This window comes from Juglans microcarpa x Juglans regia, chromosome 1D, assembly GCF_004785595.1.
Source record: "Juglans microcarpa x Juglans regia isolate MS1-56 chromosome 1D, Jm3101_v1.0, whole genome shotgun sequence".
NCBI lineage: Eukaryota > Viridiplantae > Streptophyta > Magnoliopsida > Fagales > Juglandaceae > Juglans > Juglans microcarpa x Juglans regia.
This window is the reverse complement of record NC_054594.1, coordinates 4090288-4162376: the sequence shown is the minus strand read 5'-3', so window position 1 is coordinate 4162376 and position 72089 is coordinate 4090288. Positions and strand designations below refer to the sequence as shown.

The following is a 72089-nucleotide window of genomic DNA, read 5'->3' as shown; positions in this document are numbered from 1 at the left end:
TAGAAAACGAGGGGTGCGGGTGGATGACCATATGATTAGTGTCAACATGAACAGGACTTGGTATAAGGATGAACCATTCGTGTTGGCGAGTCAGGCTGATCAATGTTCTACATAAGAGATTTAAGGGCGAAAGGGAGTTGGGGTGTTGTGCAGAACTATACAAATAGGAATGTATACAACATTCTGCCACTGCCAAGGGTTCTCGAAGAAGACATTGATGGCGAATCAAGTACTCATGATGCCGATCAAGAAAATGAATTATCATATTATTATGAACTAGTACAGTGTGATAATACAGATCAAGTGGCCACTCCACTGAATAGGCCTGATATACTACCTAGCCATGTTAATGCACGAGAAATCATGGATCCGGATGGTCAATGCATAGATTCAACCGGCTTTATTAATGATGACATGATCACTTCTGATTCTGGAAATGTGGCCAGTGAGGGGGAATATTCAGATGAGGAGGACCTATCAACAAATGAGGGGGAATGTTCAGATGAGGAGGACATATCAACAGAGGATGAGTCTGTGTCAGATTTATAATTACAACCCAGGAACTTCGTTTATCTACAATTGACATCTGGAATTTCTTGTTTGAAATTCCCATGTGTACATAGACATCTAACAATTTGAGATTGTTTGAAATTAGTATGTGTATATATAATGAATTCAATATGAGATTGTATGAAATATATGTTTTCATTTACTTCTAACCTGCACGAAGGATTTGCTTCCTCCTTGGGTGAACTACTTATCATGCAAATAACAAACAAGTTTGAGTGTAGTATTCAGCTTTTACAACATCCATACCTAATTTAAACGAAGTCTAAAGAGTTACCTAATTTGCTTCAGGTGACGTTCATACCGAGAGGCCGCATGAGGAGCACTATGCATTATGAAGGTATAAATTTTGACAATTCAGTTATTCCTCTGTCTATACTAAATGCTCATAATGTAACGATTAGACTACTCAAAAATAATTGAAAATGGTAGATAAATGATCTTTTTTACGAACCTGTATGTGACTTTGAGATTATTATATTCAATTGACTTATCAATTTTATTATAATGTTATTAACTTGTACTCGTGCAGGTAACCAACTGGGATCCAGTTCAAGAGGCGGAGGGAGACTTCGAGGTACTCGTGGAAGGCGTTATATACCATACTCAGGTCGTCACATCCGACCACGTGGTGCAAAAATATCTTCATATCACAGCACGGAGGAGTGTAATCAATCCTCCTCGGATGACTCAACATAGCCCCCAAGTCCCCCACCATGCGCCAACCCAAATCACGTGCTATAACCTATTCAAGAACCAGAACCTATTCAAGAACCCCCACCAAATGCAATAGAACAATCACCTCATAGAGAACAAACTGGTGCATGTTTTTCCAATACTTTAATTTTGAGGGCGTTATCATGTTTAGATGTGTTATGTAGAGTGCGAATATTCCACTTTACACTTAAAAACTCTTATATATTACACCTTGAAATACAGCTGCAGATGCCCCCACGGAAGTCATAGCTACAACGGAACAAAGGAAACGAACTCGTGGGCCAGCTAAATGCATTTTCTTCGAGAAGCTAAGGAAGAACGGGAAAGTCCAGCTGAAGATAAACGATGGTGAGACAACCCTATGTTGCGAACACGCTTCTATGTTCACAACAAGAGTATCGTGGATTGTTAAACAATATTGCAACATGAGTTACAAGCGTTGGTCGGATGTCTCACAAGCGTTCGGGTAAGTCATTGGTTATGTTTAGTGATTATTTGAAAGCTGTTTATGTAGTATAATCGTCGCCCAAATAACGAGATGGCATATAATTATTTGCATGCTGCCTTATGTAGAGTGACTTTATGTTTGACTGGGAACGCGAAAACCACCGTTTGGCAGTGACAAAGGCCCTACGTAAGCGCTTCAACTCCTTCCATCACGACTTGCACAAGATTTATCAGTCATATGGAAGCCACGAAGAAGCGTTGGCTCATGGAACTAGCTTGGTGGACCCCATTGTATGGGTGAAGTTATGTGGAAGGTGGGGCAGCAATGCCTTTAAGGTACATATGCTCTTTCTCACATTAAACCATATTTCTATCAATTTAATATGTCTAAATATTATTGTGGCAAATCTGTTTGTTTATCATAAGTAATCTTTTCCTGATGCGTATGGCAGAAAATTTCAGCCCAAAATCGGGAGAACCGAAACAAGCAGGCGATTAATCACACATCAGGACGTAAATCATTCGTCTGATTACTTGAGCAAAAGGTATCTCTAAGGGAAAACAATCTTTTCATTTCAAATTCAATGTGAAAATGCACTTTACTTGGATATTTTAGTGAAAATATTACATTACTGTTGGGTAGTGATTACTCATAGGTTTTGGGCTTAAAATCCACATGTCTACCACAGAATAACGTTTGCCTATATATATTATATTCTTATACTCATTGCTCACACATGTAGCGCACTAAGAATGGGAATTTGGTCGACTTCTATAAGGAGACGCGTTGGTCGAAGAAGAAGAATAAGTTTGTGACAGATGCTACAAAAGAAACTTATGTGAGTAGTACACTTACAGAAGTTGGGATCTATTTTTTTTGGTGATTTGTTAATAATCGTTGTTTTGTCAATGTGCAGAAGGAGATGCAAGGTAGGTTGGATGGCCTAGGACCAGAGCAACGTAGTGATGACGCAGCAGCGACTGTCTTTAGGGAGGTCCTTGGCCATCGACCTGGTTATGCACGAGGACTTGGGGAGATGGTCATCCCCAAGTCATGTAGACAACGTGACAAACTTCAAATGCAATAATACCTGTCTGAGGTTGAAAAACACAAGAAAAATTATTAGCAATATGAGAAAGATGCTGAAGAATACAAGAGTCAGCTAGATGAAATGAGGATGGAAATGCGGGCTCTTAGGGAGCATCAGATACAGAATGACAACCTTATGCAGTCATTCTTTAGGGCTTTTCCGTCATTCACTGAGTCAGTTCGACAAACTCAGTGTAATGATTCACCCGACCCATAAGGGGCGTCTCATATTTTGGAATTTTTTGGGGGGTTTTTTGCTAGTGAATATGACACCGGAGAGATAAGAATTTTGGGTGTCCTTGATCTTTTGGGTGGGTTTTTGTTAGTCTATACGACACTAGGCAAAATATATAAAAATATATATATATAACTATATATATATATATATATATATATATATAATGGGATCAATGTCTACACCGAGGAGATACCAGTGTAAGTTTCTTTCTTCAAAAACTTCCTATTTCTCTTCCAAATGGTACAAATACTTTTTGACTGTTTCTTCCTATTTCACATTTGATGTCGGTTTGATATGCTCTGCAGTGATGTAGTGCATGAATGCATATGATGGAATGTGGCTTGCAACACAGTGCAGGACAAAGGTTGTTTTTTTTTTAATTTGTTGTTTGTACTTCCATCCAACGCTCATCGATTATATTCTGCGGTATATAATCCATGAGCGTTGGATGGAAGTCATTTGTCTATCGTCCTACTAGACATGGGTGTAAAGTAACATGTCTTAACATTAGCCCGGTTTTTTCTGAGCTAGATTGACAAAGGCCATATTCTGTTTGTAGGTACAGAATATGTCTCTAACATGTGTGAAAATGTCGGAAGATGTGTGGTTAAGGTGGATGAGGCATGCATTGTCCACAGAGACCGAAGAGATCATGGGGCTTCTTCTCGGTAAAGATATTGAGGTTCAGTCATGATGTTCCCATTTCCATTTTTTTTTTTCAAGAATTAAGATTGCTTGGTGGGTTTGGTGCTTGTACTTGGAGTGGAGCTTGAATAGTTAGAATATGTCGGATTTGGGTTGTTTCTATATGGTTTTCTGTAATTCTAGTCAGTTATCTCACTCTAAGCTCCCTTAATAGTAGCAGGTTGATTCGATTTCGGGGCCCCTTTCTAACCCTGTAGAGATACTGTTGCTTATCGTTTCCGTTGTTTTTCTTTAGTTCCTGTGGTGCCTGTGATTTTTCTCTCTCACTGGTTGTGTATGGTGGTTGGTGTGGACAGCGAGTGCTTTTAAAGTAGAAAAACTGTCTAATTTCTCAAATCAGTATGTATTGAACAGTAGTTTCTTTTGAAAAGTCAATGCTTTTATTGAGTTAGGAAAGCTATTTTGTTTGCTTTAGATTCAAGTTGAAATGGGGGATGCTCTGAAACCATAGAAGACCCACTCAAACTGAATCGTAGACGGCGATCGATAGTAAATGAAAAGTTTTTATAATTTTGGGGTTTTGGATAACAATTGAATTTATTTGTCAATTTTCAGTATTTTTTTTTTTCTCTGGACAAAAGAGATCATCGAGGAAAAATTTATCCCTTTTGTATTTGTTCATTTCACATACCGATTATTGCATTATTGATGATTGTGTTCGTGGGTTATTTATTTATTTTGATTTGGATTTCCTGTAGACTAATGCTATCCGAATTATTAGCCGATCTTGGACTTGGGAGTATGTGAGTGATAGTCTCTGGATTGCTGCTTGAACTTAAAAGTTGTGGTGTCTTTGATTATGGGGTCTGCTTGTTGTGTTGCTGCTTCAGGTACCTTCAAACTAGCTGCTCGTTAAGTTTAACTGTAATGTATTTCCTATGATGTGCTATTGAATTTCTTAGATCTGTAAGTCGGTGAATAAAATTGTCTGTTCTTTGCTGTAGATGTGAGGAAGAAAACCAATTGTTTTTTTTCCCTACATTGTGCAATGCTTAAAGTAGTGCTTATGTTAGATAATTTAAATAAATCCCTTGCTCAAGTAGAAATTTTAATTTCCTTTAATGTTTGGTTAGATATGTTTTTTAAAAGATTCGGTTGGTTTCTTATCAAAATTTATTTCCTTGTGCATTTTATTACACTGTTGTTTTTGGAGTGACATATTTATGGGTTACTTCAGTGGAAATAAAGAGAACAACCTTTCATTCAATTTTTATGTTACGAGGTCAGTGTAGATTTGTGGCAGAAAACTGGATGCTGGAAGGCTTTTAGGCTGTAGTAGAAGTGTAAAAACTTCCCTATTCTTTTAGACGATTAAGGAAAAATGAGAGGATTTTCCTCTAAATAGGAGCCAAGAAGTTGAAAAAGTTTTATAAAAGTTATTTCTCTTTCTTTATTTTTCCTTTGTCTCCCCTTTCAAGCTACCCTGACTATAGTAGCATGGCAATGTGTCCTTTTCTTTGGTTGTTGATGGCCTTGCTGAAGACATAGTTCCATATGTGATGAATAAAGCTTGGGACAGCAGGAAAGTATGGTTAAGTGCTTCAATCGCAAATTTCATTGGTTTTTCTTCTGGTCATAATGTCAACATTCATATCTTGATTAATATCATAACTGAATTTTTTTGTTTTCCTTAATGTTGTGCAGTTTGTTGATATTGTCAAATACACGGATGAAGAGTATGAGAAGTCACACGCAATATATATTTTCGATGTTTGCTACCTTTCTCGATCGAAAACGATATGCAGAATCGTGGGTGCTAATGCCGATGAACGGTCCAACTTAAATAGAGTTGTGGAACTTGGTAGTGGTAATTTTAGTGGATAGTAGAGCTAAACATTTTGTTATGACCGTCATGGTTATTTATTATTCCAGATGTAGCTCAGTGTGTACTTGATATAAGAATATAATACACCGCCCCAGTGTATAGATACATATGAGTTTGGATGAGTTGATGGATTTTATTTGGTTCATGTGTTTTCGTTGTTCAACTTGAATGAATCCAGCAGAAGTTGATTGAATATTGCTTTTAGGAACAACCAAAAACCAGGCCGAGTAAGAAAATTGCCTCAAAAAGTTTTACCTAAATTCAGTTCTACCGGCAATTTTAACGCTTTAGCGGCGATATTTTTCGCCGGCAAATTAGTTAAGAAACGAAAGGAGCCACTAGTTACCAGTGATGTGAAAATCGTTGCTAAAACACCAATGCCAGCGATTTATTTATCACCGCTAGTTAATTTACAAAAGGAAAAGATAATTGCGGCGACTTGATGATCGCTGCAACTGAGTTTCCAAAAGCAACAAGTCAATTGCGGTGATGTAAAAATCGCTGTTAATTATTAAGTGGCGGCGATTTAATAATGGCCCCTAAAGAGCATTTCCAATGAAATGCTTATTAACGGTGATTTTATAATCGCCGTAATTTTTGTTTTCCCAGCAATTTTATCTGCGCGGCAAAAGGGTTCCCCAAACAAAGAAATCAATTGCAGTGATATTAATGTTGCTACTAAAATGTCAATACCAGCGAGTTATAAATCGCCGCTAAATGATTTTGAAAACGAAACACTAATTAACGGCGAACTTTTTATCGTTGGGACTGTTATTTCAAAACCGCTAATTCTATTACGGCGATTTCAAGAAATCGTGGCTAAAGTATAATACCGGCGATAGTCCCTCTTTTAGCGACAGATAATTATCGCTGGAATTAATTTTTCCCAACGATTAATAGCAGCATCGCATCTTCAAATTGCAACGATTAAATGGGCTATAAGCGGCGAATATTTTTCGCCAGTAAAAAAATTCACTGCCGGCGATTTTTGTCGTCCATTGGAGTAGATCTAAAGTGGGGCTTTAATACCGGCGAACTTGCAGCGATTTAGAAATCGCTGGGAATGGTGTGATGTGGCGATTTTGGGGGTTTTACCAGCGATTCATTTTCGCTAGTAAAGGTGGATGCCCTTGTAGTGAATCACTCCTCGGGAGGAGCCGATTCCTCAGGCTCACCTTCATCGTCCTCTGCATCAAAATCTGTGTTACCATAAAATGGTACCACAGGTAAGTATAAACCAAACAAGCACGAGATGAAAACATATCAATGCAACCAACATGCATGCATACGATGAAATATGCATCAGACCCAAAATATCATTTTTCCCGAAAATGGATATTTTTCAACACATGCCAAAATCTCATTTTGGCCCAAAAAAATAACCCGTCATTTTCCCAGAAAATGACCTAAGTCAATAAACCATCATTTTCCTAGAAAATGAATCACAAAAAAATCTTTTTATTCGACACACGCTATTTTTCCCAGAAAATAGTCCATTAACCAATTTTACCGTATGCACCATGATCTCCCATAGGGATCATCCGCACGTCTTGGCTTCGTAGCGATGCCCAGTTCCGCGCCCAGCGCGTTCATGGCCAAGTATCATCTAGCCCCCGCCAGTAGAGGGGCCACGGAGTTGGCACGAGACCATCCCGTCCGATCCCGTTGTCGCCCAGCGACAACCCAGGGGACATCACTCAGTATATTCCGCTCCCGAGTGACCAGAGGAGCTCCACCGAGATAATACCCCATCTCGGCTTGGGGTCATGATACGCACGCACCCAAAGATCCTTTACCACATGAAAATCTAGTTTTCAATAATCACATGAACATGAATGCAATTACAACGAAAACTCAGTTTCTTTTACAAACATGATCATGTGTGCAAATATGCCATGTACATGAACGGCGCCTTAACTAACAACTAACAACTCACAATACAAACAACTCCATCCTCCAATCCATCCGACCTCCTTACTCCTCGGACTCAGTCCGGCATAACCAACCACATCACAATAAAATGAGTTAGTGCAAAAATATATTTAAATCATGATAGTTCTTTGAAAAAATACTTACAGTACTATATAATAATTTCTGAAGGATCACAGAGCTGCAAGAAGTGGCAACACAGTAACAAGACAGTGCAAAATGCACTATGGTTGTGGGTCTCAAAAATCCACTTTTGAACGGGGACAAACCAAGACCCGAAATTGATTGGGTAGGGCTTAGGGATGTCGGGGAAGCCAATGGTGGTGGTGGTTGGCCGTGGGAGGCGGCATAAAGGGCGGTTGAAGACCACAAAATCCAAAACGGAAATGTTGATGAATGTGCTTCACCGGTGGTGGATCGAAGCTGAGAATGGGTGCATTGGATTGCTAAGAGGTCGAGGATGAAGTGGTGAAGAAATGGTGGCCGGAGGTGGCGCGACGGCTGCGCTAGAGCAAATGGAGGCCGCGGCTTCGCGTTGAGCATGGGGACAAACGGCGGCGCGAGAGAGGCTGAGATTGGAGGGTGGTGGTCGCCAGCCGGTGGGGAAGGGAAAGGGAGGGGCGGTGAGGCAAACGGCGGCGCACGGCAGTGGCTGGGTGGAGGAAAAGAAATGCACGGGGAAGAGAGGGAGAGCGGACACAGCGCGCGGGAGAACAGAGAGAGAGAGGAGAAAAAGAAAATGAAGAAGAAAGAAAAGAAAAGGAGAAAAGAAAAAGGAAAAGGAAAAATGGAAGGAAAGAAATGAGGTCCAATCCTCACATCTTGGGTCACAAAAATGATCCAACGAAAAAGTTTTCAAAACAGCAAGTCAATTAAAATAATTTAAACGTAATGATAAAATGAAAATAAAATAATTAAATCTAACAATATATTAATTAAAAAAATAAGAACAATTTAAATGCACAACAATAATTAATAATAAGGAAACCTATCAAATTTAATTTTCACAAATTAAAGATCATAAAAATAAACCATTTAAAAATCCGACAATTTTAAAACAAGAAAATAAATTTTTGAATTAATAAAAATAATCTTTCAATAAAAATATACTAAAATACGGGATATTACATCTGTGGTGCTACAGGTGCCAGCTAGTAAACAACACCCATTATTTAAGTTCGGATTAGGCATGCAATGTTCACAATGAAGTGCACATATAGTGCACGTATAGGTAGGTAGATATCTAATTTGCAACAGAATGTAATTGAGGGGATCTAGACGTGAGATCCTTTGGTTTAATTCCTATGTTGCCTCCGACTGAGGAGGGGACTTGCCCTCACCTTAATCCACCTGCTGACCTTCATTATTAGCAATCGGGACAAGAGCTGACTCCTCTTGTCTCACCCATCGGCTTTGTCTGCATCGCCCACAGGTTGTGCTTTCTCATATCCTAGCTCCTTCACTAGATTCAGCGTGCATGGTAACACAGTAAATTTTTCTTCCCTTTTACAACTTTCTAAACAAATGTTTGATGTTGTTGCTTTGGATCATGCAGGTTTTCCCAACCTTAGGCATTAATATTCTCCTTTTACAGATTCCCATTTGTAATCACTTTATTGTTTTCAAATAATTCCCACTTAGTTTTTAGAAGTTTGGTTTTGGGATTCTAAGTAACCCTCTTATTAAAAGTTTCTATTATCAAAAAAAAAAAAACTCATCTCATCTCTTTATCTCATCTGCGAAAACAAATGAGGCAATTATTCCTCGTGCACCAATCAATGCTGGCAAGAATGAAGCCACAAGATCAAGACGCACCAAATATTGACACAAAGTCAAAGGAGCAAGCTGTAAAGATACAGTAGAATAGGTAGCTGTTCAATTATGATAAGATATTCCTTTAAAAAAAAAAGAATTATGATCAGATAGCTTGAAATCTTGTTTAATATTCCATGTACTTCTTCCAACAAGCTTTTGAGTATTCAAAAACATTTAAATTAATGCGCCCAAAAGTTTTTTATTAACTAAAGTATGATCAGTAGTTCTCGATCTACTGATGACTAGCTAATGACTGGCCTATTGTTTATGTTTTCACCTAATGACTAGCTATTTAAAATTTTCTTAAATAACTTTGAACAAAGCCATATCCTCTCTCTAAAACTCAAAAGCCAGATCCTCTCTCTCTAAAACTCTCTTGTCCGACCACAGCTGGGGGGAGGGGGAGCTTCGGCTCCCTCTTCCCCTCCCTCTCCTCCCTCTCTACCGTCGTCTCCGACGGGTTTTGTGTATTTTTTTGCTTTTTCAAGTTTTCGGCCGAATAAGGGGAGGGTAGTCGATCTGAACTTCTCCGATGACCATTTTCCTACACGCGCACTACCGGGAGAACCCTCACCCACCGATCTTGCAGCCGTCCATTTTGGGTGCCATTCGGAGCGGCGCGTCGCACCCACGCACGGATCTCAGAGAACGCGTGGTACTCTTGAGCCACCGCGTATCACACTGCGTCGGTGCCATGTGCGGTAGCTTAGGGCCCAGTTCACTGGCACTGCTTCGACCGGCCAATTGGCTCCTCCCCAGAGTGACGCGTGTCATTCACGCGCCACCACCGATTCCCTTTACTGCTTTTCAGTTTCTGCATGTTTGGTGGTTGTTTTGTTGTTTCTGTTTCTGTGTTTCCGACTTAATGTCGGTGTGCTTTTTTTTTGTTGGTACTTGTTGTTTTTGTTTGTAGGATATATAAAGTGAAATAGGCTATTGGACCTATGTCCATAGCATTGTGGGTTCCTCCCTCCTCCGGTCAGGAGGATGAGTGTTTTTCTATACTTCTCCCCCTTTTGGTGGATGGAGTTTGGATGCTGGTTTTTTAATCTCTGTTTTATACAGAGATTAATACTCTCTTTTGAGAGTTTTATGAAGTTCAGACAATGTCCGTCACATAATATTTGTGTACGGAGAAGCTTACAACAGGAGTTTAGTTTGGCTTGTACCTTGAGTCACAGATGTAACTTCCTTATAAATGAATGAAATGATGTCTATTTCCTATCAAAAAAAAAAAATTCGTAAATGTCGTTAACATTGTTCTACGGGGTGAGCTAGCTAGCGCTAGCTAGAATCTGAATGAATTTTTGGTGATTTTCACAACATTCTCCTGGTATTGATGCCAGGCGTTGGAGTGACACAAAACAGACGTAACTAAACTAGCTAGGAGCCTTATGATCATGTCTTAGGTTAGTGGAAACGTGGCCATTAATTAGCATATTAGCCAATCGAGTTAATTCAGAGGTCATACTATTTGACAAGAACTTGAAAAAAAGAAAACATGATTGATTGATTCTAGCTTGAAACATGGTATTTCAAGATTTCTATTTGAACTTTAGAGTTTGTCCGAGCGAGAGAGATAAACACATAATGTAAAGTTTACCATGTAATTCTACAATAATATTAAATTAAAAGTCAATAAATGTTGTATATATGAACCATATTTAAGCTATGTTATAAGCGTTGCATGGTATTTAAGCTATGTTATAAGTTGCATGTAAAGTTTATCATGCTCTTGCTTGAATGTTTGTGGGGAGAGTTAGCTTTGATTTATGAAATAAGATTATGTTAATGTTTTCTTTATCTTATTTTATAAAGTGATGCATCTTCGTTTGAAGGGGAATTGATCTTCTTATTAAAAAAAAATGATATTGATGGCTATCTCACTATACAACAGTTATAGTAGGATGAAGATTTTTCGCTCCAACTTTAAGGATTAGAGTAAAAGAACAAGATCATGATCAATACATATATAAAAAAGGTTCACCATATTTATTGATTATTAATGTTCCTTGAGAGACTCACACTAACAATAATAAATACTACAAAACTCACTCAATCCATATGTTTATTTATTCCCACTTTTAAGTAAAAAATCCTAATATAAATCTTGAAGAACCAACGCCTTTAGGAATTTATGTGCTCTCATGCATCACCAGACTAAGCTCGTAACATTCATCATCTGTTGGATTCATTCAAGACTCAAGTGATCAGAAGGTCTGGTTTGATATGATGACCTATTTTGATCAACGTTACATATTGATTCTTATCTACGTCAAAGGTTTCAATTCCCTTCTGTTTACTCTCCCGAAAAATACGTGACGTCGAGAACTCGAGAATATAGTGAATATAAAATCTTCAAAAACTAATTTCTTCTTGCCTTAGCAAAACCAAATTGCTTCTAATTAATGACTTTTTAGTAAGTTGAAGATTAGCTAGGAAATGCATATAGACAGCAAGTTGCAAGCAGTGGATTACAAGTCATGTCAAACTATTAAACATTAATTTAAATGTTAAGAGAGGATAGAATCATGGGGATTCAAGCCTATGATAACCAAACTAGTCATCTAAAAAGTGAAATTGTCTCAAATTGATTGAGAAAATGCTCATGTGACCGACTCTTAATACCAATCGGATAAATGAGGCCAAGTTTCTCGGTGTAGAAGAGGAGAATGTGGACCGGGGAAAAGGATTCATTTTTGGGGATTGTAAGCTACTGTAATGGAACCAACCCTCAAAGAATCAAACATGTCGCTAGCTGAAGATATGCGCACAAGCTAGTTAGTAGGGTACATACCAGCATCACTACACATTGAGCTCCCCTATGGATAGAAATTGCACAGAGAGGCTCAAATCAAAAGGTACTATACGACCCATAGAAAAGGTCCCCTCAATTTCTTGCCAAAACTCAAGAGTCTCAATTTCCCAATTGGGAAAAACATGAGCCCGAATTTATGATTTTAGTACTCTCTCACTTGAGGTCTTGCATAAGTTCATACCCGAACTTAAGGAGCTCTTAGTCCACACAATTCTACTACTCTAGCATTGACCTTCCTTTGTCCACTCTTTAGGATAGAGAATTAAGAATTGAGGCCATTCAATTTATGCACATTATTTCATGTTAATTCTCTTCATATGGCTTCTTGTAATAATGAATTCACAGGGACTTAACAGGGTTGATGGATGATAGGCATAACTAGGTTATGAACAATCCCCTCTAGAATTGAGAATTACAAAAAAACCGTGATTTGCTAGTGCTTGAAAAGCGCCGGCAACGGTTAAAATAAATGCCGCTAATCAATTAACAATGTTTATTTACCAGTGCAACCAAATGCCGATAATGGGTGGTCGCTATTTACGCGTTCCAGCATTTTCCCAAATGTTGGGACTTGAAAAACTAATTACCGGCATTTTGATACAAATTAACAGCATTTATCTAAAAGCCGCCACTAGTTTCTTGCCACCACATTGTATAAATTAACAATGTTTAACTTAAAACCACCACTAGTACGTTGTCAGTGTTTACACAAACGCCATAATATGAAAAACTCATTAACGGCATTTTTGTACAAATTATTGGCGTTTATCAAAGCGCCGTTACTAGTACGTTGTCGGTGCATTATATAAATGCTAGTAGCTATATTTTCTTGGCATTTCGTAAGGGTCACCAAATAGTAGTTATTGACTTTTATGAGTATATGTTGAACTTTAAATAAATGTAACAATATTGACGTTGTCGGTGTTTTTTTAAAGTCACCAAATAACGTTGTCAGTGTTTAAAAACATGCCAGTAATAGGATATAACACAATAAAAAATATATATAATACACAAATTAAAAATAAATATAATATAATGAGTCAGTATTGATGTAATAGAGAAAAAAATTACAAATCAATTCACATGAAAGTGATTTAATGACAACTACTATATATAATATTATTTCATGTGAAAGAGAGACTTTGTTTCTATTGACTTTTAGAATCCCTTGATTTTTCATTGGCAACTTCAATATCTCCAAAATCGCAATCTTAAGCCATATATTCCATAAGTGATTGTACATTAGTGTAACCTACACAAATAAATTAGTTTAAACATATAAGATGAAGTATTCGTATCAACTATATATATGTCATATAACCAAATATAAAACACACATAGATGGAATAAATAACAAAACAACTTACAGGATAGTCAAATTTACAATCACGCCAGGGCTTCTTCGGCAGATGCGATTATCACAAAAGCAAATTAGTGTGTGCTCATCCCATTGTACTGCTTTATTATCTGCATTTTCAGTACACATAATCAAAACCCATTACTCAAATTTCTATGGTAATCAAAATCTTTAATCCATACTATGTTTGGTGACTTTTACAATTTCTCATGGCCTCACGTATCTGTCAGTACAATAAAGTTTGAAAACCCTTTTGCCTAGAGAAAGATATTGATGATGTCTCTGGAGCCCAGAGGACCCCATGAAATTGACTGTGTTTGTAGGAAAATCCCCTTTTATTGAGGCCTCTAGGGAGTAGTTAACCTCTTGTCAACTTTATGTGCCTTTCACATTTTCCATATACGTGTCTGACTTCATGACTTCCCATACTTTCACCTCCTTTAGCTTTTGTCTTTTCTTTCTCTTCCTTCTCTTTCTTTCACTTCTAGTGATCCTTTCTTAGTAGGCTAGGTCTATTTCATTTTACCCCTAATAGCGTGCACATGGAGAGATGTAAACAGTGCTTCTTGGCAACAGCAACGACGGCAAAGGAACGAAAAAGAAGAAAGACTGACTGAAAGAAATGACTATTGAAGAAATTCATGAGCCTAACTCATCTCATAAAATCAGTTCTACAAGAGAGGATTGATTATTCCTTATAAACATGCCCAAGACTTTGTCCACAGGCAATGTGAGATTATTCCTCAACACCCTCTCTCACGTGCAGACCGGTATTATTTTATGGTCATTGTCATGGGGTAAGCAGTGTGGGCCCTCATTCATCCTGTGGCAAGCTCTGATACTATGAAGAAATTCATGGGTTTAACTCATCTCATAAAATCGATTCTACAATAGAGGATTGCTCATTCCTTATAAACATGCCCAAGACCTTATCCACAGACAATGTGGGATTATTCCTCAACAACTATATAGCCAATGAGATATACAGCTAACCGCAAATTATTATAAACTACCTTAATAGATGAAATGGCTATTAACAGGAGTAAATGGATTGATTATACATAGCACTAAGGTGGTATTTCAAAGATTTGATTTAGTTTGTACCATATTTTGGTTTAAATCTGAATATGAATTCACTTTAGATGATTTACAAACACACATAGTGCCTCTTCCTATATTTTTTATAGGAAATAGACTTCATTTCATTTATAAAATCAAAGTTACAGTTGTGACTGGTCAATACAAAGATAAACTTTGCTAATACATCCACCTTCAATCTGTCATCATAAACACTGTAAAGAACGAAATCCTAGAGAGGAGATGAAAAGGCAGAGCCCTAAAGGGAGAAGAAGAGTCTCGAAGTCTGAGGGAAAAGAAAAAATATTATTTTTGTAAAATGTATAGTCCGAATGGAATGAATTGAAAATAATAATACAAGCCCTATTTATACTATATACAAAAGCCAATCAGCATTACACTTACACAAAAGAGAATACAACAAGTTACATTGACACATGTAAAAGGACTACAAAGTATAACATATATGTAATTCCCCCTTAAAGATGGAGAGTAGATGGAATGAACTCCTATCTTGGTGACTAAATTCTGACACTGTTGGAGGCCAAGTGGTTTGGTTAAGACATCAGTAAGTTGATAATGAGAAGCCAAATGGAAGGTCTTGATAATTCCAGCTTGGATTTTGTCACGGATGAAGTGGCAATCCATTTCTATATACTTCGTTCGTTCATGAAAAACAGGGTTGGCAATAATGTGTAAAGCAGCCTGACTATCACAAAAAAGTTGAACATTATTAGAATGTGATATGCCAAAATCAGAATGAAGTGTAAGAAACCAAATGATTTCACAAGTGGTGGATGCCATTGAACGATAGTCAGCTTCTACTAAAAAATGAAAAATAGTTTATTGTTTCTTGGTCTTCCAAAGAACTAGAGAATCTCCAAGAAAAATACAATAACCACTTGTAGAACATCGACTGTCAGGGCAAGAAGCCCAATCTAAATCTGTAAAGGCTTTAAGGGACAAAGAATTAACACCGGGAAAGAAGAGACCATGACCAGGGGTGCTCTTAACATACTACAAAACTCTATAAGCTGCTATAAGATGAGGCTGCCTAGGTTGAGCCATATACTGACTCAACCTATGCATTGAGTAAGATAGATCAGGTCGAGTCAATGTAAGGTAAAGAAGCCTCCCAATAAGTCTATGATAGATAGTTGGTTCAGGGAGTAAAACTCCATCATCTTTACCTAATTTAATATTCTGCTCCATGAGAAAAGAGGCTAGTTTAGAAGCTAGCAAACCAGTGTCTTGAAGAATTTCTAAAGAATACTTTCTCTGGCATAAAGAAGTGCTTGCAAGAGATCTAGCCACTTCCAAACCAAGAAAATATTTGAGCTGACCAAGGTCCTTAACCTTGAATTTATCATCAAGTAAGGACTTCAAATGCTTCACAGAATTCACATTATTACTAACTATGAGAATATCATCAACATAAACAAGAAGTGCAATGAAGGAAGCACCCGAGGACTTGGTGAAGAGAGAATAATCAGATTTGGATTGTACAAAACCCAAATCAAGAATAGAAGATGAGAACTTGGAAAACCATTGTCTAGAAGCTGTTTCAGACCACAAAGATATTTGTTGATCTTACAAACCTTGGACCCCCCTTTAATATGAAAACTAAGAGGCAATTTTATATTCACTACTTCAAAAGGTCTCAAAATAATTCAAACCTTCTTGCTGAGTATAACCTTTAGCAACCAACCCTGCCTTGTATCTTTCAATTGAACCATCAGCACGATACTTAATTTTTTAGACCCATTTACAACCTATGTGTTTTTTATCTGGAGGTAATGAAGTAACAGTCCATGCGTTATTAGTTCCCAAGGCTGAGATCTCAGTAGTCATAACATCTCTACAATGAGAGTGCTTGACTGCTTGATGATAGAACTTAGGTTCAGTATCAACAATGATGGTCAAAGCAAAGGATTTATGAGCAGAAGAAAGACGAGCATAAGAAAGGAATTGTGGGATATCACATTTGGTGTGTGATAGAGAAGGGAAAGAAGAAGAACCTGCTGGAGAAACTAATGAAGAGTGGGCAGTGGTAAAGAAGTGACATTGAAAATTATGCAAGTAACCAGGAGATCTTCTAATTCTATTGGATCTTCTAGGAGTTGAAAGTATTGGTGAAGGTGGAGTTGGAATTTCAATAGTAGACGGGAGAGAAGTTAATAAGGAATTATCAAGTGAAGTAGAAGAAGAATTAATAGAGGAAGGCATTGCTGAAGACACAGGAGAAAAAGAGTCTAATGTTGAAGATGCACAATGAGAAAAATTATTTGTAGAAGAAATTGATGAAAAAGTTTCAGAAATGAAAGGAAAAACATATTCATGAAAAACAACATGTCTAGAAGTAAAGCACTAATTTGTTTTAAGATCAAGGAGTTTATATCCTTTGATTCCAAAAGGATATCCAAGGAAAACACAAGCACGAACTTTAGGATCAAATTTCGTCTAAGATCTTTGTAGAGTATAAGCAAAACATAAGCAACCAAAAGTCCTTAAATGAGTATAAGATGGAGATGTTTTAAACAAAATCTCAAAATGAGACTTATTGTTTAAGGGAGGAGTAGGTAGTCTATTAATAATGAAGGTGGCTGTTAAAATAGCATCACCCCAAAATTGAATAGGCAAGTGAGATTGAAACATTAAGGCTCGAGCTACATTAAGTATGTGCTGATGTTTTCTCTCCCAAACAGAATTCTGTTGTGGAGTTTCAACACAGTTGTGTTGATGTATAATTCCTTTAGAATGAAAAAATTATAAAGTGAAAACTATGTTCCATGATCAGTGCAACATGTTTTTATTTTAAGATTGAATTGATTTTTTATCATCTTAAAAAAAATTATAAGAAGAGAAACCTCAGATTTATTTTTAATCAGGTAGACCCATGTAGCACAAGATGAATCATCAACAATAGTTAAAAAGAAATATGTAACCTTCAACAGTACACACAAAATATGGTCTCCAAACATCACAATGTACAAGATCAAATGGAGCAACAGATAATTGGGCAGTATGAGGGAAAAGCAACTTTTTTTGTTTAGCTAAGGGACAAATCATACAAGGATTATTTGAAACAACCATATTTGGAATAAAAGTATTCACAAACAACATCCTTGAATTTGAAGGATGACCCAATCTGTTATACTAAAGCTCAAACGGTGAGCACTTGAAAGATGCATAACAAGTATGTATTGGTAAATGATTAAGAAAACAAGCAATATATGAAGCAAGTAAAGCATGAGTTTTAGAAAAAGAAGAGCCTGGTTGTTGCAGTATAGAAAGGCCTCCAGCTTGCTATTTACCCACTCCAATTAGTCTCCAATGAATGAGGTCCTGGATGAAACAATTGTCAGCAAAAAACAAAAAACAATAAGTGGGTAATTGAGTAAGCTTACTAATAGAAATAAATTTGAAAGTAAAGGAAAGTACACATAGAACATCATTTAAAATGAGATGTTCAGAAATTCGAATGGAACCAATGTGTGACAGACACAGATTGGTCATTTGGAAGTTTAACAGAGGAATGTACAGCACGGGTGATGGATGTAAAACAATCAATAGAAGTAACCATATGATATGTGGCTCCCGTGTCAAGAATCCAAGAATTTGAATTAAAAACAGTGGATGTACTGGAATAAAAAACAAAATAAGGATTATTGGAAGAAAATATGTACTAGAAAATGATAAGTTTGAGGTTACTGCATTAACAACATGAGAGGATTCATCAGAGGGATTTTGGGGATGAAGCATGGACATTAACTACTGATATTGAGCCTCAATCAAAGAGAAAGGAGAAACAGCTGAGGAATGGTTGTCATAATTGGCAACCTAATTGACCATAGACTGTTGCTTAGGTTTTGATTTGTATCCTGGGTGGGAAACCATGGAGTTTATAACATTTTTCAATAACATGACCAGTAATTTCATAATGTCTACATACTGGCCCTTCTTAGAGAAGGATTTTACATTTCTGGATCCATCATTTTTAGAAACAAAAACACGAGAATCAACAAGTTGAAGAGGAACAACAAAAATTTCTCATTGTTGTTCTTCTTGTAAAACAAGTGAAAAAACCTTGTTCAAAGGAGGCAAAGGCTCCATAAGCAATATCTGACCACGAATAGATGTAAAAGATTCATTCAATCTCATCAAAAACTGTAAAACATGCTCTTGTTGAACATAGTAGTTCAATGTACACACGGCTTCACAAGAACAAGCAGAAACAGGCTTGTAATTTGCTAACTCATCCTAAAGAGCTTTGAGGTGAGTAAAATAAGTGCTAACAGAGAGTGGCCCTTGAAATAGGGAAGAAATCGATTTCTATAACTGAAAAATAAGAGGACCATTTTTTTGACAAAAACGTTCTTCAAATCTAACCAAATCTCAAGTGCAGTAGTAATATACAAAATACTAGCAGAGATATCAGGAGAAACGGAGTTTAAAAGCCAAGATATCAGGATATTGTTGCAATGAAGCCACAGAGAGAGAATAGGATCATTCAAATCAGAGGGCTTGATGATGGAACCATCAACAAAACCAAGCTTATTCTTCCAAATAAGGCCATAGCCATGGAACGGCACTAGGTATGGTAGTTGTCATCGACGAGTAGCTGAGTGGCTAGAAGAATGCCAGAGCTATCGCTGGGATGGAGAAAGAAAAGACTCACAGAATCCTCAGAGACAGACTTGTGACTCGACGCCATAGAAGCAAAATGTATGATACCATGTAAAGAACAAAACCCTAGAGAGGAGATGAAAGGGCAGAGCCCTAAGGGGAGAAGAAGAGTCTCGAAGTCTGAGGGAAAAGAGAAAATATTATTTCTGTAAAATTTATAGTCCGAATGGAATGAATTGAAAATAATAATACAAGCCCTATTTATACTATGTACAAAAAGCAATTAGCATTACACTTACACAAAAGAAAATACTACAAGTTACATTGACACGTGTAAAAGGACTATAAAGTATAAAATATATATTTAATAAATACATTAAATACGTATATATTAAATTAAAAATTAAATAAAGAGTTGTCATGATTAAGATCAACAACTACTCTTTTTTTTTTTTTTTTTTTTTTTTGTGTGTGAAGAAGCTAGCAATGAGGAGGAGTTATTATAGCAAAAGGAAGCATAGCAACGACTTTGTCACCCTAGCTTTTAGTTTATGAAAGCTTTCAGAATCTATGAGAAGTACCGGGCTTAGTGTAGGAAATTTTTGTTCTACCTCTCCGAGCCAAGCAATTGATGCCATAAAGCAAATTCACCGATAAGCTCCATCTATTTTCTCAGTAGTCTCAAGTCAAATCCTGTTATGAAGCCACATGAGGTGAATATTTCAAAAGGTAAAAAGGAGCTAAGTGCTGAAGTGACGAAACGACATCCTAGAAAATAAGCCAATACGCAGCCATTTAAATAAGGGCATGTGTGTCATATGGCCTCGTGACCAAAATGATGCATTTAATTAGTTATGTCTGTTAGTATCTTTCTTTCGTCTGTAGTGTTAGTGGTTGTAATTTTACATATAGGGGCAAGTAGGCAGTTACTGGAATATATAAGAAATGTAAACAGAGAAAGAGTCATTGAATGACATTTGTAAGGAGTCATCTTTGGAGGCTAGTATTCCCTCGAATCAATCCCATTATGTTCTTCATTTTATGAATAAAATTACAGTTTCTCATTTACTAAGCATTTTCCCTTATTACAATTCATTCTAGTTCTGAGGTTTGTAACAATTTTTATTATTACAATCGGGAAGAACCCTAGAGGGAGATTTGAGAGACTTAACAATTGGTATCTAGAGCCAATGATCCGGATGACCGACAACACTCGTTTTAAACAACAACAATAGTCCTTGCAGCGGCAGGTGGATGCTCATCATGAGGAGAGTCTTCTAGAGATCAAGGACCGCTTGAATCAGCTGATGGAGATGGTGCGGACCTTACTGGCAAATCAGAACAATATTGCTAATCAGCAAGTTCAATAGAAAGAAAAGAAAATTCTGTATTTATAAGAGAAAAAGAGGAAACAAAAGACAATACCATTCCAAAGGCTCTTCATGAAATTGCATAGGACTTCAAATCCAACGTCTGCCTTACGAGCAGCGCCATCACCACTCTTAAGGAGGAGACCGAAGCGTACTCGATGGGGCTCTTCAAAGACAGTAGCCTATGCACTATACAAGAAGAGCCAAGTCAATAAATGGGCAAAAAGAAGAACATTGTGACTTATGACCGGGGCGTTCTGATTTGGGACAACGGCATAACTAGGGGGAGCGGGGTTCTCACACGGCTTAATATTGGTGGCTATAACAATGTCCTTAAGCTGATATTGGAGAAGACAGTTTGCAAGCTGATATCTAAGAATGGTCTGCAAGAGGTGTTGGAAATATATGAGGTTGAAATTAATGGGAGGGTGTATCAATTTGATCCTCATGGCGGTAAATTTTAGTGGCTCCGCTCCTCCTAGAACTCCACCAATACCCTCAAACCTAGCTCCCTCCCATCTTCCCTAGCTCTCTGATCCCAATGGACCAAAAAAACCACCCTAGATCTAGGCCATCGCGGTCTTCAAATTTCTTTTATTCTCGATCCTCCTTACGAATATGGTGTAATCGAACCGACCATCAATGGTAAGATCCTATTGTTCCACCATCACAAGCACCTCCAGACTTACATTACAAACTACAACAAGGCTCTCAAACAGCTCAAAGGTTCTCTAGCCAAGGGCGACTCCCCCTCCATAGTCAAATTGCAAATCGCTCTTAAGTTTATTGGCGATGGCTCCACATTTCTCATCTCGTTCTATGAAAGGCATTCCACTGAGTGCATTGGGCTTGTTGATTCTATGCTTGATGGACTCCTTAAGGAGATTAAGAACATGATTACTAGAACCTCTCAGGCTGATTGTGTTGTTCTTGTTATTGACTTCACCACTGGTGGTTTTGAAGTTGGTATTTCCAAGGATGGACAAACTTGTGAGCATGCTCTCCTTGCTTTCACACTTGGTGTCGAGCAAATGATTTGTTGTTGTAGCAAGATGGATGCCACAACTCCAAAATACTCAAAAGCAAGGTACGATGAAATTGTGACAGAAGTCTCCTTCAAAATACTCAAGGTAAGCAAACTCTCCAATCTCTCACAAACAATTTGATACCACCTCTACTAAGAGAGTAGAAAGACAGAAATCAGCCACATTCAAATTGGGGTTATTAGTTTGGAAAGGAAAGTCTAAAAAAAAAGGGGCCCCTCCCTTGCTTGTTCTGAGGTGTTGGATAGGAATCTCAATAGAGCAATTCTTTGCAAAAGGCAAGCTGTCCCTGCATCCTTGGATAACCCAATCCAAGATTTATGGAACCTTGAGCTTGAGTTCCTTGAATCTACACCTGAAAGGCTACTTCAAATTGTGTAAGGCCACTAATATAGCTAGTGTTTGTTTGCTGGTTATTGAATGGCAGGAGTCACTTTCAAAGTATGGTGATAAATTGGATGAAAAGGTGAATATTGCACCTCAATTGCTTGATATATTGCCACTTAGGAGTGTTTTTGGGTGGTATGGGATAAATTTACTAAACATTTGGGGATATCATTTGATAGAGGAAGGGGAAAAGAAATGGTGAGGAATCAATTGGTGAACTAAGCTTTGGATAATGTATCTCATTTTTTATATTTTGAATTTGATCTTAAAAGGGATGGTAGAATACATGCTAATCTCGATGGTGGTTTATTAAGGCAAAAAGATGAGGAGTGTCACTGGGTATCCACCTGTGATAATAGTGATAAGAAAGACAAATTTCCTTGCCACAACCAAGGAATTTACGAGGCCCTTGGATTAAGAGAGGGTCAAACTCCCTTGGAAAAAGGGTGTTCAGGGCAGTTGAGAATGTCAACAAGATCATTGGCCTTGTGTTGATTGGAAAGGATCCTACTGAATAAGCTATTGTTGATAACTTCATAACTCAACAACAGAATGGAACTGTTAATGAATGGGTGTGATGCAAACAGAAGTTGGGAGCAAATGCCATGCTTATGGGGCCTCCTCACAAACATATTGCAAATCTTGCTGGCAAGAAGGAGTTGGTGTTGTTTGTTCTTGCTTTCAATGTCACTAATCATGGGTCACATGCATGAAATAATTAAAAGGATGTACTTAATAACGAGGAATTTACAGATTTAGTAGATCCAAGGCTCAACATGAACTATATTGAGAGTGAAATGCTCTATATTATTGAGGTAGCTGCTACTTGTGCACAACAGTCAGCTGCCAAGAGGCCATGAATGGGACAGGTGGTTAGAACCTTCGATGGTTTAGCTGATAAATCACGATATGTTATGGGTATTGGTTATCCATTGGACATTGCAATTTGTAGTGTTTTAGGGGTTGATATGTATGACTGTGTTTAGCGTACTCGGCTTGGAAATGATTTCACTTGTCCCTCCTTTGCAATAGTTGTGGCTGTAGGTATTGTAGTTTTCATGCTAGCATGTATATCTTTGGGTGAAAAGAATATCCTTGTTTTTGACCTGGTAGTTGGACATTTGATGTCAGTATCTTGACAATGGGTAATGGGTTTTTTTTTTTTTTTTTTAACTTTCTATACTGGTGTGTAACAATTGCACCAATGTTATAAACCTTGTGGACAAGGTTCTTTAAGTGGGGGAGTTCGTTATGAAGCCACACCTGGTGAAGAATTCGGGAGGTAACAAGAAGCTAAGTGCTGAAGTGATGAAACGACGTCACCGACAAGAAGATAATATGCGGCCTTTCAAATAAGGGTATGGTGTCATTTACAAAGCATTTCCCCTTATTACATTTCATTCCAGTTCTGAGGTTTATAACAATTGTTATTATTACAATCGAGAAGAACCATAAAGGGAGATCTGAGAGACTTACCAATCCATCGATTTTCGCCTAGGTAAAATCCCACCATAGAGGGTCATTTTAGCTCGATTTTAAGGAAAATGAATTTTGATGGCATGGGTGTGGTCTGTGTGGGTGCATTAGATTTTGACAAATTGAGAATCTCATCCCTCAGTAGCTAATCCTTGTTTATCTTGGCTAGATATTGTCACATGTATGTAACAATGACAATAGGTGCAAATCCTTAATGGGCTTAGGTTGGGTGATAAGAGTTTAATAGTTGGGCTCAACCCGTGGGTTAGGTGCTGACATGTGGCTATCTCGTTGATTTGCAGGTTATTGTTGATTTGGCCGTGGCCCACTTCTTGCTATGATATACATGTTAGGCTTATGTTATCTTTCTTTTTTTTTAGTAAGTTGGCCCTTAGCTCATATGAGTTAGAAGAGGTCTGTGAGTATATGTAGAGAACACCCCTCTTGTAATGGCAAGTAGAAACTAATACAAAGCATTTCTATCTTCTTCTTCCTTCTGAAATTCTTAGAGGTTTTCTCACCCTTGAAGTGGGATATTTCATTTGATTTACCATCAATCTATTGGGCATGTTACAGATACAAATTGTATATGTTGGATGTCGAGATATCTTCTTAGCCAAAAAGTAACTTGAATAGATAATGGTTCTATTTTTTTTTTTTTTTTTCTTCTCTCCAAATTGTGCATGTAACAACACAATCCCTAAAAATCTCCCAATAAAAGTATATACTTTAATAGACTTTGAATAAAAGAACTATTTTCTCTCAAGTCGGTCTCCTCCCTCTCTCTCTCTAGCTCTCTCTCTCTCTCTCTCTCTTACTAGGAAATCATGAGAAATTGATCAATAGTCATTCTCATTCAATTTGGATTGCTTTGCTTTGCTTTCTTCTCCGAAACCCTTTACGAATTCAATTCCATTTCATTGTTTGGTTCTCTAGGAATTTTGGAATTCAACAAGAAGTAGAAGGTAGCGTAAAGATTACCATTTTCAAATTTCAACCCATGTGAGGAGGGTCCTCCTGGTTAAGGAATTTCACAAGCAACTTTGTATTTTCAAGGTAAAAAGTTACTTTTTTTTTGTCATAAATATACTTTTCTTCTTATTTATTTATTTATTTATTTATTTATTTATTTATTTATTGGTAATCAAGAGTAACAAAAACATAATTTAAACAGAAGAATGTTGGTTGAGCAACTTCTAGGAGGGGTGGTAAAGGAAATGAACTCAAATGAAAACTATATCAAGATGGAAGAAGAGTAGAGTCAGACGGAAGAAGAGTAGAGTCTCAACCCATTTCTTTAAGTATGAATGTTGACACAAACATATTACATACATAACACTCATAAGTACTTCACCATATTAAAAAGACATAAAACATGTGAAACAAATTAATTAAGGTCAAGTATGCCTAGTAACCCTGTTCCTGTTCTCAAAAAAAGTTGACTTGATTTTATTAAGCTTGACCAACACATCTTTGATATCCATTCTTATATCTGGTAATTCTTCAGAACACCTCAAGCCTAAGTCCAAGATTGATGAAAGAATACTTTGCAAGGCAATGGCGTCTCTTCCATCTTCTATTCTTAGTAAACCTTCATCCACAACTTCCATCATTCTATCTGGAATGGATGACTTTACCAATTGCCTCAAAGTAAAATCTCCAGCAAACAGGTCGTCGGTGGGTTTCTTCCTCGTGATCATCTCCAACAATGTTATGCCATAGCTGTAGACATCGGTTTTGATGGATACCTTTCCTTCAAATCCATATTCTAAAAATACTCACAAATTGTCAACAAGGCATTAAGTTAGCAACTTGTGACTTATTAAGTACTAATAATTCACATGGCCTGCATCCAAAAACTAGGTACAAGTAAAATAGCCCTTTTGTGGCCCATATCCTGGCTCATGAAATAGCGAGATTGGACCAATTTGTGGACTGCATTTCGTTTTTTTTTTGCCCTTTCGACTATAGATACTATTTTGTAGTCTTTGTCAGGTTCCTTTCCATTCCTTTTGTAGCCTGGCTATATATATTTTTTTAATATGTTATCAGAAAATAAAGAATATTGACTTACAAGCCCAAAATCGAATGTAATTACTATTTTATACATGGAATTCATTGTATTAGCCTTGATTGGAAGATATGCATATAACGCAATTTACTTTGACGCAAATATTTCTGATTTTCAATGTTTGTAGAACATAAATTGACAATAATGATACTGTAAAAGTTATGTTTGGCATATTTGCTAAATCCAATTGAGTTATTATTGCTGTGAAAAGAGTTTGCTTTCAAATTGAATAAAACTTTTTAAGTCATTGTGAGTTTGAAAACTCCCGCAACTTGCACAGAGATCTTGCTAAACGTCTCGTGAGAGGTTCGGTCATGCAAGGACTATATGTTGCTTATCACTAGACAAGCACAGCTAGGTTACATGGTCAAGCGAACTTACTCGCTAGAACCATGAGACGTCCTAGTAGTCGAGCAAACTTTCCTAACTTTATTTTAAACAGGTTTATGAATCAGAATTACTTGTCCTCCACGATTTTTTGAGGGTCTTAGGCATTATTTTCATAAATACATATTTTTTTATGAAAGAACACCTAATTGTGACATATTAAGCATTAAAAGCAAATTAATTAGCTGTTTTCTCTCCATATGCACACGCCATCACCTTCTTAATCTTTGATCATCATGTTCTTAAAGAATCAGTGAGTTCATTAGTGTGTTAGGGGTGTAAGAAAAAACCGAAATATTGACCAAACTGACCGGACATGACAGAATCAGTGAGCTCGTTCGGTCCGGTTCAATACCGATTTGGTCAGTTTCGGTTTTTAAGAGCCAAAACCAATTAAAAGCTAGTTTGGTACCCATTTTTAAGATTTGGAAACTAAATTGGACCGAACCGAACTGAAGCATATATATTTCATTTTTTATATTATATATTATAATTTTTTTAATTTTTATGCTATATATTATAAATATTATAAAATTAATATAAGATGAAATTTTAGTCTTATTGTTTATGCTTCCTTGATATAAACTTACTATTAAATATAAATATTAAGTTGCTAACATGTTATTATTTATCCTTATATATTAATTTACATACTTACATATATAATATGATATAAGATCAGTACATTATATATAATATGTAGTTGTAATTTTTTAAGCTAAGTAGTTGGTAATTAATTATTCTGTAACATTTTTCATATACTTTGCAGTTAGACCTTTTACTTCGGTGGTTGTATTCGCAATTATTTTAGTGTATTTTTTTAAATTGTGTTTATTTGGTTAATTAGTTATATGTATGGTGTTTCTGAAAATAAAATTTTGGACTCTATGGTATTTGGGGTAAAAAAAAAATCATTTAGGTTAGAAAAACCAACTAGGCGAACAAAAAAAAAAAAAAATCCAAAACCGAATTACACTTGTAAACCAAACAGAATTGGATAGAAATCGAAAAAATCGAAAGTTTAGATTTATTGGATGAATAGGTCTGTATCGATTCTTAGAATTCCAAAACCGACTTAGACACCCCTGCCAGTGAGTTCATTGTTAGTGTGTTAAAGTTCCAATAGATCAAATGAGGTTTGTTCATGAAGGAATTTATAGAAGGCCACCATGGTGGTTCTCAAGTTGCCAGAACAAAGCCATTCACGTGGTGGCCAAAGCGAGCCGCAATTCACAACTCTATGATTGGGCCATGTATTTTTTGTTAATGTTCATGGACAGAAAAATTAACGTAGCACATTTTTTCTAATAAGAATTCCACATGATTATTTCTAAGTAAAAAAGTTGCACAATGCTAAGCTGAAGTACTAAAAAGTCTCACCTTGTTAGATTTGTTGGACTTAAGTCGTATGAATTTGTTAGTTCATATTCATATGAGTTTATGGACTATAAGACTAGCTAAGATGAGGAAAGTTGTCATGCATGTTGTTACCAAAAATTTGTAAGATCAGCAAACTATTATTTAGCCTTTTGACAATTAGGGTAAACTCATGTACGTACGTACCTGGTGCGATGTAGCCAATGGTACCAAGAGTTTTGGTGTGTGTTGCATCTTTATTTTCGGCTAAAATCTTTGCAATGCCAAAATCACCAACATGTGCAACCATGTTCTCATCCAAAAGGATATTTGTAGGCTTCAAATCACAATGCAATATAGATTCTGATTGGCCGTGGTGGAGATAGTCTAAGGCTGACGCAACATCAACCAAAATATTTATTCTTTGTAGAAGATCCAAGCAATAGTTATAAGAGTATAACCATCTTTCAAGGTTTCCCTTCGACATGTATTCCAGCACCAATGCTCTAAACTCGGGATTAGTGCATGTAGTTATGACCTTAACAAGGTTTCTATGTCGAATTGTCCGTAACACCTTGCATTCTGCATCAAAACTTTTGAAAGCACCCGATAGTTGCAAACTTAGAACTTTTACTGCAACAATTGTCCTGTCAAAAAGTATTCCTTTGTACACAGAGCCAAAACCTCCAACTCCAAGCAAGTTGCTTTCACAAAAGTTGTTTGTCCCTTGGCAAAGCTCTTGATATGATATCATTCTATGTTCCAGTGCAGGCAATGGATTAAGTGAAGTGGGCACCTCCATATTACGTTTCCGACATCTTCTCAAGAAATAAACAAACATTACGAAAGCTATAATTGCCACAGTCGTAGGAAGAATACATTTGAGCAAAATATCTTTCATCTTTGATCGTTGGTTGGTAGGAATTGTTGGACAAGGTGAAACTCCAAAAATTCGATTCCCACAAAGTGCACTATTTCCTGAAAATGATTTCGACGTGAAGTTCACAAAAGGACCACCGGATGGAATCTCTCCAACAAGCTCGTTGAAAGATAAATTCAAGTATTGAAGATATGGAAGTGCCTCAAGGGATTTAGGAATTGCACCAGAAAGATTGTTGTAAGAAAGATTTAAGATATCTAACCCTTTTAAGTTCCCAAAAGACTGCGGAATGCCTCCTTGAAAGGAGTTGTTTGAAAAGTCAAGATACCTCAGGCTTTCAAATGCTCCAATGATGCTTGGAATTTCTCCAGTAATTTGATTTCTTGATAAATCCAGATATTCAAGAGTGTCCAATTTTTTCATGTTCGAAGACAAATGTTCACCAAGGGAATTCAATGACAGATCCAATAAAAAAAGATTTTTAAGGCTCCATATATTTAATGGTATTGAAAATTCGAGTTTATTAGAACTCAAGTTTAGCTTTACTAGAAGACTGAGGTTTGAAATGCAATTTGGGATGAATCCAGAGATTCTGTTGTTTGAGAGATCCAACTCTCCCAAATTTCTTAATTGGCATATCTCTTCTAGAATCAATCCTTCAATCTTGTTATTGTAAAGATGCAATCTTTGTAATCTTTCCAAACCACCAAATGTGAAGGGGATATTTCCAATCAAATTGTTACCTCCCAAATCAAGCCAGATCAAGCCTTTCAAAAAGCCCATTCCCATAGGAATATGACCCCTTATTTGGCAATTGTCTGCAACAAAGATTTGAAAGGAAGTAGAAAAGTTTTGAATGGAACCTGGAATTATTATATCCAATGGATTATAGCTTAAGTATAAACTTGTCAAAAATCTACAATTGGATAAAGATGAAATGAAATTGGTCTCTTGATCTCTAGTCTCTCGGCCTATTAGCTGATTTGAACCCAAAAAAAGATGTTGGAGGTACTTCAAGTTTCCCAGACTTTTGGGAATTGGTCCAGAGAATAAGTTTCCAGCAAAGTCTACTTTGATGAGTTTGGAACAATTTGAAAGATAGGAGGGGATATGGCCACTAAGTTTGTTTCTACTGAATATAATTTCTTCAAGATTAGGGCAAGATTGCCCCATATGATCTGGTGATGGAAGATATCCAGAGAGGGAATTATGCTCAAAACTGATACGTTGTAAAGAAGAAAGGTTGAAAATTTTTTGAGGTACTTCCCCTTTAAAGTTATTACTTCCCAAAACCAAAACAATTAGCTTCTGAAGATTCCACAAATCAGTAGGAATGCTTCCTTGGATGTGGTTATCCTCAATTCCAAATGTATGCATCATTGACAAATTGCTTATGGTATGAGGTATGATACCAGTGAAGTTGTTACCCCCAAGAGCCAGCAATTCAAGCTTTTGTAAACTGCCAATTAGAGCTTTTGAAATACTCCCATCGAATTTATTGTATGACAAACCTAAACGTTCAAGCTCCCGACAATTATCAAATTGCGAATGGAGTTGACCGCCAAATTTGTTACTCGAGAGATGAAGTATCCTAAGATTAGGACAGCGGCCACAAAGATCATTCGGAAGAGCTCCCGAGATGTGATTAGCCGTAACAGCAAAAATGTTTAGAGAAGATATGTTAAAGATGACTGGAGGAAATGGACCAGTGAGACTATTACGCTGCAAATTCAAGAACTTCAACATTGACAAATTGCCAAATGACGATGGAATTGCACCAATAAGACGGTTCGAATCAAAACTTACCTTGCGAAGCTTTCGACAATTATGAATGGAAGGAGGGATGCTTCCTTCCAATTGATTGAATGACAAGATGAGTATTCTCAAGCGATGTAGACGACTGATCTCATGTGGAATAAAACCAAAGAAGCTGTTGTCAGAAAGATGAAGTGAGACTAGGAAGGAGAGGTTACCAATATGAGGAGAAATGGTGCCATGGAGACCCATGTAGGAAAGGTCTAAAGCGGTGACTCTTTGCCTACGTCGACTGCAGGAGACCCCAATCAAATTGCAGACCGAGTTTGGTGCAGACCAGTTAGCAGCCAAGAGGGTTTCATTTGGACTAGAACTGATATGAGATTTGAAGGCAATGAGAGCAGATTGGTCAGTAAAATTGTTAAAAGGTTGGATCAATTGAAACATGCATGAGTACTGCAAAAACAGAAAACTCAGTAGCATTAGAGGGAACAGATTTCCTATGAGCACCATGAGTGCAGGAGATAGAACTAGGAGAATGTTACGAAGAAGCGTGAAATGATGACAGTAGTGAGTATGATAACGGGTGTTAAGCAATTAATATAAGGGAAGTGAAGTCAACCATTGCTCAATCAAGTCAATATAGGTCCGCTATTAGCTATCATTTGTCGTTATTAGGTTGGTCCGTCAATGTCTTTTAAACCTATTAATTAGGTTGGTCCGTCAATGTCTTCTAAAATGCAGAACTAATTAAGTAAGGTATAGAAATATTCACAATTATTCATTCTATTTTATTTCATTTTATTTAATTATTATATTTTTTTTTTAAATTCTCATATAAATATAATAAATAATTCAACTTTTTTAAATTCTAAAATAATAGTAATAGTAAAAAATAATATTTTAATAATATTTTATTCAATTTATCTAAAATCATCTCATCTAATCTCATCTTACTATCTAAATAATTCCAAATTTTCTAAAATAGTTAGTACTTCGACAGAATGTTAAAGAATTAGATTTATCCATATCTCTTTTTTCATTTTAGTCTCAAAATATAAAAAATAAATAAACGTCGATAATGAGCAAATTTGATTTCAAAAATTCTACGACAAAACGCGCGTTAATTATTCTCCATTCTTGATGCACAAATTTCTTTACATTGAAAATCCTTGTTAATTTTTTTTTCTTTTTATCATTTTTTAATTAGAGAAGTGATATATTTACAAAAAGATCTTATAAAAAATAAACTTATATGACTCAATGTAAAAATTCATATCTATTTTGTTATAAAGAAACTTCTCAATTTAAGATACCATAGCTTTAACCAATTTATAAATTTACTTTTATAAAAAAAATTAGATCGAGCATTTTTTATAAAGCATTAAACGTAACATATATTGTCATGTTTCACATTTCGTGAACATGGCGTACCACTTCGGTTAAATTATATAGAATCTCAAAACGAAATTTAAGATATAATTTAGTGATTGTTAAGGTATAATTTAAGTAATTAAATCTATCATTAAAGTGGTGATTTAACAGTACAGTATCATATAGTAGAGGTACTGAGTTCGAGTCCTAATTTAGCTGCTATGGTATTCAATTTAACTAAATATTTCACATGATTGTTAACTTATTTGTTTATAATAATCTAATCCATAAGTGAGAAGAGTGTTAACATATAAATAAAATAATTAAATTTAGCTTTACCGATCATGAAGTCAACAGTGATTACCTTAATTCAATATAGATTCAAATGGGGTTAAGAAGCATGTAAGGTTGTTTTAAAATCTTCTGATCCTAATTATTTTTATTTGAAAAATGATAGCCATATACAACATTTTATACGATTTTTTATACAACTATATTTTAAATAAGAAGTATTTTTGTAAAATAGTTTACAAAAGTAATATCACTTTATATGAATACTCTTATTTTAAAATGTAAATATAAAATAAATTGTAAAAATAAATAATATTGTACGTGTATTACTTCTTTTTATTTTATTTTTTATGAGGAAATCTATTTAGAAGTCTTCTTTTTTACACACTCAACGCACTGCTGATGTGAAAGCAGCTATACTAAAAAATTGTTGATATTTTATTTTTTTATAATTATAATGAGTCTCACTATAACTGGTATGCTAACACATCAACTTATATGCAGCAAAGTTTTTTTTATTTATTAAAAATATGAATAGTTTAATGTGGCTTGTTAGTCCAATTTCATGATCTGCAAAAGCATCGATTACCAAGCTAGCTAGACACATGGGATGTTTGGAAATAGTTTTGGTTTTATACCATCTCGTCTTGTCTCGTCTTGTTTTATTTCATTCTCAAACATCATTAAAATAAAAATTTTCAAACTAATCATTACAACTTTTTCAAATTATTGATCATTACAAATTTTTCAAATTTTCAAACAAAAAACAATTGAAACATTTTTCAAACCACAAAATAAAAAATATTTTAAAAAATTATATTCTAATAATAACTTATTTTAATTATATTTTTTATTCATTCTCACTATTATTTATAAATTACTTTACTATTATTCATAAAATTTACATATCATCTTATTCTCAAGTATCTCTGTAGACGTAAAAGTTTGGTTAGGACTAGGTGACTAAGTTGATAAGCTTTGATAGGATTTGGTAACTAAAATGATAGAATTTATCCTATCATTAAGTTGGTAATTTTGGATTATGTAAATTATTTAATTACTTTATCTATAACAATATTAAGTTTATCTAAGAGGTATTAAAGGTTGTTTAGATAAGTTATAAGTGGAAAAATCAAGTCCCAATGAATCTGCACTTATCCAAAGAAGAGGTTGATGTGAAATCTGTTACTGCAGTGAAGAGTTATTGCAAAATGTTAGCATTCCGTTAGAAGATGACTTCACAACCGTCAACAAAGTTCTACAGCAAATCAAATTCCTATTCATTCCGTCAGCAGAGTCCTACTATAGATCAAACTCCTATCAGATTTGTTCCGTCAGAAGAATCCTACAGCAATTGGAATTGATTTTCAGATTATTTATTTAAGATATCTTACTGGTTAGGATCTGTAAATATTCAAATCTATATATTTTCTAGAGTACTACTTTCCAGTACATATTTTGGTGAGAAAATTTTCTTGAGAACTTTCTAGTGTTTTATCTCTCTTTTTGAGTACGTGCATACTCCGTGTCAGAGTTGAGGTGATCAAGTTTCAGCTACTGAAGTTTCAAGAGAAAAGTCAATGTTTAAAAATCATCAGAAGTTCTGACTGCTACTACTGTAGAAGACAAATGAGTCATTTGTCTGGTCAAGTAAGATTGTCAATTGACAAAGATTTTGTAATTGAACTTTACTAATAATTGATTTTTAAATAATAAAATTTATTTTTCTGAGTTTAGCTGCTCCGTCGAGTTTTACATTTAAAGAGTTTTTTAAAAGATTTTCCTTCGACACTAATCTTGGTGTTACGCATTTCGTTTATTTTATGTATTTGATTGTTTATCAAATTAATTGCATGCTTGACGATTAACTAATTTATTGAATAAATTGATAAATATTTTTAGTGCATTACAGAAATACTTTGGTAATTTCAATCCCTTTAATTTAAAATTCCGGAGTCACTTCAGAAATTTTGGTAAACGTCATTAATTCAAATGATCCACGGGCTACGGTAAAAAAAAAAAATTATGCGCGCCGGTGAAAACAGACGCTAAGTCACTCGAAAAAGTAAATTACGGGATTAGAATTTGGAGCCATGACGTAGACGTGGGGAATTAGATGACTGGGGCTTGAATTTCAATTTGGGATGGATCAAGAGATTCTATTGGTTGAGAGTCCCAACACTCCCAAGTTCCTTAATTGATATATTTATGAAATGAATCGGTAAAATTACCACTGTCCTAAGAGTTGAATGGGATAAATAGAGATAGATTTTATTATTTATTTTATATTTTAACATTTTTTCTCAATAGATTGCAGGAATATTTAATTCAATGGTGTAAAGTATAGAGTTAAGATTCGAACTCAAAACTTCTACTCTAATACTATGTAAAATTATCACTTATTTCAAAAATTTAAACTAATGAAAAGAGATAAATTTTATTATTTATTTTATATCTTAATAGAATCCTTCAATTTTATTACGATCAAGATAAAGTCTTTGCAATCTTTCCAAACCCCAAATTGTACGTGAATGGTATATGTCCACTCAAATGAAGCCTTTCATTTTCAAAGAACCCATTCCCACAGAAATATGACCTTTATTTGGCTATTAACTGCATGTAGTTAGGTTTGGAAGGAATGTACTTTTCGGTTTCCATCGGATTCTAGAATTGCCATATCCAATGCCGTGTACCGTAGGAAAAGTTGAGATGGTAGCCAAACAATATCATCTCACTTTCCAAACAAGTGCTTATACTAACAGTAATAAATACTGCAGATTTCACTCCATATATTTATTTATATCCCACTAACTCAAAAATCCTAATTCATGTACCAAACAAGGTTTTTTTTTTTCTTTCAATCTTTTTAGATAATATAAATTTCGAAGAACCAACGCCTATAGAATTTTATGTGCTCTCCCCAAACTAAGTTCATAACATTCATCATCAATCTGTTGGATTCATTGAAGTCAGAACTCAAAAGGTCTGGTTTGATATGATTTCCCATTTTAATATACATTACTGCATCCTTATCTGACGGGCTGGATATTCAAGATATCCCCATTTTCTAGTATGCTGATCATGGCATCGTTTCCAGTACCCAAACGTCTACGTCAAAAGGCTTCAATTCCCTCTGCTTTCGAATGGCTTGCTTCTGTTTGAATTTCTCTCCTGGAAAATATGTGGCGTCAAGAACACGAGAATGCATGCAGTACTGAATATAAAATCATAAAAAACGTCTAATTTCTTCTTGCCGTAGCAAAGCCTGCAAATTGTTTCTAATGAAAGATTTTTTTGTCAAATTTAAGATTAGGCAGGACATGATGCATATAGACAGCAAGTTGCAAGCAGTAGTGGATATTACAAGTCACGTCGACCTATTAAACCTATGATAATCAAACTAGTCATCTAAAAAAAGAAACTCTCTGAAATGATTTAGAAAACGGTGTGATCGATTCTTAATATATACCAAACGGATAAATGAGGCTAAGTTTCTCAGTACAGAAGATCAGGAGAAAGTGGACATGAGGAATTGCAAAGAGATACGGGTCTAAAATCAGAGGATACAATACAGCTCATAGAAAGATGTTTTCAAATTCTTGTCAAAACTTAAAAGAATCTCTAATGGGAAAGATACGGGCCCAAATCTGTGTATTTTACTCTCTCGCTCACTTGAGGTCTAGATTAAGTTCTTACTCGAATTTAAGGGAAATCTTCCATATATTTCTGGTACTCCAGCGTTTAACCAAGGACATGCTTTGTCCTCTTTAGGATAGAGAATTAAAACGAGGCCATTCAATTTATGCACATTATTTCATATTCTCTTCATATGGCTTCCTGTATTAAACAATTAACAGCCAGTTTATAACAGCTACGGTTAATCTATGATAGGCATATCTAGCCAGGTTGTCAACCCCGGCCCTCTCAAACTGGGAACTCTCGTTCTTGTAGGAGTTGAAAGTAGTCAAAAATATTTTTTTCATGATAAATGATAGTTACAGTCTTGAGTGTGCAAGCGTCGTGCAATCACTTTGAAAAAAGTGAATAAATACAGGATTAACATGAAAAAATAATAATTTTTTAAAACCTTATTTTTTTTCAAAACGACTGCATGGTACAGCTTGCGTACTCCACTACTGCACGTAGCATTACTCATTTAAGACTGTAAAATCGCTATTTTTCCCTCAATTTAATTAAATCGGTAAAACTGTTCTGATACCTTGTAAAATTATTATTTGTCCCAAAATGTTAAGTTGATGATCAGACGTGTTAGATTTAATTATTTGTATTATATTAATAATGGAACTTAATTGTAAGTAAGAAATGCACATATAGATTTGTATTTTTTGTAAGGTTTTGTAAATTTCAATGATTTAAGTAGCTCATGTTGGTGGTGACTAACTGTTTATCAGTCCGTTATTTATTATATGATGATGATTACAACCAGCCACCCCGACTGGTCAACCCGGTGAAATTAGCTAGGGGCCGGTCGTCCAAACTTGGGGATTACAGCAGTTGTTCCATGGTTGGCAATATTCCACAACCGCCTAAGACCCTAGCCGCGTATACCACGTACATGAAAAGCGTGTTTGGCTTATTGATAATACGACTAGATCAGCAATGCTAAATTTATGTTCTCTCTCCAAATTAAGTTCTTAACATTCATCATGGTATGTTGGATTCATTCAAGTTAATTAGAAGGTCTGGATTGATTTCATGATTACCTATGTTACTATACGTCAAATCCTTAATTATCTGAGGCCGGTCTGCGCGCATATATGGTAAGACATCCCCATTGCTAATGGCATCGTTTCGATGCAGTAACCAACCGTCTACGTGGTCAAAAGACTTCAAATCCTTCTGCTTTTGAGTGGCTTGCTTCTCTTCTCTTCGGGAAATTATTATGTCATGACGTCAAGAACACGAGAATCATGTAGTACGTATATACTGATCATCAAATTAAAACTAATTTCTTCTTTCCGTAGCAAAGCCAGATTGATTCTAATTAATGACTTTTTAGTCAAATTTAAGATTAGCTAGGACCAGGCCGGCTCAATAGTAACGTCATTTAAGCCAATGTCTAAGCCCCACCTTATGTACGGCCCCAAAAATAAAAATAAGGTGTTTTTATTTTTATTGTTTTAAAAAAAGTAAAAAAATAAAAACTATTTCATTAAATAAAATTTTAAATAATTTTTATAATTTTCAATGTGTGCAATAGGGGTGGGTAGCGGGGGCCCACCCCCCACTATCCCGCCCCCGTCCACCCCATCCTCTCGAGGGCAGGGTACGGAGGTGGAAACACCACTCCCCGCATATGCAGGAGAGGGTGTGGGGAATGAGTGACCACGCCTCCACATATGTAGGTATCACCCCTAGTGTGCAAGGCTCCATAATACTAAATTTAATATTTAACACAATGAATTTCTTTTTATAAGTAATATCATGAATTATTTATATTTTAAATAATTTTTTTAAGATCTTGCTAAATTGATGTACAAAATCTGCATTGAGATCTCATTTTAAATTGTTGTCGTAAATATAAATTCACAGAAACTACTCTAATGGAACCGAGCCTCGAAGAATCAAACATGCTGCTGGAGATCGATGCATGCAATTAGCTAGTAGGGTACGTATCAGCGCCACCTACACTTTGAGCTCCATCCCCCGTTGATAGAAATAGCGAAGCGATACGACCTCAAATCGAAAGATTTCAGATTATTCTTGCAAAAACTTAAGAGTACTCTCACTGAGAAAGATACGGATCCAATTCTAGTACTCCAATGTTGACCAGCCACCCCGGACTCAACCCGATGAAAAGGGTCGTCCAAACTTGGGGATCACAGCACTTAATTTGTTCCATTTAGCAATCCTCAACAGTTTCACACCCTGATCTTATACCACATACATGAGAAGCATCTTTGGAAAATTGATAATAAGATCATAAAGGGAAATGCTAGGTATGTACTATTTGTCGGTAAAATACACAATAATAAAATAAAAATTATAATAGAATTAAAATTGAAACAAAATATGAAAATCTCGTTCTCTTTTATAAATAGATTCAAACCATCTATGATATAAAAAGCTTCAAATGAATAGGTGCAATATTAAATTTTATCTTAATTTATCTCCTTTAAGATACAACAACTTAATTGATCATTATCGTATAACTCGAATTAACTCTACACAATAGATTGAACTTGAAATCCACTAAAAAACCAGCTTTCTCTTATCTACTAAGAATATTTACGTACACACTTCGGATTTTCTTTATCACGAAACTCTTATCTCTCGTACGAAAAGATAGGCACCACTGACACTGAAGAATGATTTTTTTCAGAAAGGTTTTTTAAAAACTAATTAAAGGAGAGTTGAGCCACGTGCACCGAGAATCACCAAGGTATTCTCCGACAAGGCAAGCTGTCTCTTTATTTTTTTTCATAAATTTTTTTTATATCCTTAAAAATTAAAAAAAAAATTACAACATTAATAAAAAAAAATACTTAATCACTAAGTAAAAGAAACACACTATCTATAGATCAAATGCTGGGGACCCATATTATCGGATCGAATTCCTAATTAAACCTTGAAGGACACTTCTTCCGTTATACCACTTCATGATGAATTCCAAAAAGTTATAAATACCGTATACGTTCCAAGACTAATTGCTCCAAAATTTAAGAGAGAGAAATCCGATCGGTTGAGTTAAATCGTCTGTCTGGTTGGATACTTAGGTGCGTCTGAATGTTGAAATGAGTTGAGTTGAATTGATAAAATATTATTAAAATATTATTTATTATTATTATTATTATTATTATTTTTAGGATTTAAAAAAATTGAATTGTTTATTATATTTTGTGTTAAGATTTGAAAAAATTGTAATGATGAGTTGAGATGAGTTGTGTTTCCAAACGAAGCCTTAAAAAAAAATAATGGCTGTAAAAGTAAGAATAATTTTACTTGAATGCCCTTATACATTAAGGCCAGGTTACAAATCAACATAATCATTTAAAAAAAAAAAAAAAACTGATAAATTTAATATGCACTCAAAGGCCAACAATTAATCCAATGTAGCTCCCAATCTAAATCACGACTAAATGAATTTCAAAATCTACCATTATTAGATATTAAAAAAACGTTACAAAAATTTCTATTTATTAAAAAATACTAACAAACCTCCACTATTTTTTAATAATAAAATTAAGATAGATACTTTCAAACAATGAAATATTATTATGCATCACGAAGTTATGGTCTACATTGAACTTTCACTTAACAAAATAATAATTTTTACTCCAGAGTTAATAGCTAGTAGTCTCATACTTGAACTATAAATTCTAAAGGAAAATAAAAAAATTAGTGTTCATACATAACAGTCCAAGTGTTGACATGAGTTTTATTAACTAGCACATTACAGCCTTGTGCTAATCTCGATTTCATGAGTATGTTTGAGAACAAGTCCAAAACTTTTTTCCTAGCACATGAAATTCTCATGTGTTTGTATCAAAACTCATATGTGTATATATAAAAATATACATATATTTTTTTAAATTAATATTTTATTTAATTTTCATTTCATCTCAATTAACCATTCAATTTTTTTTCAATTACATGCCCGCCATTTGAGGTCAGCAAATGTGTGTGTGTATATATGTATAGACACAAAGGTTGGGTTGCATGTGGAGCCTGATTTGTGAGCAGAAAAAATGACAAAATAGAGAGTTCACACGATTGTCTCTCAAACAAAACTCAACCCATGAGTTCGCTCTGGTCTCTCACGATAGCGGGCTCGAGCGAGACATAAACCCTAGTGTTCGCTCGAGCTACACTCAACACTCCGCTCAAGCCAATGTTGATTGGTTATTTGCTCGAGGCATGCTCGGTGCTCGAGCGAAAAATCCAATTTTTGCCAATTAGGATTTCCAATGCCTTTTTCTATAAGTATGTAATATTTTGATTTCTTATACACGAAATTAAGCAATTTCAAAGTGAGTAAAAGAGAGGCAAAGTATGAGTGCATATTGTGATAGAGAAAAAACCCTAGAGTGAGTGAGTTGAGATTGTGTGATTGCAATCTCCTCCGAATTAATAAAATCTCTGCAGCTCTGTAAACGTAGGCACATTGCTGAACCATGTAAAGTTTGTGCCGTGTAATTGTTTGATCGTTCCTTTATTTTTTTGCCATAGTTGGTGTGTTTTTCTCAACAACTAGTATCAAGAGGCAAGGTTCGAGTCTGAAGGATGATGATTGGAGACAAATTGAAAGCATCTAGTATCAAGAAGTTCGACGGCACCGACTTCGAGTGCTGAAGGATGCAGATAGAGGACTATCTCTATGGGAAAAGACTGGAGAGCATGGACGATGCTGAGTGAAATTTGTTAGATCGACAGGCTCTAGGGGTTATTCGGCTGACCCTGTCCAGAATAGTTGCACATAGCATTATGAAAGAGAGAACCACGGCAGATCTCAGAATAGTTTTTTTAGATCTCATAATGAATTTTCGTCGTCAAATAACAATGTGCATCTAATGAATAAGTTGTTCAATCTGAAGATGTCAGAATGTATATCTATGACCCAACACTTGAATGACTTTAATACGATTACAAATCAATTGTCTTCTATAGAGATTGAGTTTGATGATGAGATCAAAGCATTGACTTTGTTGGCAACGCTACCAAATAATTGGGAGGCTCTGAGGATGGCGGTGAGTAGTTCAACTGACAAGATTAAATTGAATTACGATGACGTACGTGACATGATTCTTACTGAAAAGGTACGCAAAAGAGACTCTAGTTAGTTCTCAAGTTTGGGACTAGCCTAAACGTTGACAATCGGGAAAAAAGACTTGACAGGTCAAGCTCCAAGAACAAAAGCAAGAACAAGACGAGATATAAAAAACTTATCACTTGCTGGAGCTGTGGCAAGCTGGGCCACATCAAGAGACTGTCTGAATCAAGAAAGTGCTGAGAATGACACTATAAATGCAATGGCTAAAGAAATACAGGATGCCCTGATCCTTGCAATGCATAGTTCGGTTGATGATTAGGTGTTGGATTCTGGGGCTTCATTCCATAGCATCTCACATCGAGAGATCATGCAAACTATGTTGCTGGTGATTTTGGGAATATGTATGTAGCTAATGGAAAGGCACTGGATGTATGAGAATAGGTGATGTGCACATCACACTTCTGAACAAGAGCGTGTGGGCTTTACAGCAAGTCAAACGCATTCCAGATCTGAAGAAAAACTTGATCTCTGTAGGACAGCTCGACGACAGCAATCATGCAATAACGTTTTTTGGAAAAGCATGGGAGATCACTAAGGATGCGCCAATTTTGGTGCATGGTAAGAGATATAACTCTTTGTATTTGACATCAGGGTTCAGTGATGTGTAGGAAAATACAGAAGTGCAAAAAGGCAAGCTTGGTCGCATGACTCAGATGAGGAAGCAAAAGGGAGTCAGTTTTGTCGTTCCTCATGTAAACTTGGAGAAGTTGGCTAAGGTTGCCAGGGTCAGTTCTAGACCAGATACTCCCAGTGTAGTGGGAGTTATGAGTCACCCAGTAGATGTGTTGACTGAGGGTGATGCATGTAAGAGACTGAAGTCAGGCTTGACTTTAATGCATCTTCTGGCTTAATGGGAACTGTGAGCTGTAGAGGTGATAGGGCTTGGCTAGAAACAATGGCTGGAATGTGGAGAACTAGTCTCCAAGTAGGAGATTGTTAGGTTATATGTGGAGCCTAGTTTGTGAGCAGAAAAAGTCGCAGAACAAAGAGTCCGCTCGATTGTCGCTCGACTTGGCACTAGAGCAAAGCTCAACCCATGACTTCGCTCGACAATGGGCTCGAGTGAAGCTCAACTCATGAGTTCGCTCGAGTCTCATGCGACGGTGGGCTCGAGCAAGACACAAACCTTAGTGTTCGTTTGAGCTATGCTCGGCACTCTGCTTGAGCCAATATTGATTGGTTGTTCGCTCGAGGCACGCTCGACATATCGCTCGAGCAAATAACCCAATTTTTGCTAATTAGGATTTCCAGTACTGCTTTCTATAAATTTGTAATATTTTGATATCTTGTACACAAAATTCAACAGCTTCAGAGTGAACAAAAAGGTAAAGTATGAGTGCATATTGTGAGAGAGAAAAAGGCCTAGAGTGAGTGAGTTGAGATTGTGTGATTGTAATCTTCTCTAAATTAATAAAATCTTTGCAACTCTGTGGACGTAAAGACATTGCCGAACCACGTAAATTGTGTGTCATGTAATTGTTTGATCGTTGCTTTATTTGTTTTCCATTGTTGGTGTGTTTTTCTCAACAACACACATTTACAGGTATATATCTCGATATGTTATCTAAATGTTCTATGTAGCTTGATGGGGGCAGCATGCATGTATCTGCATTCGATTTGTGCATATTGACACTCTCGTCCCTGGGTAGCTAATCTTGGTTTAACCCCTTTTCCCTCTCACCCTCTCCTCCAATATCCCTTCTCCTGAGAAGCATGTGGCTGCATTAGATATCGGTTGGCCGTGGATTAATATTAATTAGGTGAGATTCTGAAGCTTCTATGTTTGAAAGTAAACATGTTCATTTATGCAGTTAGCTAGGCCAGTCTGCCAAAGCCTTTTTTTTTTTTTTTTTTTTTTTTTGGAGTTCTTTAAATTTCTACAAATTCAAGTTTCTTGTTATATATACATGGTTTTCTGCATATCATGAAATGACTGATATATGTTTTAGTAATAGGATAAGGCGCACTTTAGTTTCTGACTAATATTTAAGCGAGAAAGAACAAATGCTCGAGCATAGATTTGATCCTTGCAGTACATTTAGTACATAAGAACGCTTACATAAGAATAAAAAAAATATAACAGTCAATGGTTACGGCCTACATTCATATCTAGATGAAAAAAGCTGGTCTCTACTGCTGGTAATACTTTCTTATTCGAGCTCTTTGTTCTTCAGCCTACATGGCCAAAAGAAAACAAGGAATCAAAAGGGAGCAAAGAGTCTTTAGTCATGAGTCCTTATTTGAAATAATAGGTAAGAACACTGATCGAGTCATGCACAAAAAGAGAAAATCTCAGATGGTTGGACTTGTTTTGGATTATATACATTGAGGAAAGGGTCTAAAGTTAAGGAGAAAGTGCATGTGTTACCTCTATTCTTGATTTCTGATGTCATTTAATCCATTATTGCTTGCTTCTATTTTCCTGTAATTAGGAAAGGGCACTTTCCCTGACTCAATACACTTGATGTCTTCCAAAAGGATCTCATATTGCCTCTTTACTTCCTCTTCTGTCGTCCCTCCAATCACTTTTGCTATATTGTGCCAACGGTCTGGTGTTTCCTTGCAATATATTGCCAAAGCATTTTCGAACAGTTTGTTTTTCTTGGCAGTCCATGGGAGATTGGAGTTGGGGGAAGAAAGGGGGCTAGATCCCATTTTTCTGAGCTGAGAGATATAGAGCAAGAGCAGGACAGAGTAATGGGTAGAATGAAAGAAGAAAGTGGATGGAAAGTGGAAACCAAAGGCAGGGAAGGTTTATAGGGAAGCTAGCCCTTGCTGGGTAGAAAGCGTGAAAGACGTGAAAAGAGTGAAGATAGAAGACTCGGAGACTCAAAGTCAAGAAATGAATAGGAAAGAAAATGTGCCTGGAAATAATACTCAAGACTGGAAACGCGGGTGGTGCAAGTTGGCATATTAAATGATCATTTATGAAAAGAACACACAAAAAATAATAATTCTACTGTAATTTTGAGTACTATTTTCGTACATATTATTTATAAACCATGTGGGGGCATTTTAAGAGTTTTAAACGTTCTTGAAGACAATGAACCCACTATTCTATGATGAGATATTAGTTGGTATAATGCATGTCTTTGATTTGTTCTTGCTTTCCCAAACATCAATATCTTTACAAATTAACTACCTTTATTATTAATGCAAACAGTACTGAACATAGATGAACACAAAAAGGACATGGGAAGACTAAAGATGCTCAAAAAATACAAATATATACATTTGTAAAGATGTTGATCATGTTAGCTTACATTCTAGGTAAGATAAAACACTGTCGTTCTCTCTCACCTTTGACCTGCATCTCAATTTACAAAGAGCCCTAGCTGAGATATGTTTTTGCAGTTGAAGAGGGCGCTGCATGTTTTCTTGTAACTATGTCGCATACCAAAAGGCCGCTTAGGGCATAGCAGGTTGAAATCTGGTAATTAATTCCATTCTCGCCATTGACAATGCAAATTAATGCGACCTCCCAGTCTAGCCAGGAATGCATGGTTGCATATATATTTCAAATTCACGCAGGCACTTTTCTGTATCAATTGACCCAAAAGTACTACTAGGAATATTTCAGAGCCTACACGGATTTTTTTTGGATTTGGCTTTGAATTCATCAAAGTCAACTTTAAAATCTGATAATTATAAATTTAATAATAATTTTTTTTCCATTACATATTTCAAATATCAATACAAAAATAAAAATGAAATAACGTTTGAAAGAAGTGAGAACCATGCATGGGAAATAAAAACTGAAAAGTGAAGCAGTTGAGATAATTTTCATAATAAAATATTATTTTTAAAGATAAATAGTATATCTTTAAATTTTAGAATATACTTAAAATTATTGTAGTTCATAGTTCAACATTTTACTTTTTGAAAAAGTTAATGTAGATCATTTTATCTATATTTCTTCAAATTTTAAAGATGTATTGGCTTTTGAAGAAACCAATATCAATGCTCTTAATTGCATCTATAATTTTTTCAAATAATTTTGTGATTCTGCAATTCTGTATGACTAGAAATTGGAATTTAGTTCTCTCTCCATGTGTTGTCCCTTAAAAAAACAAAAACCAAAATGACTCAGAAAAGATTCTAATTAATTTTTTGCTTCTTTTAATTACACCCTTCTCCAAGAAATTAAGAGGTTATTTAAGGCATGTTTGGATGTTTAAACCATCTTAAAAGTTTGTGAATAGAATTAAATAGTTTAAATAAAAATATTTTATTAAAATTTGAAAAATAAGAGAAAAAAAATTGAATAAAAGTATATTTTAAAATAAATATTGTATTGGAGTTTTTGAAATTAAATAGATAAAGTGAAAAAATGATTTGAATATTATTTTTTAATATTATTTTTATCTTAAAATTTGTAAGAATTGTATTGATTTTATGTTTTGTTTTGAAAATTGTAAAAAGTGTATTATTTTTTAGTTTGAATTATTAGGTAACAGTAAAATGAAAAAAAAAAGTTGAAAGTCTGAATGGAAAGATATTTCGTGTTCGATATTTGAAAAAGAAATTATAATTAATTTTAAAAATCTTCATGCTCCTCAAATATGGCCTTGGCATTTTTGTCGTGAAGCTAAAGGAGTAACAGTACAAAGAAGCTACATTTTCTTGATGGTGTGTACTTTGCACATTAGGTACAGCAACATGAATAATTAGGAGGGAGCATCGACTTAATCGGAGAGTCGGATTAAGAGATCCAACTTCGACTTTGTCGGAATTTGAATCTAAACTCCAACTCTATCTAATGTAGACTTCAATCAGATTTCAACTCTGACTTATCGAAACGATTTGAGCTTTCAACTTTGAACTTTTTTTTTTTAACTTTTTATTTAATCCATTTAAAAAAAATTGTGGACTTTCAAATATTAATTTCTCAAAAGAAATAAAAATTAAAACTAAATCATCTATTGTGAATTTACTTCTATACTAATATTTAATTTATTTTTATATTAGACTTATTCTATAATGTCTAATTACATGTTATTATATTATAGTATTACATATTAGTTTTAGTGTCAAGTGGTATACTCCCCTAGGTCTAAGGTTCAAATCCTCTTGGGTGCAAACATCTCTAGGGCTATCGAACTGGATGATTTTTTCTTTAAATTATTCGATGTGCACTTGCGAGAAACTCCTTGTCAATAGCCTGTGTACTCCCGGAATTAGTTGGGAGGCTGTTCCGGACACCCGGTGTCAATTAAAAAAATATATTATTTTCAGTGTCTAATTAAATATTATTATACTATAATATTATATGTTATTATATTATACTAGTGTCTGACTTATTTTTAACTTATTTTTATACTAGACTTATTTCTAGTGTCTAATTACATGTTATTATACTTTAATAAATTGGTATTATATATGTGTGTATGTGTTAGAAAAATGTTACTTATTATTTCCACAATACACACCAATATATGATTTGTCATTGTTGTCCTTCTATTTAAACATACATATATACACATCAATATGTGTGTTTGTGTTTAAATAAAATGATAAAAATGACAAATCACATGTTAGTGTGTGGTGTAAGGAATGATAAGTAGAATTTTTCTTTATTAACTTATTATATTAAACTTATTAGTTATTCTATGCTAGTGCCTAATTTCTATATAAGACTTATATTATAGTGTGTAATTACATTTTATTATATATTAGTATTACATGTTATTATACTTTAGTAAATTAGTATATATGTTATTAACTTATTATGCTAGACTTATTTAAATATTAGTGTCTAACTTATTTTTATACTTGATTATGTATGGTAGTAATACTATAATGTTTACATATACTAAACCATCATTAGTCTATTTATATTATAGTATAAGTATATTATTTACAATAATTAGCTCATACTAATATACTATTGAATTTAACTATATAAGTTCTAGTTATATAACTATACTAGTATATATGATAAATATATAGATAAATACATTTTTATAACATATGTACAATATTGGATCCAGATTTAGAGTAGTAGTCAGAGGACAAAATCGAAGTCAGATCGGATCGAAGTCGAAGTCGGTCCAGCAACACCTCCGACTCCCACTAAAAAATTAAAAAAGAAATCCAACTCTAACTCCATTTTATCGAAATCAAAGCAGAAGTCAGATTTTCAAATCTTTTCTCAGTCCTAACAATAATAACATTTTCAATACAAAAGTTATTTTTGGTATTGGAAATGGATGAAATGCGAGTCGATCACTAGCAAAAAGCACGACCACTTACTACAAAAGGAAAATGCTTAAGTCATCGGTAGTTTGTCTCTAGAGATTCTACCGATTCATTTTATTTTTTTACTTGATGGTTAAAAAAGTGTTTTTAAATGAATTTATGATTTTTTTTTTAAAATGTTTAAAATGATTTAAAAATACTTAAAAAATACACAAAATAATTTTACATCTATCGATGGAACTGTTGAGACTACCTCTCAATTGCCCTAGCAATTCCCAACTACAAAAATAAGAGGACAATGATAGCCTTCTAACTGGTTAACAACCAGTTTACAATTAAGACAATAAGAATATTTTGTAACATTAAAAAAAAAAAAAAAAAAAAAAAAGGTACTTTTTGAGATACAAGCTTAAAAAACAAAAACCAAATTGAGATACTTTTGAGACATTTTTAGAAAGAAACCAAGCATTTTTCGTACAACAATTTATCACTGAATACAGGTGTCAACTCGTGATATTATACGTTCCCTGGATGTCAACAGAAGATGCTGACAGGGTAAGGAATCAGCGTGAAGAATGTGGCGAAGGAGCTTTAGCAGCACCACGAGCGCGTTGAAGGACAAGAAATGGGACGCTCTCATCATCGGCGGTGGCCATAATGGTTTGACGGCCGCCGCGTACCTCGCACGTGCTGGCCTCTCCGTCGCTGTTCTCGAGCGCCGCCACTTGATCGGCGGTGCCGCCGTTACCGAAGAACTCATCCCGGGCTTCAAATTCTCCCGCTGCAGCTACCTCCAAAGCCTCCTCCGCCCCTCCATCATCAGGTAGTTCCCACACTTCCATCTAATTCCCCAGCTCTGTGCTTGTGAGTCATCAGTGCGTGTGTGTTTTTCGTTTAAAGATCAGTAATAAATTTCGCAACTGTTTTTATTTTCTATTTTTTTTTTTTCTTTTTTTTGTTGGATGCAAAGGGAGTTAGAGCTAGGGCGTCATGGATTGAGGCTGTTGAAGAGGAGCCCATCTTCGTTTACGCCTTGTTTGGACGGACGTTATCTTCTACTGGGCCCTGATAAGGACCTTAATCGTTCAGAGATTTCCAAGTTCTCTAAACGAGATGCCGATGCCTATCCAAGGTTTATGCCATGATCTACTTCATTTTTCTTTCTCAACGAATTGTATGGCACGCTCAGTTGCATGATGGTAGTTTGAAGAGGATGTAATCGTGTAAGCGATCATAAAATTTTGATGTTGATAACTTGAGTCTCAAATTGAATCCAACTTTTTGAGAGTACCAAATTGGAATTGTCTTATAAATCTTCAAATAAAAGTTGTACACGTCTTTTTTTATGTTCTCCAATCTTGATTCTTACAAAAATAAATGGCTGGTGTAGGTATTCGATTCAGTTACGTCAAAATTTATATTATTTCTGTGCATCTTTCTTCTTTTATTTACAGATATGAAAATCAACTGGAGAACTTCTGTAAATTCATGGACCCACTGTTGGATTCGGCTCCTCCTGAATCTTTGCAAGGCGTTTTCTCTTTGAAGGATCAGTTGAAAAACAGAATGCACAAATCAGCTTTTTGGGCTCGTTTTCTGCGGCAGGCGATGACGTTGGGCCAAAAAGATATTGTGTAAGAGTTTTTCTTCTTGATGTGTAGTTGTTTCCTATTGTGTTAAAGCGCTGCTTTGTTTATATTGTTGCGTTTAACTGGAGGTGGCATATTAGAGTTATTTAACCAGTCCAAGTCCATTTGAATGATGTAAAAATTCTGAATTACGGTCTCAACCTTTTACTGGTTTGTATTTATCGACTCTTGGCAGGGAGTTCATGGACCTTTTATTGTCACCAGCTTCAAAGGTTTTGAATAACTGGTTTGAGGTTGTCATTATAACCTTCATTTCTTTTCGTTTTATCCTTTGAATTTGTGGACTGTAGTTATTGAATTGATATATCATTTCCATTTGTGATGAAAGTAAAGTCAAATTTAGTTCCATTTATGTAATTTCTGCAACTTATGTTTCAGCACTATTAATCAAACCATTCTCCCAGTGATTGGAATATACTCCTCTTGAGGCTATACTTATGATAGGGTTATAATGGTGAAAGTAATGAGTTTTATGTTCAACAGTTTATTGAATTTCTACCAATGACTTTGATATTTACAGACAGATGTTCTCAAAGCAACCCTTGGAACAGATGCTGTAATAGGAACTACGGTAAGTATTGTTAGATTTTTGTGGGGGAGCATTAATGTGAGTCCAGAATCCTTTTATATGGCACAAATACACACACGTGCACACAACCCAAAAACTGTATGGCTCGTTTTCTACTACATTATAGGTATCAACATTTGACTTCCTAAAATCTGTACCATAGGCTAGTGTACATACTCCCGGGAGTGGATATGTTTTACTTCATCACGTGATGGGCGAAACTGATGGCGATCGCGGAATTTGGTCGTATGTATCTCTAATGATGGCTTGACAAGTAATTTGTTCATCAAACAAACAGCACTGTACATTGCCTCTGATCCCTTTCCTGTTTAGAAGAAATCTAGAATTCTTCAGTTTTCACTATAAGGCAAGAAAATATAGCCTTGTACAGATTAGCAATGTCATCATTACTTGGAAAGCAGAAGAAAGGACGGCACATCCTTTATGACAAATCAACTTTATAAATTTGATTCCAAAAATATATGTGATAATTATTTGTTCGTGACTTCCATTGACTTCAGCAAACTTCAAATTTAGGGTGGAGTTTGACAAAAGGCTGTAGCATTATGCTTATTTAAAGGTTTATATAATTCTAAGCTCATATGTTGGTCAAGATTGGTTTAGTACCTTTAAAAATCCAAATTAATACTTCCTTCTTAGCTTGGTGTTATTGAGTTAGCGATCATGCATTTAGATTTATACTAGTATGACTTATTTCTTTAACCTCCCTCCTAGAGTACAGGTGGACTTAAAACACCATTATTTCTTGTAGGTATGTCGAAGGTGGGATGGGCTCAGTTTCCATGGCTATCGGTAATGCTGCTAGGGAAGCTGGGGCCCATATTGTCACAAGTGCAGAGGTATATTTCTATGGAATCACTTCAACAGCTTTTCGTAGTGCATCTCCCTCCTTATGAAGTAATTAGTCATAATTCTATTTATTCGATTTCATTTTGGATTCAGGTACAACTGAGATAGGCATGGAAATCTTAGATTCTAGAAACTGTTTCTAATTTTGAAAGATTTGCGTACTTGGTTCAAATCAATTGAGACAATGAAATTTTTAGTGGATTGGCAGTTATGAGGTCATGAAAATACTATGCAGAATTCATTTTTTGAATTTTTGCTAGTAAATATCATCGACATGCCCCTCCACCCCCCCCCCCCCCCCCCCCCCCAACAAAACACTTCCCTCCACTACTTAGCCCAGCCCAGCTTTGCCCCTGATGCAGAGGCACGTTACAATTGCTCTTATGACTCAGAGTGTCTACAGAGGAAAGACCTAGAGCTTGGGAGCCTTTTCTAACCATTCACCATATGAAATCAATCAATTTAGAAAGGGGGGATTTGAGCTAAATATGTCTCTTATTGCTTCTGGTCAAAATAATGTAGACAATAATAGCACATCAAACACCTAAAGAATTCTGATGATAATGATGTAATAATGAGTTTAGACAACATTATCTATTTTTTTTTAAATCCAGGGATCACCGTAAAATAGACATAGAGTAATTCATCTGATTTTTATATTGTCATTGGTTTTCTTTATATCCTTCAGTTGTTGCCTTTGTACTTTATTCAGTTGTCTGTTGCTACCTTTGATTTTTTTCACTTTTGACATTAGGTCTCACAATTGTTGATTGGAGACTCTGGTGTAGTGGACGGGGTTAGTGTTGCTACATGGTTTCTTTAATGAAGCAGGTTTCAAAGTATGGTCGAACTAACTATTCTGTACATGACTAACATCATTTAGGTACTGCTGGCTGATGGTACAGTGGTGCATTCTTCAATTGTTTTATCAAATGCAACCCCACACAGAACTTTCATGGTATAATTTGGACACTGCTGATTTATTTTGAAATTACAGAAAGCATGTGCAAGTGATTTTGCAATCATATAAATGCATTTAGGTTAAATTTCTCCACCCTCTATTCTATGTGGATTTTAATGTTGATTCTAGTATTTCCTCATGTGACACAGGATTTAGTCCCTAAAAATGTCCTTCCTGATGATTTCATCCGAGCTATTAAGTACTCTGACTACAGTTCTGTAAGCACCCTATACAACCTTATTTACCATTAGACATTCGAGTGTGTGCACCTTCTATTCTGTGTCACTTCATTTCCTATATACTGGGAGGCTTAGACAGAATGCATATACGTAACCGGATTCTTATGTAGTGTATAGTCTACTGAAGAAGAATGCCCAACATGTGTGATAGCTGGCATTACAAAATCACATGAAACTTGGTCCAAATGTAAAACATTGCTGGTTATGACACAAAACCATGAGGTGATTGCCTTCAGCATATTGTGGCTTGATTGACCAGATCAGTATGAAAGCCATTGCATTACTTTATAATAAGAAAGGAAATTGCAATTTATCGGATTGACTGAAACTATGCAAGTTTACTGAATGAATGAGGATGGATAAATAAAGATCTCAAGAAACATAAGTTAACACAATCTTTTTGGACTCTTGTGTGCTTTTGTTTTTTGCTATCCTGCATAAAATTATCTGGTAGTATTCCCCAGGTCACCTAATAGACATGAAAGTCAAGCTCTGTAATATTCTATAACTCTAGAAAGTATAAAAAAACACAGAAAGTTTACAGCACTTTGTAACAAGGAGCCTAGAAAATGAACTGCAAATAAATTGTAGGATTTCTTTCTCAGCAGTTTAAGTTTTCCTCTGTATGTGGCTCTCAGGGAACTACAAAAATAAACTTAGCAGTTGATAAACTGCCCCAGTTTAAATGTTGCAAAATAGGCCATCCTGATGCTGGTCCTCAGCATGTTGGCACCATTCATATTGGTTCTGAAAGGTATGCTTTTATCTCAGTATTAGCAATATATAGGCTCTGAATCCACTAGTTTTTTCTTGGATGTTCTTCGAGACAGTTAACTAAAATGTTGTCTAGGTGTCAAGATTGTTGATATTTAATCATAGGCATCAAGCCCAAGACCGAATAGGGTAGATGAATCGTAAAGTTTCTAGTGAAATAAAAAGGTTATGGTATTTTTGACCATTTGTTTGAATAGAGTGAAAGGCATAGTTGAATATGAATAGCTAACCAAATTATTGATGACAATGGTATCCTTTTATTCTATCCCATAACAATAAACAACTTTAGGGGTTGGGCTTAGGCCACATGCTGATAGACACACTGGTTGTGGTATCAACTTTTGTTCACCAGTTTGGTTTAACTTTCTTAAACATGATTTTACCTACCTTTCCCTATAACAAACAGATTTTATGGAATTGTTCAGTATATTATCATTTCATAGTGGACGAACTTCAAAAGTTGAATAATTCTTGCAAACTATAATGGAAAAAGTTTCCAATTTTAACTTTAGATTTCGGTTCTGCACCTTAACTTCTATTTTCAACATCTACTATTTGAAAACAATCCAATGCATTCTTCTGTGTTCTGTCACTCTTTTAAGCATGGAAGAGATTCACTCAGCGTCTCAAGATGCTGCCAATGGATTACCATCACGAAGACCAATTATTGAAATGACAATCCCCTCTGTTCTTGACAAGACTATATCCCCACCTGGTACTTACCTTTTCTTAGATGCATCTGTGGTATCTTATTCCTCAGTGTGTTTTTTATATGTAGTTAAGTTGATGGGTTCTGATCATATTCAAGGTTTTCTTTTCGAAAGGCATACAAAGTGAAGTGAAACTCAAATTTTTAGGTCTTGTTCATATTGCTCGTGGAAAGGACGTCCTTCAAACTGATTTTAGAATGCTTACTCTTCCAGCAGTTAATGCACGCACACATGTACAACTACACACGTGCGGAGATATTTCCTCTTTAACCTGTGTTACATTAATGTGCAAGATGCATATCTCACTCTTTCATACTAATAATGTTTTGTGTTTTTGCCTTGTAATTTTCACATTAAACTTTCTGTCAGGTGTTGTCAGGTCATTATACCTTTTTCTTTCTCTGTTCAGACATTCAAAGTTAGATGTTGTCATAGAATAAACCTGGAATGTTCTTAGATGTTTCCAGACATTTCCAAATCTCTTTACCGTATCAGCTTGGAAAGCATTAATCTTTATAAGATTGGAGTTCAGTAACATGTTGTTTTTTATAGGTAAGCATGTGATCAACCTGTTTATTCAATACACACCCTATAGTCCATTGGATGGTAGCTGGGGAGATCTTGCTTATAGGGTAAGCCATATTTTAGTAACTGATGCATTGGCATTGTATTTACTTTTTACATAAAACTTCTCTATGATTCAGCAGTCAGTTGTTCTTTTCTTGTACACATTAGTTAAATTTGTCTCTATTTATATCTAATATGGCAGATCTTCATTGTTCTGATTAATCCTGGAAAAATCGGGTAATTATATTCATTGCAGGAATCATTTGCAAAAAAATGTTTCACCTTGATTGATGAATATGCCCCTGCATTCAGCTCATCAGTCATTGGCTATGACATGTTGACTCCGCCTGATCTTGAAAGGGAAATTGGTCTGACAGGTACTTCATAACTCCCATCAAGGGAGTGTCCCCCACTTTGTACTAATAAATCCCACGGTCACTCACTTGAGCGGTCATTTGTTGTTACCATCAATTGAACCAAACTAATAAGGTTAAGAAGTGTGATTATCAATAAATCATCAGAAATTTAGTAAGGAATAAGGACATCTTGTTCAGGCAGACAAGCTTGAAAAGTTAACCAACTCTGTCTATTCTTGTAAATTATCAAATATGCTAATCACACACTTTCACGAAGTTTCTGTTTCTTTAAAAATTCTAATATCATATAATCTCTCATGAAATACCTGACTCAAAATGATTCTCAACAGGAGGGAATATCTTCCATGGTGCTATGGGATTAGATTCTCTCTTCCTCATGCGGCCGGTTAAAGGATGGTAATTCATGAAGCATATAATGTTTACTATTGGGATCGTCATAGAAATTTCTTACCATCTTTATTATTATTACATGGTAAAGTACTAAAATCCAATGTGATTTATGTTATTTTGGGAACAAAGGTCGAATCATAGGACTCCACTCCAAGGGCTGTACTTGTGCGGAAGCGGGACCCATCCTGGGGGTGGCGTGATGGGCGCACCTGGACGTAATTCTGCTCGTCTAATTCTTGAAGATGTCAAGACACCATTGAGTTGAAACACGGTAACTCAGCCATATGTCCTCTATAAAGGCTTTTTAAGTTCCCAATTTCCTTTTATCCTTTTGTAGGAGTTCAATTAGCATTCTCTCGACTGTCAATTTTGTATGCGTATTTTACTACAACAGAATAATAAGGTCGGATCAAATTGCATTCGTCATGAGACTAACTGGTTTTCAGTAGCTATAATGGATTATTAGTTATATATTGCTAGACTCGACTGGGAAAATCCTGGAACAAGAGAGAGAAAAAAAAAATACAACCCCCTCGTGAAAGGATTCAAGCGGGTAGGATTTTAACTTCGATCAGTAGAAATATAAATACCAATCCAGCGTCACCCAGGATCGTCTTTACTTGTGAATATGTTTTCCAAATTGGCTTTGAACTTCAAATCTCAACCAACACGTTTCGGGATTTGCACGTATCTATCTTAGTAGCATACTTGCATTTTTTTAACTATCATAGATTTTGCACTCTACATCTTGAACTATTAAAGTTAAACATAAATGTATAACATTCACGGTCTATTTGAATATGAGATGAGATAAGTTGAAATGATTTGTAAATAATAATGAGATTATTAGTTAAAATTATATGAGACGAAATGAAATAAGATTGTTTCATCTCACATTTGTATCCAAACGGGCCCTCTATCATCTATAAAAAAAATAATAATAATAAAATATATATACTTTGCACCCTAATTCTTGACGATCGAAACAAAAGTATTAATTTTTTATATATAATTTAAGGATGAGATGTGTTAATTTAAATAACTTAGATTTTAAAATCTCTAATAATTTGAGGGTGGAGAATGTATTTATCCCGAAAGAGAGAAATCGTTCCTAGTCAGAATCAAGGGTCGGTTAGGGATGGAAAGATGTCAGAAATTTGGTCCCAGCCAGTGGCATTTTAGAATGTACAAACTTCATCTATTTCAAGAAGTCGATCAATATGATGTTTTATAATTTGTTAGATGCCAAATCCCAAAAAAATATATATATATATATGGATTAAAAGAAATCCTTGGTATCGTACACTCCGGGTATCGATATTTATGAACTCATAGCTGGAACATCTTCCCCTGAATAACTTACGGTGATAATGTAACAGATCAATATCGTGATCATTTCAACAGCTCAACTGAAAACCACAAGCTATCGACCCCGCCAACCAGAAACAGATTTGGGGACAAGGGTAATAGAATTGGAGGCAGTTTCCAACCTGCATCATGTGTAAACGGCTTCCATTAATCAATATGCCTACGCAGAAATAAGCATGCAACAGCCAAACCTTAAACAACCACCCCCCCCCCCCCAAAAAAAAAAAAAAACACCCAAAAAGAACGAGAGAGAGAGAGAGCACTTTGATATTTCTTCTACAGCTTTCATGACTTCTGCAGAACTTGTTTCCAGCACTTGGCCTCCAAAAAATATCTCATCCAGAATGGTATGAATCTACCCAAAACAGAGGAAAAGAAAAAAGTTTGAAGCCTAGTCTGGTGGAGATTTCGAGAGTATTTATTTACGGGAAAGTATAAGACTAACAAACGCAACGGTCTGCAATAATTATAAATATGCTGATTCAGTAAAACGTAAACTCAGCTCAGTTCAATGAAACCCTCTTCTACTCTGAGAGATCACCATATTTCAGGCACATTGGAGAGACAGCATCTCGGTAAAACATCATTATATCAGACTGGAGGTTCAAGCATGAACCGCAGAAATCATCAAATTGGTTAACTCAGTAAGGAAATGATTGACCTCCAAGTTGACTTAAAAATATTCTGAGCAGACATTACATAATGGTAGTGCTCAGCATGACAAACTGCCAGTGGCATGTTCACTAGCTCATGTTACAGAAATGACACCTCCCCCATAAAGAACCTTTCAACCAGATGGTGCTTTTTAAAAAATGTGGAGTGTGAAGTTGTAGATTATAAGACCTAACCAGGCTGTGTAAATTACAGATAAAAGATACTTTTAAATATCAAGCAAAGGCTTTTCCAACTACATCTTCCGAAGCCCAGTGATTAAGTTAAATAACCAACTTCTCCATGGCATATTCCATATTCTAACATCTGACACATCCATATCGAGCATTTTAAAGAGATACCAACCTTGCTATAGTTGAACACCAAGTCAAGCTCGCATACATTTTTAAAGCATTTGTCCAACGTTTCCACAAGAACTGATGGCATAAGGTTATAAGTAAGTGTATAATCCAATTAAAACAAAAAATTCAAGAGAAAAAGGTAATATGAGTGTACTAAGTAACATCAGTTATTTACTCATAAAAAAATCAGTTATTTACTGTTATATTCAGCTCATTTAGTATATCAATGGCATACAGCATACATGACAAACACAATCCATCAGCATTAATTTATGATAAAACTTAAACATTTCCAAGAGGCAAATGACCTTCATAATCATGGTGCTAAAGCATAAAATCAGTAAATCTAACTTTGGACAACAATACATTATTTTTAGATAAATTTTCACAAATTAACCTTTAATAATGCTCAGTTTGTCTGATGAATCATCAAGCAGCAAGTGAAGGTACAGAAAAGCTTGAAAATTAGGTAAAGTCACAAAGATGGATATTGTTTCCATCATAATTGAGTACATTTTAATCAATCTGCTTCACATGTTTCAGCAATATCATTTCTCCTATATATGGTATTGAAGTATACATTTGCAATAAGCAATTTGTAACAAAGCTACAACATTCATTTACTACTAACCCTGTTTCTCAAGCATGCCACATTGTCCGTACTAACATTCAATGCTAGAGATAGTATAGAATGGAGAGGTGAATTATTAAAAAAAATGTACCTTGTATCAAGTCAAGCATGGCAAGCTCATTTTCAGAACTATCAAATACTAAAACAAAGTATAGTGTTGCATAGTGCTTGTATACAATGCGACTATCCTGCAGGGAGAGATAAAAGTTAAAATGGAGAGTTCTACAACGGAACAGACTGGAATGCATACCTTCACAGCAACTCCTAGAAGTCTTTTGTGGATAACAAGAATATTGAATACATTTAAGAGAGCTAGGAAAGCAATCGAAGAAAACGCTTCCTTTTGATGAATAATTACACAAAAGCGCCCCTTCCAGTAATGAATATTATTCGGATTATGAAAGGGAAAGAACTCTATCGCTATCAAAATATCTACGTCTTTTTGAAAAAAAGAAACACGCCCTCTTTTCCACTAAGGACCAACAGTACAGGAACGAGGAAGTAAGAGCTGAGAAAAAATATATTACCGGACCGAAAATAGAGTCGGCCTCCACAAAATTGCTTACGTTCTCAGCTCTACTGCATAAGACTGCACCAAAATCAAAATTTCAAGGGGAACCAACAACAAAAACAAACGAAACCTAGAAAAGAGCTCAAGATGGTCAATTGCACCAAGAAGAACAGATAAGATTTTAGTTAGAACTGTGGTCGAACCGACGTCAGTGTGATACTGAGATCCAATTCCGAATCAATCAAGAAAAAATGTTGTGCGTATGGTATGCATGAGAGAGCGTGAGAAAGAGGGAGAACCTCCAAAAACGCTGCGGATAAGCTCCTGCTGCTTGTCGATTGGCTGAAATCAAAGAATTTAATTCAATCTGAGCCCTTACAACGAGTTATACCATGATCTTCAAGAATTAGAATTCAAGACGAGTATAAAATGAGAGGAGAGAGAGAGACCTGGGAATCGTAGAATTTGGCAAGGCGAGGCTTGCCCTGGGTATTCATCACCATCACCGCCCGTATCATCTTGCTTGCCGGCTCAATTTACCCACACGCATCGACGGGTCTCCAATTCCAAATCGACAGGCTTATATAATATGGTAATACACGTTATATTTTGCATTTAACGTCTCGCCGTTTAGTGGTCTCAAACGTTTTGCACCGTTGTCGTTGCATATTTCTTTTTCAGTGGGTCTGGCCCGGGTCATTAGAAAACGTTGTCGTTTCCCATAAACCAAACGTTGACATGCGGGCCTGCGGCCCCAAACTAGCCCTAAGTCAAACTAGGCCTTTATAAGGAAAGCGAAAACTCCGCTCGATGGCGGCGGAAATATACACGAAGAAGGGAACATGGCTACTCACGACGACGATGACGAAGACGACATAAACCCTGTCACGATGATACTACCAGATGATCAAGACGATACAAAGAGATTCCATACAATACAAGAGGGTGCATCAGAGCAACATCTACAGCAGCATTACGTCCGTTCAATCGACTCAACGTTGTTGATCAGGCAGCTTCCTTCCCAAGGCCTCTCCTTCCAGCTCTGGCCCGCGGCTACCACTCTTGTCACTCTACTCGATCAACACCGCTGTCAGCCTACCAATAACCCCTTATCTTCCACCCTGCTCGGTCATTGCCGCCCTCTCAACATCCTCGAACTCGGCTCCGGAACCGGTCTCGTCGGGATCGCTGCCGCGGCCACTCTCGGCGCTAATGTCACGGTCACCGACCTCCCACACGTCATCCCGAACCTCCTGTTCAACGCGGAAGCAAACGCCGACGTTTTAACCTCGAACGGAGGGGCCATACGCGTGGAGCCGTTAAGGTGGGGAGAGGCCGATGACGTGAAGCTGATTGGGCGGGATTTCGATCTAATTCTGGCCTCGGATGTAGTGTACCATGATCACTTGTACGACCCGTTGCTCGAAACAATGCGTCTGTTGCTATTGGGCAGCGCGGGTACTGAAAACGGAAGAGCAAAGGCGTTCGTGATGGCCCATTTGAGGAGGTGGAAGAAGGACTCGGCTTTCTTCAAGAAAGCCAAGAAGCGCTTTCAGGTTGAGGTTCTACACGTGGATAGTCCATCCGAGGGATGTAGGGTTGGAGTGGTTGTTTACCGTTTTGTTGAGAAGCTTATGAATTCGAATTCTGGTAGCTCGGCAAGCAATTCTTCATGATCAAGAATATTTCGCTTGTTTGTTTTTCAAGAAAATCCTCACCTCTGCGTGTCGTCCGCCCCATATATAGAATTTTCAAGATTTTTGAGGCAGAAATAATTAACGAATCATAGAATGGTGATACAGTTTTGAACGGGGAGTTGATCCAAGAGAATGAATCTTTCAAAAATTGGATCATAATACAATAAGGCAAAAATTACGCTGAATATCACATTTTCTTATACACGCAAACAAGACCATGGGTCCTGATTAATACCCTCACAAACAAAGAAACTCAAACCAAAAGTTAACCTCACATCCACACGATCGACAAATTGATATATAGATGATCATCAACCTAATAAAAGCAATCTTCATGAAGGCAGAAATTGCCAGTTCGGTTTGGTTCGGTCCCGTTGGTGCGCTTGTGGCAAGAGGTGGAGAAATCACAACCTGTATCGTCTTCAGTCATCTCGGGGATCTCTGTAGCAGTTTTGCACTTCACACCAGGGCCACACTTTTTTACGTCTCTATGACCATCTTTGGAGATGCTGGAAGAAGTGCCTTTAGTACCTGTTTTTACACCTCAAAGCTGTCAAACAAAAATCGTTATGTGCTATGTTTAACTGGAAAACACATCTCCTTCAAACCACCATGATACTGATTATCATCGCTTCCTTCGCGGCGAGCCTTTGGCCACAACTTTCATAGTCTGGGAGTCTCTAAAGCAAACAAAGTGCACTAGTGTCTTCCCATTTGGGAAGACAGCAAAAACACTTGTCCCTATCTTCTTATTGCAAAGAGAGCAGATGCTATCGCTGGTGATCTTCACCACTGTTTGTCTTTGGTTGTAGAGTTCGTCCTTCACCTGTTTCATGAAATTATTATGGCTACTATTTTGAAGAAGTAGATTATGGATTCTTGTATTGCAACATAAAGTTGTCGAGATATGTGTAATTAGAGCAGATTACACACAAATATTTGATTGGGCAGTAAAATATATTTTATGTGAAAGATATTTGCCCAATAAACTAAAAGTAACATTTACGGCTAACCATTGCAGATTGGGATGGCAATAAGTTTTGGGCAAAGGTTCATGCCTTAAAATTCCCACGCACAACAAAACCATACCTGCAGGTTTTCAGTGTGTCTCAAACTTTTGATCACTGAAAGATTTCTGTATGCTTCACTGGATTTCCGCAGAAGAGGTCCAAGAAATGGAAGCAAGTTCTTCAAATAACAGTTAAATAACAAACATTAGGAATGCAACTTACAGCTGATATTCTGATGGCAAACAAAGAGAAGAAAACACAATGATGTTGATGAATTAGCATGAAACCAAGAACAGGCATAAGCGTATATCTTCAATTCCCAGACACTCGCACACCAGGGAGAAGGGAAAAGTTGAAGCGAGTATATCAGAATAAGCAAATGACACAAATTATACCTTAAGTAGATCAGACATCAGTTGCAAGGATATGCATAACCATGTAGCACTCAAGAAACCTAGTTTGGAACTAAATATTGGGTAGTCCTGAAGTTGGGTAGTCCTGAAGTACAGATGAGGCGATACGCCTACCCTATCACATGATGCCATATCATTGAAGCTGCTTATATAACCATCCGTTTTTAGTGACATGGCATCTTGATAGGGTGAGAATACAAGCATTCATTCTCCAAGACAGCTTAGTAATTACTACTAGTTTTATTTGAGTGTGATATCAATCAATATAACTAACTTTTATCTCAAAAAAAAAAAAAATACAACTAGTTCTTTTGAAGATTGTTAGTCCCCCATCAATATAGTTGATACCTGTAGTTTGGTTTCCCTTGGTAAGAGTTTGAGAGCTTGAGCTCCATTTAATCTATCCCACCTTTGGCTCAACAAATCAAGAATCTCATCAAGCATAATAGTGGAACCTCCTTCCCCGCTAGATTCATCTGCATCACCATCACTCCTGCTACTGTCGGTGCCACTCTGACTTACTCTCATGTCCTCTGCACCCTCTATTGAAGCAATTTTCTTACTTCCACGGCCTCCTCTAGCTTTAGTCGAAGACGCTGAACCAACCTTTGGAATGCTCGTATGATAAGGTGATACTAGATTGGTGATTCTCTGTTCAAAATTCTTGGTTGTCCTCCAAGGATTAAGATAAATTTGCAAAAGAGTAAGGTATATATTGCCAGAGGATTTTATAGATGGTTGATGAACTACAGACTCATATACCCGATCACAATAGGCCAGTGCAAGCTCAGGGACGTGAAGCTACAAATGCAACAGAAATTGATATGCTCAGAGTATTCATAAGAATCAATGGACGAATAAGAAAAACATTTTTTGTTTTGTAAGTAATGCAAATAATACAAACAATAAAAATAACAATAATGATGAGCATTTTTTAACACAAAACAGCAGCAGTGTTGGCACTGGCAGCATCAACAAACATCTTGTCTTACGTACTAAAATAATTACCATATAAAAAGTGTACATAATTGCATAAGGAGCACTAATAGTATTTTGGCTAATGTAAAAGAGGAGGAAAAAGTCAATCCCAAAATTCAATCAATTTGTAAAAGCCAATGTCTCAGTATACACATGCAAAAATTCACTAAATTTATTAACTTCGTTTTTGTTTATATTTAGAATAAAAAATAGAATTATGAAACTCACTTCAGAGAACCATATATCTGTCATTCAACTATTTAACAAATCTCAAAATTTAATAAGCAAGTGAAGATTTTATTAAAAAATCTCAAAATGCGTAGTCTGAGCATACAGCAAGTACACCAGCCCTGGATTTCCACCATTCCATAAGACTCACATATTGAAATAACCTGTTCAATTGCCAATATATATTAACAACAAAACAGCCCAATTGACAGCATTTCCTGGTTACAATGCACAGCTGAATTCAGTATTATCTTATTATGAATATCTTCACCAAAATGCCCTTTGTGGTGGCTAGGGCTACTGAACAACTTCCCCAATCAGTTTCATGTCATCTTGCCAGCAGATTTTATGACAAAAAGGACAATATGTTGATTTATGTAAGAAAGTACCTTATGAACATATAGAGACAAGGCAAGCTCATGTTGGTTCATTTTACCCAACAATATTGCACGCTCTTCATATAAAGCATCCGGTGGTAGACGTTTCAACAAAGCATCTGGATTATATCCTGAGATACTCTCTAAAGCAGACAATAATTTCTTCCTTGTTGAGGAATAAGCTTTCTCATCCCATTTTTGTTGAGCACCTAAATCTGAATACCAATCAAGCACTTCCGAGAGATATATTTGTATCTAGCACGCACAAAAATGACAAGTAAAAAAGCATTTATCAGTAAAATCAGCCAAACTACCATCACCACCTACACTACCCATAACAACAACGAAGTTATTTGATTTGGCAGAACAGATCTGTTCTGTCAAGTCTTTTTAATTTTCAATCCTTTTCAGTTATGTTTACTTATTATTCGTAACTCTCAAGTGACAAATATATGTTCCTTAACATTACAGAAAGAAATGCAAAAGATCTTCACCATTTCATTTTGCAGATTTCCTGAGATCCCATTCTCATTCATTGCAAGCATGAGCTCCAAGTACTTGGCCTGCATGCTTGGAGCATGTTGCTTCAAATAAGAGTTGACCAAGTCTGCTGGAATATTTCCAGACAAATACAGCTCAATAGTTTGTGTTGGACAGCTTTCAAGAACCAGCATTGAGCACTCAAGGACAAGCATGGGATCAGTCCCACAGAGAGGCTGCAAAAGAATAGAACACATTCATCAAATCTTACTGGGTGTATAACACACCAGCTCTATTAACTCTCAACCAAAACTTCAACTTCCCAATTTTCCCATGGAATAAAGCAATTCTACACTGGATGCTAAAAAGTAGTGCTTTATCTAACCAGGGTATTCTTAAATATCATCCTGCGAGAAAATCCCTGGATCGCCTTCTTCAGTTTTAGGTAGATCGCATAAGGTAAAGCAGGCAAAAACTTAAGTAACAAACGCCAAGAAGCACTGAACTTAGCATGGACCATGGAAGAAATTACTTTCAGAACTTAGATATTAAAGTTTTTGTCAACAAATTGAAAAGATTATGGAGGAAGGCTGCTTCTCAAAAAACCTTGTCTGGAGGAAAGCACAACTTCCCTTCACAGTAATAATATATACACAGGAGACCAGTGCATAGAGCTACTATATGGTTCGTCCAGATTAGATTATGCAGAAAAATCAGTAGTTGAATGCTTCCATGTCATCAATAAACATAATATGGATTTCTACAAAATAAGGATAACTATCTTTACAGAAATCAAGAAAATAAAAAGGCTATAGGTAAAAAAACTTACCTTGAGATATTCAATAATTGACTCAGGCTTAAACTTTTGGGTAAGCTCTGCTAGTGATTGGTTTGCCCTCGACTCTTCTACCAATTGATGTAGAAGTTTAAGGGCTTCACGGTGCATTGAATTGCACTTGTAAAGTTCTAACAAAGCAGCATAATGATTTCTTTTTCGAAGAATTTCCTCACATATTTTCACATCACAATAGTTAAGACCTTTAAGTAACTCTAAAGCCACTGAAGACTGTCCAGTAAGAAGCAGAGCTTGGAGTAGAGCCGTGTCAAGTATTGCTGCCATCTCCCGAGCACCAGAGCTAATGGAGATGTTACCACGCCCCTGAGGACCAAAAAATATTGAATCAAATAAGAACACATACAAATAGACATTAACCGTCTGAAGTAACAATACATTAATCAAACTCTATCCATCCACGACACTAACATTTTCGTACACTTGTTAAATCACCCAACTAGCTTTTGAACAATATCAAATTTATTTAATCTATAAACAAAAAAATCAGCATAACACGAAAATCTATAACATAGAGTCATATTAAATAACCAAATTTCAATAACAAGTATTTTGCAGCTTATTCGAAGTCTATAACATAGAGTCCAACAAACGTAGAAAATCTACAAGTTTAAAATTCAATATTATGCACAATCCTTATGACCATGTAAACATATTAAACAAGGGTCTAAATCCCTATACATTCCATTACACCAAAATAGTTGAGACCTAGAAAAGAAAAATATCTGTTTACCTTGGTCGTTTTCTTGAACCTACTGTCATACGATGCGAAATTATCTCCAACAGCATCTAAAACAACTTCTTCTGTTCCCTCGGCAGTGGCCTTTTCAACTATACCATATCTTTTCTTCTGCAAGAACTTAATCAGAGCCATGAGAGTATTGTGGCTCATTTTCTTGGACTCAAGTGCTGCATGCTCATCGGATTCCAATAGTTGTGGTGATGGTAAGGTTTCCATATCATCTGATAAACCTGATGAACCTCTTGAGAGATATGAAGTATCCCAAGAAATGTCCACCAGCTTCTCTGGCTCAGGAATTATGGTTGTTTTAGGAAGGATAATTGAGGGATACAACGAAAGCACATAGGTTATATCTATCTGAGATGCCAAGAAATGCTCCATTGCCTCCTCATAGCTTTCATTATCAAATAGGTAGTGAGCGTATCTGAAACACGGTGAGATAAACTCATTGAAATCAATTACTTTATTAAATTATACTCATCAACAAAAATATATTAGATTAAATTATGCATACAATGCATATTGATCTATGGCCATTGAGGATTCCTTAAATATGCTGGCTGGTTAATATAACAAAAACTTGCACAAAACAAAAATAGTAACAAAGATCATTATAAGTAAGTTTACGACATTCTATTGTTTTGTTAAGTAACTATGAATAGCATCACACGTATATTGTATACAGCTGGAAGTTGCAAGTCAATGCTTCATGTTGGAAGACGGTAACATCAACAAGCCATTAGATAAATTACTTCAGCATTATCAACCTAGACCTAGATTTAACAAACCAAAATAGGCACAAGACTTTATTAGGCCTCTAGATACATCAAGCCCAGTAGGAATTTGCTTACCAAAGCGTGCCCTAAACATCCACATGAAACTTAGACTATACGCACTCTAAAGGGTATATTGAATTCATGACATAAATTCTTTAAGTAAATGAGTTCTACATAAATGCTTGCATGACAGATATATAAATTAACTCTAAAGAAGTTCTGATCATAAATCAATATCTGTTTAATGAATTAGTAGAGGATTAGATTATTTTATGAAAACATCCACCTTATATGAATCGACCCCTCCTTTGCAGCTCGAAGGTTTGAATCTTCTGGGGGAAGCAGCTTACACAAGGCCAAGGCTTCATCGAAATTGCCAGATGCTGTTAGTTGTACAATCTGCAATACAGTTGAAAACTCTCTCAGCATTTCCAATGCATAAAATTATCGTGTGTTTTTTAAGTTAGGCATATATCATTGCTAAAGGCATTATGCAATTAAACCTATTTGTGGGCATAATATAATGACAAACAGAAACAGGACATAATAGATTTACATGATACATCTGGAATTTTAAGAATGGATAAATTTTGTGTCAACATGTCTAACTCATGCATACACTTCAAAAGAAGGCAATGCATGTAGACTTAATGGTATTTAGAAATCAGCCTCACGGCAGATTAGAAATTTTCCTGAGTATGACTTATTTCACAAATCTGCCCATGTATACTCATGAATGGTATTTAACATTTGTAGTTCAAGTTAGGTTAATAACTACTGTAACTTTTTAACTTGGTGGGGTAAAATTTGCAGGAACTGAGAATTACGGCTGAATTGAAAGAGCTCCTTGCCACGGGGTTTTAATAGCATGAGGGGAAAGGCTTCAATTGGAGCTGCAAAGAAGCAAGAAGGAAGCCACAATTGATCATAAAATAATAATGACCTAATTAACAAGAACTGACACTTGCTCTTGGACCAAAAAGGCATCTTGCTTGGTCTTGCTCTAGTTTAGGCTTCCAAAGAGGAAGCTTCATATCTAACTTTTTTTTGTCGGTAAATAAGAGGAAGCTTCATATCTAACTAAGCAGCATCGATACCTGTGCACCAAGAGGAACAGGGAAGAGCCCATAAACAGAATTGTCTAATGCTACGATTACGGAATTGTTGCTTTGGCCAAGATGACGGGCATTTCGTAGAACAACAGTCTGTATCAATGGATATGGATCTCGAAGAGATCGAATCTGAACAACACAAGTAGAAGAAACTGAATATGGCACAACTAAATTCAGACAAATAGGTAAGTTGCTCTTGCTTAGCAAATGTTCAGGTTACCTCAACATATCTTGGTAATAAAGCTATTGCATATGGCTTCTGAATGACAACTTCTAAAGGGGCCTCTGACCAACAAATTCTACCTTCCTGAAGCAGCTTCCCATTTTGGTCCACAAAGACACCAATGTTCTCCTATAGGCAGCAAGTTACATTTGCAGCATTCAAAAATCAGAGTAAGAATATGATCATCACAACCTAAATGTGGCATTCACAAAAAGGAAGGAAATAATTGCCCTCCATGAAAATATTTTATCTTTAGCATTTGATTTGTGTAAATGTATGATCTTTATTTATCAGAAAGTGTGATGTATGTTCTTTTAATGATGTGTAACCTCACCAAGGCAGGGCCCTTTGGACACACCCTTAGGGAGTAAACCCTGGATACACAACCCCACCCGTCAGAACCATGCATCAGTGATAACTGATAATCCAGGAAAACTCCTAGTGCAGAATTGAACCAAAGATGTCTGAGTTTACAGGTCATCCCAAGCCCGCCCTTTGACCACTAGGTTGTGTCCTTACGGGTCTGTTAGTGTACATGTGTGTAACAACTATAAAATATGCTTTCAATTATCAATGCATGTCCAGGAAAGCAGAATATAAACGGCAACACAGAAAAGAATACCTTCCCAAGAAGAAGTTCTCCTGAGGGAAGAGAGATCACCAAAGGCGGGGCTAACCTCCCAGAAGGAAATACTTCAGACAACGCACCATTTGTAGCGTTCAATATCATGTATTCTTTTCTAATACCCAAACATATATTCTCACCGCACCATGACATTGACTTTACCGTATCCGGCACATTATATTCTTTCACCTCTACAAATCCTCGACCACCTAATCAACACACAAAATAAAGTTATTTCTTTTTGATCGAAAAATGTAAGTAGGTGCCGTTACAGGGGACAAATAAAGGCCATGTTTTTCTACTTTTCTATAATATGGGATCGTATTTTCCACAACAAACAGCTGACCACCTAAAATTCCATAGTATTGGCATGTTCTCACATCCTTTCTCGCACTTTCTCGGATACACAACAAAAATCAAATTCAAACATATCTTAAGCAATTAATTCGAGCAAGAGATAACATGAATTCATGGAATTACCGTCGTGTCTGAAAATACAGACCCTCTTTTGCCTCGCGAAGCACAAGAACCCTCTCCGATCGTCCCAAGAATACACATTCGCGCCCTTCGCCTTGGTGATGACAGCGTTGGTCTCCAAGTTCGGGAGCTTATGGAAGGCGATCGACTCCGAGAGCGAAAGAAGGAGCTCCCTCGACTCCAAGACCTCCATCGCGAGCAGGGGCTTCCTGGAGAACCCAGAGAAATTTCTCTCTAGAGCATACGGTTCCTTTCGCAGCTCATGGGCATGTAAGTGGTAATCGGACGGTGGAGAGCGGTCGGAGACGGAGTATTCGGGAACGTAGATCTTAAGGGATCCATCGGAGCAGCCAAGGAGGAGCTTTGAACCATATGATTCGACGGCGTCGATTTTGAAAGGGCAATTGTTGAGGAGCTCGAAGGAATCATAGGCACTGTGTACCATCTTCTCGTCGTCAATCCGCTTCGGACGTTTTCCGATCGGAATTTCCTAGTATAAAATAACGAGCAGTAACGAATGTTATTATTGAAGCAATACGACACCGCATGCTCCTTCTTTTCCTCCTTTCTGAGTCTTTTTATTTTCCAGGCTTTTTCCTTTTTTGTCTCAACGTGGTAGGAACAACCTACAATAAACTAATGTTGGAAATATGAAAACTAGTTTGCAATCAGATAAAAATCAATTCAAGGAATTTTATAATTTAATTTGTCCAATCTTCAGATATTTTAGTGTTAGTAAAATACAAATTTTAAATCAATGATTTGAATTAAATAGACTGGTCTAACCAATTTTATAAACGATTAAAACAACACATAAATTAAATCATATATACTACAAAGATATATATTACTATAAATAAAGTGGCTATTTTCAAGATTATGCAAAGCCAAGTTACCTGACCTAGAATTTTTTTTACATGTCATGAACAAAATAGTTTGGGCAAGTCCTATAGATAACATTATTAATAATTGTAAAATACTCTAATTTATATCGAGAAATTATGTATAATAGGTTGCCTTCTAAATGTGCTCCCAAAGTGCCCCTAGTATATTTTGATTCTTTTTTAATACAGATCAATCAAAGAGGTTTAGAACCGTGGAAGAAGAACTCACATGATGCAGGTCCTCTCCTTCTCTAAAAGGTGAGGCTTTTCTCTTTGCTTAGACAAATATTTGTCTCTTAGACTTTTGGTCTGTAGAGGTTATTATGGAGGAAGAGTTAGAGAAAATGTGGGCAATTGTTAGTCTCACTGGTCAGGAAAAGCAGGAAGTTGTCCTATCTCATTTAACAATTCATGAGTCTATGTCAAAAGGAAAATCTTGTCATCTTGCTCTAGTGAATGCTGACAAAAGAGTGAATAGTGGCTTTTAGGTCCACCATGTCTACAGTCTGAAACCTGAGAGTTGGATTCGGTTTAAAGAAGTGGGGGATAACAAAATGCTAGTGGAGTTCAGTATGAACAAGATAAGGCAAAAGTGCTATTGGGGAGGCCTTGGACATTCGACAGGCTGCTAGTGTATTTACAAAAGTTTGATGGGAGTACTCTTCCAAAGGATATCCCTTTCTCAACTGAAGTTTTTTGGGTCCAAGTACATAATATGCCTCTTGTTAGCATGACGAAAGAAGTGGGAAACCAAATTGGGAAGGGTCTAGGGAAGGTGTTGGACGTTGAAGTTGATGGTAGTGGATTTGGGTGGGGTCAAATCCTGCATTTAAAGGTGAAAATAGACATTACACTACCTTTGATCCAAGGTATATTTTTGTTTGTTGATAGTAAGAAAATTTGGCTACCTTTCAAATATAAAAGACTTCCAATGTTTTGCTTTCACTATGGAGTCATCAAACATGCCAAAAAAGTCTATTCTACGGCTGTTCAAAGGCTAACTTCATTAGAGGAGAAGAAACCTTAGTATGGATCATAGCTTCATGCCACCCCTTCAAAGTCAGTTGGAGATTCATCCAGGAAGTATGGTGGAAATGGAATTCAGCGGCCTCATCACAATCAGTTGCAATGGAAGTCTGGCGAGAAGGCCACTAAGGAAAGTGTCATGGTGAGCACTGAATTTCAGAAGCCATCTAAGGAACCAATTAAGGAATGTGTGAAATAATAGGAGGATCAAGTTTGTGTTGGCAAGTTTCCTTACTTAACAAAGGTCTCAACTCAAAAAAGAGAGAGAATTTCAAATGAGATGTCGATTCCAGTTACTAAAGATCTTTCCTTAACTGACAGTGTTTGAGGAAAGAAAATCATACTTTAGAGGGGAAAGTTGACTTAAGGGAGAGGATCTCATAGAAGATACTGAAGGTATGGATCAACAGGATTCAGTTTATCCTTCTGTCATGCTTAACAAAGACTAGTCTATCTCGGATCAGGTTAGTTCTTTAGATCACTTCATTAATACTCAAATTCAGGTGCTAGCTAAAACAAAAAAAAAAATAGGCTAGTTGGTAGAAAAGAGCCCATGATAAATTTTTCAATCTTGTGATTCATTTATCGCCCATAATATGCTATCTACTAATATTGGAGTCACCAATAGGGGGTGTAATATGTCTGAAGTGGAGGATGATTTCAAATGAGTTGCCTTCATTTGAGTTCCTTACTGAATAATGCAAAGAAGACAGGTGCTATCAATGGAATCCCTTTGGTGAGAGGCAAACTTCATATTAATCATCTCTTCTTTACAGATGACAGTTTGCTCTTTTGCAGAGCCAATTCTCTAGAATGGTGCAGGTTGATCGTCTTGCTTAACACCTATGAACATGCATCTAGACAAAGACTTAATAAGGACAAGACCTCTATACACTTTACGGGTGGGCAGTCGGGGCGGGCCTGGCTGCCCCGCCTCGCTTTCACCCCTCTCCCGTGGGGCGGGGCGGATCACCCCGTCCGGCCGATGCGGGGGGCGGGGCCACCCGCCCACATCTGGGCCTCCCTCTGGGGGCGGGGGCGGGGGCGGAATGGGGGTGACCCCTGCCCCGGATATATATTATATTTATTAATTTATATATTTATATTAAAAAAAACCAAGCATGAAACGACGTTGTTTCATGCCTGAGTTTATATCAAAACCCACCCCCGGTCCCCCCTCCCAATTCCCTCCCTCGCTCAGACTCTCAGTCGCTCTTAGTCTCTCCCTCTCTCTAAGTTCCCGGTGCCGCACCCAGTCCCTCTCTCTGCATCGTCGTACCCGTCACACTACTCGCACGCGGTCCCTCTCTCTTCATCTTCGTCACCAAAGATCTGAAGGTAAGAAACCCTAAATTCAAAATTTTATTTTTTTTGTTATTTATATTTTTAATGGAGATTGAAGGAAGGATAGGGTTTATCGGAGATAGAGGATGAGATTTTGTGAATTGTGTGTTGTGGAGCTTAGATTGTGCATATGGTTTGAACTTTGAATGAGTCCCGTGCATGTGATCTTTTTTTTGTTTGATTTATACTTTAAAGAGTGCCATATTATTTGTGTCTAATTAATTCGGATTGAAACCCTAAATTAATTTAGGGTTTCGAAATACCCTAAATTAATTTAGGGGTTTCAATCTTTGCAACCCCTAAATTAATTTAGAGTTTCGAAATCCCCAATTTTATCACATTTTAAACAAATTTTTATCTCAACAATTTTAATGACATATACTTTAAATGTGTACTAAAAATAATAAAGATTAAAATAATAATATTATTCTTAAAAAAAATACAACTTCTATGATACTAACAAGAAAGATCATAACCGTGGGGTTATGATACTAACAAGAAAGACCATAAATTTGCAATCAACTTAAACTTGAAAGGGATAGACCATCTTAGACTTTAGTTGGTAAGTGTATACTTCAACAAACTTGATAAGGCATTGGCCATGTACAGTAGGGATGCCAATTAATATTGACATAAAGATGTTAGGTAAGACTTGGATCAATTTTTTTTAATCATTCTTGCTCTTTCTATTTTTATTCTCGAGCTTTATTTTAGTATTTACCTTGTCAACATGCAAATATGTAACATAATTCTTTACCTAAAATTGGCAACAAAAGAAAAAAAGAGATAAAAAAAAATGCATACTATGTTAGTCCAGGCTAACCAAATATTGTTTTGGCTTTGAATATGTGATATGAATGGTTATTATATAGTCATATAGTCTTGGACTGTATACAAATTATATTCTAAATTTATTACAATGTGTCCTATAATGTGATTATATAAGAGTTCACATTCATATATATATATATATGAATGTGAATGATATTTTTTTTTATTCTATTTTTTTTTTATGTTCATTATATAGTTACTATGCTTATAGTCTTTCAAGTCTAAGAAACTATAATCTATATTGTTAATATATAGTTGGCATGTTGCTATATTTTCTATAATTTCAGATTTCTTGTTTACTTGAGTTCATGGATATGCCAGCAGATTCTAGTGCCAGCTCTCCTTTCCAAGTCGAGGGCACCCCTACCCCTACACCTACACCTACCCATCCTACTCATACCCCTACCCCTAGCCCTACAGCACCTTGCCCCGCCCCCAAGCCCAGCAAGAAACCTACTTCAATAGTTTGGAGTCATTTTACCAAACTAGAGAGTGGTGACCCAAGTAACCCCCAAGCCAAGTGTAACCATTGTGGAAAAATTTATAGATATCACTATAGGAAACATGGTACCTCACAATTAAAGGTGCACTTAGAAGAGCAATGTAAAAAAAAGACCAATATTAAGATCATTACAAGAGAAAAGCCAATCTAGGCTAGAAATTGGACTTCAAAAAATGGCGGATGGGACTAGTGGGGGTGCAACTTTGAGGGTGTATATTAAGTATGATCCCAATGAGTGTAGAAGACATCTAGCTAGTATGGTCATTATGGACGAGCTACATTTTCAACTTGTT

At 36.0% G+C, this 72089-nt stretch overlaps 6 protein-coding genes across 7 annotated transcripts; 2 read left to right on the top strand and 4 right to left on the bottom strand.

Moving 5' to 3' along the window:
• Positions 1–24764: 24764 nt before the first annotated feature.
• Positions 24765–30449, bottom strand: LOC121238761 (probable LRR receptor-like serine/threonine-protein kinase At3g47570). Its single transcript, XM_041135778.1, has 2 exons — positions 27509–30449; positions 24765–25255 (listed from the first exon to the last, which is right to left on the bottom strand). Exons 1-2 carry the CDS (start codon positions 30447–30449, stop codon positions 24885–24887), a joined length of 3312 nt encoding a protein of 1103 aa, XP_040991712.1. The 3' UTR covers positions 24765–24884.
• Positions 30450–42382: 11933 nt separating this feature from the next.
• On the bottom strand, positions 42383–43214 carry LOC121253228 (protein RADIALIS-like 3). The gene is made up of 2 exons (XM_041153214.1): positions 42761–43214; positions 42383–42567 (listed from the first exon to the last, which is right to left on the bottom strand). Exon 1 carries the CDS (start codon positions 43045–43047, stop codon positions 42763–42765), a length of 285 nt encoding a protein of 94 aa, XP_041009148.1. The 5' UTR covers positions 43048–43214; the 3' UTR covers positions 42383–42567; positions 42761–42762.
• A 3887-nt stretch (positions 43215–47101) lies between these two features.
• On the top strand, positions 47102–54130 carry LOC121253221 (pyridine nucleotide-disulfide oxidoreductase domain-containing protein 2). Its single transcript, XM_041153200.1, has 16 exons — positions 47102–47413; positions 47561–47722; positions 48045–48224; positions 48415–48472; positions 48760–48810; positions 48971–49053; positions 49580–49667; positions 50432–50473; positions 50561–50635; positions 50788–50856; positions 51516–51631; positions 52254–52366; positions 52914–52993; positions 53185–53305; positions 53635–53701; positions 53825–54130. The coding sequence occupies exons 1-16, from the start codon at positions 47166–47168 to the stop codon at positions 53958–53960; spliced, it is 1689 nt and encodes a 562-aa protein (XP_041009134.1). The 5' UTR covers positions 47102–47165; the 3' UTR covers positions 53961–54130.
• A 786-nt stretch (positions 54131–54916) lies between these two features.
• Positions 54917–57816, bottom strand: LOC121253217 (AP-3 complex subunit sigma). Its single transcript, XM_041153187.1, has 7 exons — positions 57668–57816; positions 57518–57560; positions 57235–57296; positions 56799–56895; positions 56081–56151; positions 55327–55418; positions 54917–55185 (listed from the first exon to the last, which is right to left on the bottom strand). The coding sequence occupies exons 1-7, from the start codon at positions 57734–57736 to the stop codon at positions 55119–55121; spliced, it is 501 nt and encodes a 166-aa protein (XP_041009121.1). The 5' UTR covers positions 57737–57816; the 3' UTR covers positions 54917–55118.
• Positions 57817–58003: 187 nt separating this feature from the next.
• LOC121253212 (protein N-lysine methyltransferase METTL21A-like) lies at positions 58004–59641 on the top strand. The gene has a single exon (XM_041153172.1). The coding sequence runs from the start codon at positions 58061–58063 to the stop codon at positions 58892–58894; it is 834 nt and encodes a 277-aa protein (XP_041009106.1). The 5' UTR covers positions 58004–58060; the 3' UTR covers positions 58895–59641.
• Positions 59055–67733, bottom strand: LOC121253199 (vacuolar sorting protein 39). Of its 2 annotated transcripts, XM_041153152.1 has the most exons (12): positions 67213–67733; positions 66730–66941; positions 66105–66236; positions 65870–66013; positions 65059–65171; positions 63988–64420; positions 63231–63560; positions 62416–62637; positions 61934–62176; positions 60687–61139; positions 60005–60103; positions 59055–59741 (listed from the first exon to the last, which is right to left on the bottom strand). In XM_041153152.1, the coding sequence occupies exons 1-12, from the start codon at positions 67652–67654 to the stop codon at positions 59541–59543; spliced, it is 3024 nt and encodes a 1007-aa protein (XP_041009086.1). In that variant the 5' UTR covers positions 67655–67733; the 3' UTR covers positions 59055–59540. The 2 variants fall into 2 exon arrangements, with proteins under 2 accessions (XP_041009086.1, XP_041009094.1); XM_041153160.1 differs by lacking the exon at positions 66730–66941 and having other exon boundaries at positions 67213–67433.
• Positions 67734–72089: the final 4356 nt, after the last annotated feature.

Excerpts from the sequence above, each read along its gene's own strand:
- LOC121253199 (XM_041153152.1), bottom strand. The coding sequence starts at position 67,654 with ATGGTACACAGTGCCTATGATTCCTTCGAGCTCCTCAACAATTGCCCT. Across the intron at positions 66,942-67,212 it reads CTGTATTTTCAGACACGACG|GTGGTCGAGGATTTGTAGAG; the intron begins GTAATTCCATGA and ends TGTGTTGATTAG. Across the intron at positions 61,140-61,933 it reads TGTCTCTATATGTTCATAAG|CTTCACGTCCCTGAGCTTGC; the intron begins GTACTTTCTTAC and ends TTGCATTTGTAG.
- LOC121253217 (XM_041153187.1), bottom strand. The coding sequence starts at position 57,736 with ATGATACGGGCGGTGATGGTGATGAATACCCAGGGCAAGCCTCGCCTT. Across the intron at positions 56,896-57,234 it reads CCGACTCTATTTTCGGTCCG|GATAGTCGCATTGTATACAA; the intron begins GTAATATATTTT and ends CTCTCCCTGCAG. Across the intron at positions 55,186-55,326 it reads GCTGTAGAAGAAATATCAAA|GTTGGAAACTGCCTCCAATT; the intron begins GTGCTCTCTCTC and ends CACATGATGCAG.
- LOC121253212 (XM_041153172.1), top strand. The coding sequence starts at position 58,061 with ATGGCTACTCACGACGACGATGACGAAGACGACATAAACCCTGTCACG.
- LOC121253228 (XM_041153214.1), bottom strand. The coding sequence starts at position 43,047 with ATGGGATCTAGCCCCCTTTCTTCCCCCAACTCCAATCTCCCATGGACT.
- LOC121238761 (XM_041135778.1), bottom strand. The coding sequence starts at position 30,449 with ATGGTGCTCATAGGAAATCTGTTCCCTCTAATGCTACTGAGTTTTCTG. Across the intron at positions 25,256-27,508 it reads CATTGGCTACATCGCACCAG|AATATGGATTTGAAGGAAAG; the intron begins GTACGTACGTAC and ends GAGTATTTTTAG.
- LOC121253221 (XM_041153200.1), top strand. The coding sequence starts at position 47,166 with ATGTGGCGAAGGAGCTTTAGCAGCACCACGAGCGCGTTGAAGGACAAG. Across the intron at positions 47,414-47,560 it reads CTCCGCCCCTCCATCATCAG|GGAGTTAGAGCTAGGGCGTC; the intron begins GTAGTTCCCACA and ends TTGGATGCAAAG. Across the intron at positions 52,367-52,913 it reads CAAGACTATATCCCCACCTG|GTAAGCATGTGATCAACCTG; the intron begins GTACTTACCTTT and ends TGTTTTTTATAG.